The 72,089-nt window shown below is 39.5% G+C and overlaps 2 protein-coding genes and 2 long non-coding RNA genes across 5 annotated transcripts; 2 read left to right on the top strand and 2 right to left on the bottom strand.

Moving 5' to 3' along the window:
* Positions 1–10,271: 10,271 nt before the first annotated feature.
* LOC140121805 (uncharacterized) lies at positions 10,272–15,692 on the bottom strand. The gene is made up of 2 exons (XR_011854188.1): positions 15,523–15,692; positions 10,272–12,609 (listed from the first exon to the last, which is right to left on the bottom strand). It is a non-coding gene; the product is annotated as an uncharacterized lncRNA (long non-coding RNA).
* Positions 15,693–22,944: 7,252 nt separating this feature from the next.
* MTRES1 (mitochondrial transcription rescue factor 1) lies at positions 22,945–30,278 on the top strand. Of its 2 annotated transcripts, none has more exons than XM_072141858.1 (4): positions 22,945–23,097; positions 25,879–26,329; positions 28,537–28,609; positions 29,873–30,278. In XM_072141858.1, exons 2-4 carry the CDS (start codon positions 25,887–25,889, stop codon positions 30,086–30,088), a joined length of 732 nt encoding a protein of 243 aa, XP_071997959.1. In that variant the 5' UTR covers positions 22,945–23,097; positions 25,879–25,886; the 3' UTR covers positions 30,089–30,278. The 2 variants fall into 2 exon arrangements, with proteins under 2 accessions (XP_071997959.1, XP_071997957.1); XM_072141856.1 differs by lacking the exon at positions 22,945–23,097 and adding an exon at positions 25,639–25,794.
* An 8,423-nt stretch (positions 30,279–38,701) lies between these two features.
* BEND3 (BEN domain containing 3) lies at positions 38,702–61,406 on the bottom strand. The gene is made up of 4 exons (XM_072141855.1): positions 61,086–61,406; positions 56,267–56,328; positions 55,101–55,300; positions 38,702–45,421 (listed from the first exon to the last, which is right to left on the bottom strand). Exons 2-4 carry the CDS (start codon positions 56,310–56,312, stop codon positions 43,205–43,207), a joined length of 2,463 nt encoding a protein of 820 aa, XP_071997956.1. The 5' UTR covers positions 56,313–56,328; positions 61,086–61,406; the 3' UTR covers positions 38,702–43,204.
* LOC140121803 (uncharacterized) lies at positions 60,861–62,881 on the top strand. Its single transcript, XR_011854187.1, has 2 exons — positions 60,861–61,114; positions 62,298–62,881. It is a non-coding gene; the product is annotated as an uncharacterized lncRNA (long non-coding RNA).
* The last annotated feature ends 9,208 nt before the right edge of the window (positions 62,882–72,089 follow it).

The raw sequence follows: 72,089 nt of genomic DNA, 5'->3' as shown, positions 1-72,089 counted from the left end.
GTAATTAAAGGTGCCTGTAATTAAGCTTTATTGTGGTTCTTGTGACAATCCAACATTTTTAATATCCAATTGTCACAGAGACCAAAAAAAATTTGTCTGAAGTTACAATTATAAAATATACAGTTCCGACTTACATATATATTTAACTAAAGAACAAACCTACAGAACCAGCTTGTATGTAACCCGGGGACTGCCTGCACTCGAGTCAATAAGATTTCCTAGTTTTTTGTCTTACAGTTAAGTACCTCGGCTTATACTTGGGTCGGCTTATACTCAAATATATAAGGTACATTTTTAGGCCACACTGAAAAATTGTGTTTCCCCTTTCATTTTTTTATCCCCCTCTAATTATGTGCCCCCTTGTATATTTCCCTCTTTTATCCCTCAATTTTGAAGCCCATTAACCCCCCTTCATCTTATTGTGAGCTCCCTGGTAGCACCCCCTCTTTTTCTGACCAGCTCTCATTGTGGGCCCCCCTCATCTTCTTTGCTGCCTGTCATCTTCCTTACTGTTGCCCCTTGAACCTCCCCTCATTTTGTAGCCCTTCACCCCCTATTATTGTGGGTCCCCTGGTATCCCCCTCATCTCCCCCTTTTTTTCTAACCTACTCTCATCACTGCCTATCTTGTCGCCCCCGCCATCTTCTGGTACCCCTCTAATTTGTGGTTTTCTCATCTCCCTCCTCTTAATGTTGCCCCCTTGTATCTCCTACTACTATTATGGGACCCTTTCATCTCCCTCTCAATTTTTAGCCCCCTCATTTCCCCCCGTCTTATTGTGAGGCCCATAATATCGCCTCCTTTCATTGTGGGCCCCCAATCTTCTATACCTCCTTTCCCCCCTCTCATTTACAGCCCCTCTCCTCTTAATGCTATCCCCTTGTACCTCTCCCTCTTATTGTGAGGCCCTCTCATCTCTCTCATCTCCCCCTCTTTTTCTCTTTTTCAGATCCACTCTCAACTCCACCTCTCATTTCCCCCCCACCACCACCTTGTAGTAATCCAGTGCATCAGACGAAGTATACATCATTCACACACATAGATATACAAACACATGGACATACACAAACACACACACACATATATATATATATATATATATATATATATATATATATATATATTTATATATATATATATATATATATACACATGGGATGGGGGGCCCAGATGAAAGTTTGTTCATGGGACCCTCCACACAGCAGAACAGATCTTTTCTGTTCTGCTATGTCAGCCCCAGGCACCAGGCAGCTATAGGTTCGGCAGTCACAACCTGTATCTTTGGTGGACGCCCCTGAGTGAAGGGAAGTGCTGGAGGCTGGGGGTGTGCTCCCTATGTGCCTTTCCTATAATCCGGCCCTGTATAACAATATCATATCATAGCTTAGTTGAGTTGCCCCTTACAATCACATAGTAACATATCTAAAAGACAACACTGTATTCTGGCATAGAGACTTGTGGTGTTGTAAGGGTGTGTAATAAAAGTAGGGCTGGATACAGTTTCAGAGGTCTTTGGAAGAATAAAAGAGGGAGATTTACCATTGTTTTAGTTACAATAGAGTCACTGAAAGATTTAGTCAAAGAGGAAAATTATTGAGCAGAAAGGAATGAAAATTGAAGCTGTGCAGATTGATAGAATAAAGAGAATGTGAAAATATTTTCTAGATTTGAAAAAATGTTCAGCTATTAAATATTCCAGTTACAAAATGTGTGCACCTGAAATCTTGGAAACACATCAGTATGTGAGTTAACATGTGGGTGTAAAGTTGGTGGACGCGTTAATAAATAAGATGCTTCCACCTTTCCACAATTAACCACTTGGTCACTTTCACACTTGTATATTCTAATATTTTGCACCTGAAACTACTTAGAAAAATAACATAATGTACAATGTTGTACACTTGTCTATTCTGGACCCACTCATTCTTATGAATGCAAAATACTGACCAAGCATCAAAAGCAAAAATGTTTTGTAGAGCCAGATTCAAACACAATGGGGCACATTTACTTACTCTTCCCTGGCACGTTCTCCGATGTGCATTGTCCGACCAGAATGCACTGTACTGCGAATCACTCGTGCATGTGTCGCTTCCCTGATCAGGTCCGTCGGAGTTCACCATCTTCTTTCTGGTGTATGCATTGGATGGAAAACAATTTAAATGTTAAATCCCGTGCTTAGTCCGAATCAGTCGGATCGTCCGACGGCCCACACCCCCCTGATTTCTGTTGCATGAAATCCGGTGCCACTGTGCCAAATTTCAATCGCGCAGGACACAATCCCCTTCTAAATACATGTACAAGCGGCGCAAATCGCGAAAACGACGGGAAGTCAGACGGAATTGCGATCCCCGGACCCTTAGTAAATAAGACCCTTGGCCCCAATATTGTAATGTACTTCCACCAGAATTCTGTAAAAAAAAATTCACTTTCTTTTTGGAGAAAGTTTGTTTAGACAAAATGACATTTATTTGCCCCATAAACAACTCATCATTTTTTAATAGTATCTTGACACAAGAATGTGGTTTAAGCCAATCTATTACAGAATTACTCCAGCTTTCTTGTGCCATGTAGTACTCAAAGTTAGTCAACCAATGAATTGCCTTAAAAGGACTTGCACCAAGCTGTGGCCACAGAATGCAAAATGAAGCATTTTGTGGGAGATTTATAAAGCTGTCTGCACCAGAATATTAAACCAAAACGTTCAGGGTGGGTAGAGGACTTAAAATATGGTATCCCACCCAATAAAAAGCTATACAAAACAAAATGGGCATGTAGTTGTAACTGCCCAAAATACCCCATAAAGCAAAAACAATCTTTATTCAATGTAATAAAATACATACAAATTGCAGATAAGGAGACCTGAAAAACACCACACTCCCACCCCACATAGTAACACGTGAGTCATACACATAAAAGTATTGCACATAGCCAAATGCCTCCAATTTAACCCATAATATAACATATATACAGCTCAGAAGATAATATGGGCAACATAAGGAAATGTAAGGAAAATGCATCAAGCAGAAAACCATGCACACCATACAAATACGGATCAATGTAGGGTAGGGGATGTGCAAAACCCCAACACGTGTTTTGTCCTCCAGTGCAGTGGTATGACTTCCTTGTGCCCATTTTCATCTCCAACGTCGCACCATCTCCAAGGTTGTCCACTCTCTCCCTTACTATATATATTTAGCATTGAACTGTTAAGGGCCTACATTAGGCCTAATCCTGACATTACGGGTATTAGAGTTCGCGATACCCTATTTAATGTTACATTATTTGGAGATTACGTACTTCCATGCATATCTAATCCTGTGGTGACCTTATACACCCCAAGCACAAAAAGTGCCCCAAGATGGTGTTGACTGCAGGTGCTTTCTATGGAGAATCCTTTTTCAACTAGCTACCTTATGCTATCTTTTTATTCCGATTCTTTTACTTCCCAACTCCCTCATTGTGTTTCCGGATTAAGGCTTGGTTTAGATTAATGACCTTCCAATTTCGACATCTGTTAGACCCATGTACTTGGAAACTCCTCCCATGTCACTCCCTACTAAAAAGATATTGAACCCGTATCACTGGCCAATTCTGCTATCAGCAAATTAAATACTTTATTACATCTTTGCTAAGTCACTGCGCTCTGTGGCGGATAAGGGGTTATAATTTTGGCACAATTCTTGGTAAAAAAAAAAAGTAGCAAATAAACTCCAGGCATAGGATAAACTTTAGAATGGGTTACAAAAAAGTTTGTAACTTTTATACAACTTTTTAATAAGCTTTTACTATGCTATGCTTTCTTGCCATTTTACAAAAAAAATAACTAATTTATTAATAAATTCAAAAAAATCCTGTTCTGTAACTTTTTATCATTCTGCATCTCCATTTTGTCTTTCGTTATGCCATCATTTCACTTTCTACTAAACAGTTAAGTTATGTTTTCCTGCCTTACACCTATTTAAGAACATATTGTTCCCTGTGCCACTTTCCTCCGCAAGTTGCATAATGAAATGGTTGGAGGCAAAGTAGAACATGCTTTGTTACTATTTTTTTTTTATTTATTTTCTATCTTGTTACGATTTTTCTCTGGTGGCTAGTATCTGAGGACGTCATTGAGCCACTATTAGACACAACTGCCTTCATAAAGTAATAGCAAAATCATATTGTCTTATAAATATCTCTCTGCTACCATTCTTTCTTGTAGATATCTATATGTCCGATACATTTAATCCCTTGAAACCAAATTCTACCTGGGCCTCACACTTGGCAGCTTCTCAATTGAGAAAGAAAATGCTACTCTGCCGGTTCTTTGGAAACAGACAATGGATCTTTTCAGGTTAAAAAGTGAGACATAAGCATATCAGTGTTTAAGGAAGAGCCTCCTGACCTGTGGCATGCCAGGGTGAACCAACACTGAGCTACTCAAGCAGGTTTTATTTTTCAGAAAATTTTAGGCAGGTTGCTCATTTACCAAATCTGGTGCTTTCATTTCATGGAGCAACTGTGAATCACACAAGGATCTCATGCACATGGCTGAGAAAAGTATAATTTTATTTATCTGTTGAATGGAGAGATGTGGAGGGGTGAATACACTTTTTGATTTGGGCAGCGGAAATACTACATATGGAAAGACACCTGTCGTACACATTCTCCTAATAGATTTGCAGTCTTAAACCATATGTGTAAGATTCATCACAGTGGCTGATGCTGAAAGATACATTTGGATTTACTTTGCACAAGAAATTTGCCACAATTTTGGGAATCATAGTCTCTTTGGGAACATTGCAGGCATGTATACATAGAATATGAAGTTGCAGAGCAATGACTTCAAAACAGTGCTGTCTATCATTAGGTGTTTATTCCTTTTGGAAAAACTTGCCGGTTACCCCACATCAGATCACTAGGCTTCCTGAAAGTTGGGCATTGATGTATAGGGAACTACCTAATGTAAAATAGTTTTTTGTTTCCCATTCTGGAACCAGTGGGGTAACTAGGAGAGGCTGGGCTCAATAGCAGAATTCTAAATGGGACCCCCTTCCCCTTAAAATAGAGTAAAATTTTTGAGCCACAAAATATGAACAGCCTTTCTATGGGATAGATTGTTTACATGAGATTGGTGGGGATGTGACCCTAAAACCACTGCTAAGAGAAGCAGCAGCAGAAGCTTTACTACACACAGGACAAAGGCAGAAGCAGACACCTCTGTCCATTGTGTAATGGTGGTTCGGGGTAATTTCAGGATTGTCTCTCATTGAAGTGAATAAGACCTGAGCTTGTAGTACCCCTCCACTATGCAGAGCTGTCTGCTTCTGTCTTCAGCCTGTGCAAAGAAAAGCTGCATGGAAGTGATGAGCAGAGGAGTTCAGCGGTGGTGCTAGGTATTACATCCTCCCTATCTCATAATGATTACCGATACTAGTAAATGGCTACTAGTATTGTATACGTGGAAAATTTCTATACACATGACTTCAATTGAATTTTAAGGTTTCACAGCAACATGTTTGATGTATATGTGTCAAGCCCCAGGCAGGCGATGACATAAGCCAACACCTGGGAGTGGAGTCCAAGTCAACACCGTCTTATAGACTTGCTATAAGTAGGGGGGCAGCACCCCCAAAGGTTCTAGCTTGATCCTCTTGTAGATAAATAAAGTAGAAAGTGGGCAGCACTCCATGGTTCCAATTTCAAAATAAAAGGTGAACTTTAATGAACAAGTGGCGATGTTTCATCAAGCAACTAACAAGTGACCCACATTGAATATATATAGCAAAACATAGTAGGTGATTTGCATAAATAGGCTTATCTTAAAGTACCTGTGCAATATTGTGTGATTAATCATTGTACAAACATATAGAAAAAATACATCCAAAGTTAAAGTGCATCGACTTCAAATACATGTATATAACAATATCATTATTTGCTGTACGAGTATACAGTACAAAGTGTAATCATAAAGTGTACAAGTGCAACAAGTGTGTAAAAAGGGGTTAAAATTGCCCAAAAGGCTCTGGAGAGATCTCTCATGGTGGAAGCCTCAGGTCCACAGCTGATGTAATCTCAGTGTCTGTGGATCCAACCTGCACGTGTGCAGTGGTGCCCAGAGGCTGCCGAGAAGCCATCTTGAAAAAGGGCAACGAACCTCTTTTACACACTCCACTCTGTCAAATACCTTGTTGAAATCAATCCTCTACTTAAGGACACCCGACTTACAGACAACCCATAGTTAAAGACAGACCTCTCTGCCCACTGTGACCTCTGGTGAAGCTCTCTGAATGCTTTACTTTAGTCCCAGGCTGCAATGATCAGCTGTAAGGTGTCTGTAATGAAGCTTTATTCATAATCGTGGTCAAACAAAAATTGCAAGAAAAGAAAACAGTCCTTTCTCAAATGCAGCTCACCCTTTAGTTGTTTCATTCCATAAATTCTTTGTTGTGGCAGTAATCCAATGAAGGTCGGAGTGCTGTGCGCGAAATCTGCTTGGTCTGCAGAGACTTGAGTAATCCGAAAATAAATAGGTAATCGCAACACATCCGTAAAATGTGAATTCTTCTTTATTTAAACTTCATTAAAACATGAGAAATGGTAGGGATATTACCTACACGTTTCAGGCACTTACGTGCCCTTAGTCATGGCACGTCATGACCTTTATTCATAATCCTTGGTCCCAATACAGCAAAAAAATTTAAACTCCAATTGTCACTGGGGCAAAAAAATTTTTGGTCTTGATCTACAATTATAAAATATACAGTTGTGACTTAAATACAAATTCAACTTATGAACAAACCTCCGGGACCTATCTTGTACGTAACCTGGGACTGATTGTATATAGAATATATGAATAACCCTGATGTATTAAATTGCAGTGTAAAATTTGCATCCAAGACAGTTCTTTGCCCTATTAGGTAATACAGTAACAGGAGCCTCCAATGTTTGTAATGGAAACTGGGCTGCACACTGTAGCACTTGGCAAAGTTCTTGGTAGTGTGTCATTTGAATGTTTTTTATCATTAGAAAAAAAGTTTAAGCCATCCTAGCCTGGACTTTACCCTATATAAGTATTAGTTAAAGCATCTAAGATTTAAGTTGACAAAAGGTCAACTTTGCTCCTTGACAAATTTGTGTCAAATTTGATGTGCTCTGGATTTCCCCCAAAAAAAATTTTCTATTCTGAGTCTCAATTATATATATTAATTAAGGAACCATAAAAACATTTGTGAATTAATTTAGGTCCTATCCCCATATGCTCATACATTTCTGCTTTGCTGGGTAAAGCCATTACAAAGGGTAATCTAAGTAACATGATCTGGAGGGAGTTATTCTGTTTCATAAGGTTCTAGCAGTATTTTATTTGGTTCTACTGACAGAGTCCCTTTAAATAAAGCTGACATAATTCTCCCTCATATACATTAATTCATTCTCTGAGTTGAACATCCTGGAACATCTATGAATCCCTTTCCAATTAGGCTGTTTTTCCCAAAAGTGAGTCCAGCAGAGATAATAGTTTTTTCATTTTCCAACCATTTTTTAACACTAGTGTCAATAGCTGACCCAATGATAGAAAGCACAAATGTCATAGATAATATTTATGTGTTCTTTCCATTTATCATACCACTAATTTAAAAATGTAAAAAAGCTAAAGCTAAAAGTGTCATCATCCCATTCAATTCAGAACAGAAGAGCTGATTTATTTATTTCCATTTGCTGTTGAGGCTGTGGGAAACTGAATTTGGGCACCTGAAAGAGGAAATGTTTTTCTCTTTTTCCTCCCTTGAGCATTTTAGTAGTTTTCTGTGCTTGAAGTAGGAACATGCTAAGTAGGTCCTTGCCTGTTCGCCTAACTCAGGCCCATTTTCCTCCTAATATGCTGAGAATCTTTTTGTGGAATTCAGGCTTTCACTAAAACAGACATATCAGGAAAGCAGAGAAGTCATGTACACATTTGGTGTTTCACAGTTGCCATCTCTTCTTATTGGTATTCAGTCAGTGTAATCCAGTCAAAATGTTTAGAAGAAGTGTTGCTTTTGCATAAATATAATATCACATTTTATGTTAAGGATTTATATCTATATCACATGATAATATGAATGTTGAAATACATTATGAATACCACACATTGTCACTAGGACTGTTAAAGTGGATTTTCATTTTCCCCACATCAAAACCATGTATAAAATTATACTTACAGTTTTGTGAAAATGTATTTGCACCCCTTCCTGATTCTTATCCTTTAGGATCTTTGTCACACCTAAATGTTTCAGATCACCAAACAAATTGAAATACATAGGACAACAGCCTGCGTTGTGGGTTTTGGGAGCATGAACTGCTTCATTAAGGTCACACCACAGCATTTCCATCGGATTAGGGTCAGGACTTTGACTAGGGTAGTCCAAAGTTTTAGTCTTGTTTTTCTTAAACACTTTAGAGGTGGATTTGTTAATGTGTTTTGTATCATTGTTCTGCTGTATAACCCAAGTGTAATCTGACAATATTCTTCAGGGTTTGTAAAATTCATAGTTCCAGTTATTACAGCATATCTTCTTTTTGTAAAAACGCCTTTGGTTTCCATAAATTTAATGTTAAAAAAACTGTGAATAAGTGAAAAGTTTGAATTAAGTATTTTTATGGTGTGGCTATTTTTTGTCATGTTTAAGCTACTGATAATTATCTACATGTGATCTTAGGTCTATATTACCAGACTACAAGGGTGGTTACAGGAAATAGTGTTCCACTGTTATAATACTTGCTCTTTCCATGGTGCTTGCAATAATGATAAGCAGATAGGAAAAATGTTTCAGGAGGTTGAGATAATGGCACTGATCCACAAATGATGTGCTTATATTTGCGCTATTATAACATTCTTGTTTGAGATTCAGAAACCCAGAAATTCAGAAACCCAGCCTTCCTGCTTTATGTATAATCTATACTGTCACTTGTTTGTCTAACTTTACATTAAACAGAATATTATAGTTTCCTTTTTCTACTACCTTATATACTCGAGTATAAGCCTAGTTTTTCAGCACAAAAAATGTGCTGAAAAACCCTAACTCGGCTTATACTCGGGTCAAAAAAATAAATAAAAACTCACCTTTCCGGCGGCCCCCTTAGATCTTCTGTGCGATCCATCCGCTACAATGGTATTGTTGTGCTGCACAACGGGAGGGGGGGTTATATACACTGGGGCAGGGCCTATCAGGCTATATACACTGGGGCAGGGGCTGGCAGGCTATATACACTGGGGCAGGGGCTGGCAGGCTATATACACTGGGGCAGGGGCTGGCAGGCTATATACTGGGGAGGCTGTCAATAGATTTTCCCATTTTTTTGTGGTAAAATTAGGGGCCTCGGCTTATACTCGGGTCGGCTTATACTCGAGTATATACGGTAATATCTTTCAGCCTGTCTCTCCAAGTGTGTCCTCCTGTCATCCCCACAACACAATTTTCCAACTATGACACAGTTCTACTTATGAATAAATCTTGTTTAATATATTTTCATATATTTATATTTCATCAAATACCTGCTGTTCCTACAGGTAAATCTGTCATTTTGCTTAAGAAAAGGAATATAGGTATACAAATATTGTTCCTGTTATTCCCTCATTTAAGTTAAATCTTGCCTTTTTCCTATTCAAAAAATCAATTACAAAGTCATATGGAAATAATGTGAAATGAGCTGAAGTAAACCTGAGATGAGTCAGTCTTACAGGAAGAATGGAAATGTCACTTCGGAGGACCCTATATTTGCATATAAGATCAATGCATTTGGTATCATATTATAGATAAGAATCTCAGCTTATCTCTTTATTAGTACCAGGTGTGTCTGTGAGTTACAGAACAGGAGATACAGACAGTTAAAGAAAAAGCAGAGATGTGAGCTGCAGATAAAAATCCTCCCTTTATTTCTTTTATTACATGTGGCTCCAGTTCTGTAGTTCAGAGAACCATAATATTTATTTGAAAGATGATATTCTCATAAAAGTATGGTTCTTGGTACTATATTGCTCAAGAAAGGGGCATCTGAATTGACACTGCTACTTTGGCCTCTAAAAGTGATATATCTCAGACAAAAAGTGACTCTTCTCTACTCATTTGCATATGACTTTGGAGGTTATTTTTTTTTATAGGTAAATGGGTGAGTTTTAGAAAAGATGGAAAGAACCTACTCTGCCTGAGGGGGGTGGTAGTCTAGTGCTGTAAAAGGCGCTGACATTTTCCCTTTAAATGAACAGATAAATACGTAGATATATCATAATAAAAAAATGTGTGTAGTCATTACATTTCAATATTTTATTTTATTTTACTTGATTAAAATAAATTTACAAAATGATTCCTAAAGTCACTATTGTAAAGTTCAATATGTATCCTGGCACATATACAGTAGTAACACAGTTGATTCAAAAGTACATAAAACCCAGAGATTTTCCAGTCAATAGATTTGTCATTAAAAAGAAATGACATTTAACCAGTGTATTTAATTGGTATTCCAGGTAGCACTGTACTGGTCATATTCAACTGTAAGTTGTATCACAGCACAGTCGGCTTCAGCTGAATGTCAGATGGAAATGCAATTTCCCCAATATGATACATACAAAACCAATGTTTTCATGATGTGCATATAAATATATACCTTTAATAGTAGACATTTTTATAAGCAATTTTGGTTACTTTCACATCTACAAAATTGTAAAACACTTGTGATAAAAAGCACTAAAGAAACACATGAAGCAAAACTTATTATCTGTGTTATACAAGTTTAAAACCCCAAGGGGCAGTACAGGACATAGGGATTCAAAGAATATCTAAGAGAAAGTTCCTGTGTCATGCACCTCCACAGGCCTTGCTCTGAGTACCAATTTCACTGGGAGTGTTGCTTGTATGTAAATTGTTTGCATTTATTTTTCAGAAACCTACTAAGTTCTAGTTTATTTAGGAAAGGTTATATGTTAGCTATTAATATTAACATTAAAAAATCCTTATGATATTTATTTTTCTTTGCAACATAAGAGTGACACAATTAATAAGCAAAGTTCTACATAGTACATAAAGCTTTACATAAAGAATGACAAATGGATTCCAAATGCGTGCAAACTACAACTTTATGGAGATCAAAATGCAGATATTGTTCAATCAGAATCTACACCTTTATGTAGATCAAAGAAGGGGCAGCAAGAGCTACAAGGAACCAATACGATGTCAATGTCATTTCAAGTGACCAGTGCTGTAAATGATACCTTGTACAGACTTTGTATAAGGGGCCAGCAGCTTTCATTATTCCTCTGAGCAAAAAGGATATCTCATTTGCAACTCATAACAACTAGTTGCATTGTTCACTTCATGTATGTATACTGCACTAAACAATTTAAGAAAAAATCTACATTAATTGATCCATTGTATCTATTTTAATGAGAACAATTAAATAAATACATTAAAAAACTGTGGGTAAATATATTGATAGATGGCTCAGCCAAGTAAATGCATCACAAAAAATGTAATTTCTTTCCTTACTGTGTTTCTGAGTGTATAAAGAGACTGCTCTCACTTTCAGTATTGCATTGCAAATTTTGCACCCTCATTATGGTAAATGATAAATACATAAGTAAAACCTCTCTTAAGAAGATTTATAATCAATGTAATGCAGAAAGATATCAACTGTGCTCTGATTTAGCAGTATTCTGATTTAAAAAAAATACTGCAAGCAGATTAGAGACAAGAAATTTTTTTGGGAAAAACTAGCTGGCAATGAAATGGTACAACTCCAGACTGATGGGATGATGAGTCCGAAGGACAATGCAGTTTTTGTCCATCATACTAGCACAATGAGTTCCTTTCATGTCAGGGAGCTTCCCCTTTCACAGGCTGCTTAATATAGGTAAATTGTACGCAGCGGTCATTGATATGCTTGCAGGTGGAATATTCCACTGTATAAAACAGCTAAAGAAGCATTTGCTACATTCATTTATTTGATGACTAGCAATGATCTACACTAGAACAGAATATATAGGCTACATTTCAGACAACAAATGTTCATGGCAACCTGCCATTCCTTCCAGTTTTTGAGATGATCTTTTTTTATTCCAGTGACAGAACTATTTCACACAGCTTCCAGACTTAAGTGTATTTTTTCGTTGAGGTTCTTTGCAAAATATTAGGTTATTAATTGTATTTGGTACATTTTGGAGACTCTTTGTTTACTATTCGCTCAATGTTTTCATTTCCATGTGTCAGCCAAATGTTCATTTCAAAAAAGCCTGAGTAAGTGAAGATGAGACTCTTAGTCAGATGGCTAGACATTGATCATAGTTAGGACTACATATATGATTCCACGATGTGCTTGATGATAATGAGAATACATGAGAGCAGAAGTGAGAGAGTGATGTAAATGTATTTATGCCAAAGTCTATTAACAACAAACATTTAGAACCCAGATGGAGGCTACGCTGAGGAATAGGGCTGAAGATGAGGACAAGGAATCTGCATGTCCGCGTGTTGCGTTAACTTTCGTGGAGGTTGTCACAGGAAATGCTCCGCTTGTATTTAAAGGAACTGACAGATTTTGCCCTGCCAGTGTTATACCGGTAGTATTGTATTTTTGAGTAGTCTGGCTGTGTACCTAAAAACATAGATACAAATCAGAGAAAGTTATTAAGTCATGTAAGAATGGTAGAACTAATACCAACTATCTCTGTACTTTATTACCAATGCATACAAGAAAAATGCTGTTAAAGTCAGGAGAGAGGTAAAATTTTTATGGTATGCCCATTAGTTGAAAGAATAACTGTCTTTACAATTGTTCTGGTAAATATATAAAAACCTGTATCTTATCAGAAGAAATGCCTCTATCTCAACTTTTCTGTTCTTTCATTCTTGCTGAACTGCTCAGTTCACTGCTCAGATCTGTCTTCAATGAATACAGATTTTACTTCAAATTTGTTATATATATGTCTATGTCTACTTCATGTATCTATTTAAGGAGGTGGGGAAAGAAAAACTGGATATGAGTAGAGGGGGCACACAGACACAGCCATGTTGAAGCAGAGAAAAGCAAGTGTTTAACAGATAAAACTGATGAAACTGGTTTCTTACTGTTATCTGATTTAAAAGAGGGAAGTGTAGCAGGCCAGAGGCATTTTCTTATGATAAAACAAAGTTTCCTTTATTAACCTGAACTAAAAAACATGTGGAATAATAGTGACTCTAGGAACAATATTGGTTACAGGTTGCATATCATAGTTGCAAGTTGTTAATAAGAAGCCAATTTTAGACACACTTTAAACAATCTTTTTTGCTTAATTTGATGTGGTTTTGGAGCCAAACACAGCATCAGACATGTTAAAATTACATTGGATTATGAGCATAATTAGTTCTGGCAACATGCTTGTAATCCAAATCACTCATATATCAAAGTAAGTTTTCCCAAATCATTGAAATGTTGATGATTCATTCCACACCCCAAAAATATTGAATCATGTGTACTACATCTAGTCCCTTTATTTCTTCTACTTGCTAGATTATTTGACATACAATTTTGTGAGAGAGTGAGGTACGGTACAGAAGAGGGTGGAGAGGGCTCACATAATCACATTATTGAATATATTTGAACATAACTGAATTATGAAATTTTGTTTGTAAACCATGTTGAAATTTTTGTAAAATGCAAGCTTGTCTTGCAAAGTTACTTGGAATCAAGGTTCAACTGTATATCTCTATAAATTCTTTCTTTGATTTTGCCCATCATTTTTATTTTTAATCTAGTTTATTGATTTTCAAGTTAATGAAACATGTACAAAAATGAAATAGTTACAAAGAACAATGAAACCAATCTAGCTACAAAATCTGTCATATACAAACAAATAGGGTGACAATTCTAAAGAATGGCAATTCTAGAGTCTTGGGCCAAAAATATTGAAACTCAGGGTTGAAGAAGAAGCCAAACTTGCATAATTAGATAAATCTTCAGGGTCTGAAATCATTATTGATCCACTCTTAAAAGTGAATGTGTGATTCCACCCGTTTAGTCATTTAATAAGGTCACTACTGCTATCTAAATTTCAACAGTCACAATCCAATTCTTATATGACTATATATATATATATAATGAGTACTTAGTTATACACATTAAAAATATCAATTGGATTTAGGAAGATAAATGAGAAAGGGAATCAGAATGGAGGCTTAATTTAGCAGGCTTTTTAACTGTTCACATAAACTTAGAGTGACACTGTATATAACATGAAACAATTGGAAAAAAAATACAAACTCAATGGGGCACAGTAAAAAACAGAGCACACTAAAAACAGTGCAGGCTGCAATATGTGCAGTTTGACAGTGTAGTGTGCAGAGGGAGCCAGATTCATAAACTGTGGCGCACGTACAACAGAGTGCACCAACTTTTTTGGGCGCACCTTTAACATGGGACGTCCGACACACTTCTGTTGGACTTTGCATGATAAATGTGGCACATGGTCCGACTGATAATTGGAACGAACACCCATTTCAGTGATGATTTTGTGTTAAATGAAGAATAGTGCAGCTGCGACATATGTGTTGCGAACACATACAGATGCAAGCAGTTTGCACATATGAGAATATGCAAAGTCCAACAGGAAACTGGTGCAAGTTCCATAGTAAATGTGTCCCAAAGTGTTTTGTTATTTGAACAAATGCAGAACTAGTAATGTAACATTATTTATATTCACTAAGCTGGTACCATGAGTAATGTCTGCAAATGATTTTGGTGAGAAAATCAAAACATGACGTATTTCTATTGAGAAGAAAGATACAAGATCCAAGTATTAACTCTATAAACTTTACAGTGTAAAAAAAATCCAACAAATTAGCTTCATAAGGCAAACAAGGAAGTTTTAAAAACATTTTGTAATATAAGAATAATAGAATTTGAAAACATTTACAGACAAAATTCTAAATTAAAGGTTCAGGGGAAGGGTTTCCAATACAAGACTCAACCTGGTGAGGCCAATGAAACATGTGCTTGAAGTAGTTCTTAAAGAAATTCCATCTGTTACTTTTACTACTATGTGCAATTACTAGCTCTCTATAATAAACTATTAGTCATTATAAATATCATCCTTCCCATGTTAAGTGGGGAAAGGATACTGCAGACTTGACCATATGGTACGTTAGTCTAGATTAAATTGCAACAGAGGTAGCTCATACAGTTTGTACTGATGTTTCTGTAGGGTCTGGAGACATACAATATATAGGAACATGGCTTCAAATCCATTTATTTTATTGTTAACTTTTAAGTTACACAGGTCAAGATCAGGTAGCTATTACTGCACAACAATACTGTAACTGGTTGTAAAATCTGGTCTTTTGTCATTTTTGTGACACTTTATGTTTATGACGTTCATCTATAAATAATAATAATACATTTGAAAAATATTGCAGTAGACTGATAATCAGGACATAGTACAGTAATCTATTTATATTTGAATTTCTGGCCTTTTTTCAGTAGAATACATCAACATAGTGAATGGCAATATAAAGCATGTATAAGTCTCACCTGGCAGGGTATGAAGAAAGCCAATAGGACCATTCCTAGACAGAGAACAATGATCTGATTCATCTTGCTCACAGTTCATGCAGTGCTCCCTGACTTCTTACAGTACTACTCTCACTCTCTCTTGTAGGTGGCAGCTTTGTGCTCCTTTAAATGAGAGGGATGACTGACTGTGGAAGGGGTTTTTATGCTTTATGCAGGTCAAATCAGTAGCCATGACGTACAGGTTTACTCCCTCCCACCTTCTCTACCCTCCTTCTTTCCTCTCTTCATCCAGCCCCCTTTGTATTTACTAATCTTACTGTGCATACTGCTTTTGTTTCCTAACTTTTCTATTACAATATTGGTTTATTCAATATTAAGATTTTGAAAAGCTGTTTGTAACAATATATAAATGCATTTTATGCAATAACAAGTGAGTTTTATTTGTGGCCCTCTTATGTGTAGAAATATTATATATCTTGGCGCAATAGACAATAAGCATTTTTATTTTACTTTAAATCTCTTTTTATCTAGATTTTTGGATAAACCTTTCTTTGTAAAACTCTTATTTGTTGTAAGTATAGATTTTATTATATTTGTTTTATTGTAGTTACTAATACTGAATCATAATTGTTTATACATAATAAAATCATAGCATTGAAATATTGAACACAGAATTGAATGTTAGAATTCTCCATCAGCTAACCCTAGCTGTCAGTGAGGACAAGAGTGACACCTATTGTTGCAGCACTGTTATTGTCTATCCAAGCTTTACTTTAATGGCAATATCACATGACCAACGTAGAGCTGTATGTTTTGTGGTAATAACACTTCTCTGTTCATTTCTACAATTGTCCAGCAAATCCATAGAAATGAATAGAGTGACGGTGCATGTGAACATCTGCCCAGGATTTCCAGAGGCACTTGAAGACTACTGTAGGTCTGACAGTATGGGAGTCAAACTTATTCCATCAGCACTGGGTTTGTATTCTACAACCTCAATGGTAAGAAAATGGCAGTATACAGGGCACAAATTGTAGGGAGTATTTCATTTTTTGTCAGTGTTGGTAATGAGTCATGTATCCAAATGCCGGTAATGATTCCTTTTCACACTTTGACAAAGGCTTCATGTGAGTCATTTACTAAGTATTAAAATTCCAGTAAGGGAGACATTTACCACAAACCCACCTACACTGTATTAGATCAGGAGTGGTACGAACAGCAAGAGACTTCATTTATAGAGATGGCGGACTCAACGGTCGGCTTTGGCCGCCTTTCCCAGAGATATTGCCGGATTGGCGACCAGAGATCCGGCAAATTGATACCATGGCGAGCCATGGCTATGATTGGTCAGGGGAACGCAATAAGGCCTCTTCCACACTTGCGTTACAGATCACGTCAGAGTCTGAGTTCAATCAGTTTTCAGTCAGAGTTTGTTCAGTGTCTCAGTTTTTCACGCGCGTTTTCAATACATTTTCAACGCAATTTCAATGCGTTTTTCAAGCGCAGATAACGCACGTTAAAAGTACTCAGGACTAAGGTCTATCTTTTCTGTGGCAATTGATGCATTGCACTTGCGTGTGTGTCTCAGAGTACAATGCGTTTTTGATGCGTCTCCATAGACTTTCATGGTGCGTTTTTCACGCGCATCACTTGCAAAAGTAGAGCATGCTGAGATTTAAATGTGCGTTAGAAAAAACATGCGTGTGTGCATGAAAAAAAAAGTCTGAAAAAGCCCATTGATTACAATGAGTCAGAGTGCAATGCAAGTTCTGCAGGTCAAAAGCATGTGTAGAACACGCGCATGAAAAACTCAAGTGTAGAAGGGGCCTAAAGCATTGTTGTTCCTTTGAAGGAGACAGACCATGGATCTGTTTCTTTGCTTTCCACTACAACCATATGGTTTTTCTGCAGCTCCCACTGAATGAAGTTAGGAAGAGCTATCCTTAAAGAGACATTGCCAATTAAGGCAATTAAGGCCACCATGCAGTTATGTGGAGGCTTACAGCAATTGATGCTCCACTACATGATTCTTGGAAGTATGCAAATACAATTTTAAGGAATCCCCTAGTGGAACATCACTAGCTTTAAGCAGCCTTAAAGGGAACCTGCCACCAGGGACCTCATTTTCACTAAAGACAGGTTGTAAAAGCCCATGACACCTGCAGTGCAAAAATGCCTCTCTGCTTTTCTAAGCATTTTTATTACAATATAATTGTGTGTTATAACTTACTCTAGCATCCAGACAAAATCCTGGGGTAGTCACATAGGCTGGATGCATTTCAAAAACAACATATGACTTGTCTGAGCTGCAGGATGCCTCCATCTTTGTGCTCCTGTACAGCTCTGTCCCTCCCCCACTGATGTCAGGCTGACCAGGCTGTGACCTCTGAGAAGGAGCAGGAGGGAGGAGCTGTACAGGAGCACAAAGGTGGGGGGAGGAAGTAACACAGACAAGGCACATGTTTTTTGAAATGCATCCAAACCAAAGTCCAGCCCCTGGGACTACCCCAGGATTTTGTCAGGGTGCAAGGAAAGTTATAACACACAATTAAATTGTGATGCAAATGCTTAGAAAAGGCAGAAAGACATATTTGCGCTGCAGGTGTAATAAGCTTCTGTAACCTGTCTTTAGTGAAAATGAGGTCCCTGATGACAGGTTCCCTTTAAAGTAGTGGTCCACTTTCAGCAAATAATTGATATGGTTTGTGTAGTAAGGAATAGTTATACAATTCTCCAATATACTGCCTATATTATTTCCTCTGGTTTCAAGATCTCTTCTTGTTGTCCTGATATAGAAAGTTTCTATGTTTACTTCCATTGGATAGAAACCAGTCCATGGTCATGTGATGTCACAGAATTGCATGGCTTGTTATACCACACAGCTCTGTGATACTAATGAGCCGTGCACTCCTCAGATACGGCCACCTCTGCTGGAGGGATTGCACAAAAGAAACAAAAAGTTTATGTACATGAAATGTGTGGGAGTAACGCCATGTCATACAGCCGTCCGTTGTTAATGATCGCCGAATCCAGGTGGTCAGACAGGACTCAATAGCGCATGTCTGGCCACCGCTGCCAAAATGCTTAGAAATCTCATTTTTAAGGGACAACAAGGCTACATTTATGAGAAATTATCTTCACACAGGAACATTTTTTAATAACATCCAATTGAAGAAATGTTTACAAATGGCCAATGGATTTAATTAAATGTAAATACCCAGATGGGAATACCCCTTTAACCCCTTCGCGCTCCGCGGCGGATATATCCGCCACGGAGCGCAGTGACTTAGCGCTCAGTGGCGGATATATCCGCCACGGCTCCTATGCCGGCTCGGCTCTGGATCAGAGCCGAACCGGCATCGGGAAACACGGGGTGCCGGCTGTAACTAATAGCCGGCACCCCAGTGTAACACCCGCGATCGGAGTTGTCTCCGATCGCGGGTGCTTAACCCGTTAGATGCCGCGGTCAGCGCGACCGCGGCATCTAACAAGTATCTGGGGGGTCTTTCCCCCACGATCGGCCCCCCCGAACCGTTTTCGGGGGGCGCCGATCGTTGCTATAGTAACTCTGGGGTCCGATCTGGACCCCAGAGTTACTAGCAAGAATTGCCAGTAAGATGGCGTCTGTGACGTCATCTTACTGGCAAAGTGCCAGCCTATGCAAGTGCATAGGCTGACACTGATAATACTCTGCAATACATGAGTATTGCAGAATATTATCATGAAGAAGCAATCAGAAGATTGCTTCTTCATGTCCCATGGTATAAAAGTGAAAAAGTAAAAAAAAAAGTTATTCAATAAAAAAATAAAGTCATAAATCACTAAAAATGCCCCAAACCCCCAAAACATATAAAGAGACATATAACTCAAAAAAAAAGTCTAAATCATAACACAAACCCCACATATATAGTATCACCGCGTCCGTAACAACCCGTAGAATAAAAGTAAATCATTATTGAACCCCCACGATAAACGCCGTAAAAAAAAACTGTTATAAACCCTCCAAAAATTATGATTTTTACCTTTTCAATCCCACAAAAAATGATATAAAATGCGACCAAAAAACCATATGTACTCAGACATGATACTGGTGCAAAGTACAACATGTCCCGCAAAAAACAAGCCATCAACCAGCTCCGTAGCCAAAAACGTAACAAAGTTATGCCACTTGGAAGATGGCAATACAAAAATTATAGATTTTTCCCCACATTAGGGTTTTGTTTGACAAATTTAGTAAAACGTAAGAAAATATATTCATGTCTGGTATCCCCGTAATCGTATCAACCCATAGAATAAAGATAACATGACTATTAGTCTATACGGTGAACACCAAAAAAAAAAAAAGTAAAAAATCCAGTACAGAATTGATGCTTTTCTACTCCTGCCCTCAAAAAAAGTTCCTAAATTTTCAACAATAGGTGATACCAACCCCAAAATGGTAACAATGGAAAAAGCATCTCATCCCGCAAAAAAAATGCCGTCACATGGCCCCAATAACGAAAAAGCGAAAATTTTATAGCCTTCAAAAGGGGCCAATGAGGAAACTAAATTCCTGGCAGCTGCAGCGCCCTCCTTCCCTTCTGCGCCTCGCTGTGCCCCCATAAAACAAGTCACAGCCACATGTGGGGGGTCGCTGCACTCAGGAGAAATTGTAGAACAAATTGTATGGTGGGTTTTCTCTTTTTATATTTTGGAAATGTGTAAATTTTGGTGCTAAATGAACGTATAAGGGAACAATATGACCATTCTAAATTTCACCTCCATTTTGATTCAATTACTATGAAGATCTCAAGGGGTTAACAATCTTCGTAAAAGCTGTTTCTGATAGCTTGAGGGGTGCAGATTTGAAAATGGGTTGGTTATATAGGGGGTTTTGATGCTAAATATGTAAAATTTCATTCAAAACTGTATTTATCCCCAAAATAGTCAATTCTGAAAATCCGGAAAAGCGATATTCTATTTGCAAGCCGCGTGACGTCAAAATAAATTATCCAGATATTTCAGAAATTATGAAAATGTAAAGTAGACAAATGGGAAATGTTATTCAGCAACTTATTTAGCTGCTAAATCTATCTGCCTGAAAACGTGATGATTTAGAATTTCGAAAATGGCAAATTTTTCAAAAAATTCATCACATTTTCTTTTTTTTGTAAATAAACGCAAAACTTATCTGCCAAAATTTACCACTAAAATGAAGTACAACATGTGGGGAAAAAACAATCTCAGAATCGTTTTGATAAGTAACAGTGTTCAAAAGTTATAACCATATAAAGCGAAGCAAGTCAGAATCCAAAAAATCGGGCTGAGCCTTAAGCTGTAAAATGGCTGCGTCCTTAAGGGGTTAATAAAAATGCCCATAAGCCCCATAAACATATGAGAGACATATAACGCAAAAAAAAAAAGTCTAAATCCCGACATATGTAGCATTACCGCCTCCATAACGATCCGTAGAATTATAAAAGATCATTATTGAACCCGCTTGATGAATTATGATTTTTACCTATTTTATCCCACAAAAAAAGCAATAAAAACTGATCAAAACTGATGAAAAAATATATGTACTCTAAAATGTTATATGAGTTGGAAGATGGGGAAATTTAGTAAAACGTAAGAAAAAATATCTAGTATCCACGTAATCCTATTGACCCATAGAATAAAGATAACATGATTATTAGGCTATACCGAGAACACCGGAAAAAAAAAAGAGTAAAAAATCCAGTACAAAAAAACAATATATCGCCCAACACATGCTCTTTGGTCTGCCACTGATCTTAGATTATTCTCTACCTCAATTTGAACTTCTCATGCATGTCTACAGGACTTCTCCCAGACTGCTCCAGTTCTCTGAATAATACCCTACCTCCAAAGTTTAAAACCTGCTCTTAAAACTCATATCTGTAGGCAGGCCTATCACTTTCCACTACATGAAACTTCAACTCACTCTTCACTAGCCCATCCGGTGTACTCCTCTGTCTGTGGCTGATGGCTGGTTTAAGCGGAAGCATTTTTATTTATTAAATTATTTTATTCTGTTCCCTTATAAAGAATGGCTGGACCATTATATAAGCCCCTGAACCACTTGTGTCACCCCCTCATCCTAATAGAATGTAAGCTCTTGCACGCAAATCCTGTTGTTCCATATAACTGTGTGTACTCTGTAATTTCTTATTTTATTTGTATATGTCCCCTATCATTTGTAAAGCTATCTTTGGGGGTACTGTCAGTTTATACTATCTATGGGGGTGTCTGGGAGTATATAGGGTGAGCAGTATATATTATATACTGGAGGGTTTCTAGCAGTACTTACTATCTACAAGGGGGGATCTGGCTGTATATAGCATCTACTAAGGGGGTCTGGCTGCATTTACTATCTACCGGTGGGATCTGGTTGTTTATACTATCTACTGGGGGTGTGGCTGTATATACTATCTACTGGGGTGTTTGGTTGTATATACTATCTACTAGGGGGTGTGGCTGTATATACTATCTACTGGGGGGTGTGGCTGTATATACTATCTACTGGGGCAGGGTTGGGATGAGGCATTTTGGTACCCTAAGCAGACAAGAAATCTTGTGTGTGTGTCCCCCACACACATACACTTCATATCTGTAAAATTGTAGCAAAAATATGGTAAATTTAAGGCAGCATGCAAAAAAAAAAAAGAAGTTACGGCCCATAAACTGCCACGTACGAAAATTAACTAAAAATGCCCCAGTGGTTAATCTGGGTTAATCTGGCCCTGGTTGTTTGGTCATATAAATCAGACATGGACCTCAGGTGTCCTACACAATAACATAATTACATTATAATAACATAGGGTGAAATTACACGAATGTAACCAGTCTGGCAGACGTCCAGCTCCATGGATAGGATGAGAGGTGACCCCTCTCTTCTCCATAGAAATGCACGGCGTACATATAGGGAATGTCCTATCTTTTTCCCGTATACGGAGCGGTATTGTACTGTATCTCTCCGTGCGCCCACTGCCGTCTATGGCAAATGTATGTACAACCGCAAGCTTGCATTCGTAATAAGTCCCTCTAACAGTCGTGTGAATGCAGCCTTAAAGTGGTACAAGTGACTTGATACATGTAAAGTGAACCTGCATTAGATTGGAACGTTTATCAAGTCACAATGGACTATTAGATCCTACTTACCGACCTCAATGGATTAATTATTCAAAAATACGGTAATGTTGCCATCTAATGGCTATTGTATGAAGTACAGCTTATATATTTTGAGCTTGTATCACATTTCCAGTATTTACTCTAAACCCGGTTATTCCCTCTAAATCCTGAAACGGAAGCATGTGAAGGTGAACTGAATGCGGGCAGGTGAGAGCTTCCGTGTAGCATCAGTTTCCACAGAGAGGATTTGATAATGAAGTAAACTTGACCCTGAAGGGAGAGCCAGGCTGTAGTAATACGTGACTGCAGCAGGTGGCGCACTCGAGCATGCCCGTGCAGTGAAGGGTAGAGGCTTGAGAGCGGAACAGGAAGGGGCTCCAGAAAGAGGCTTGGGATGCAGAGCTGCAGAGAGGTCAACACTTAGGAAAGTGTGCGCTCTGCTTGGGGTTGTACCCGAGCGCTCAGGTGAGTGCTGGCCTGTCAGCTGCCAGACATATCCCCGCATGGCCGCGGCTGCTGACACTTGTCCCTACTATGACAGCAGAGTGTGCATTACATAAGGCTATTTATTACTGCCTCACATTGAGAGCTGAGCGTTCCTTAGGTCTGCACTGTGCTTTATCACCACTTTATCATCACCACTTTACCATGTGCTCCTGATAAGTCGGTCCCTCACTGAATACTAGAATGGACCCTTGTCAACTGAATGGAGTGAGACCTTGTGCACCGCCTATAATTCTGTATGAGACCCCTGAACATAGCAGAGCCATGTCATTTCTAGAAATGGGAGTGAATGGTGCGACTGTACATTCTCAACCAGCTTTTTGATACAAGCCAAAACTGCAAAGATTGTGATTGCTACTGCTTCCTACAGTCACTCAATGCCTCAATACTTACTTCAACAACTGCTTATCAACTGGAGTGGTGCTCAATTTCCCAAGTCTAGTCCTTCAAATGTGCAATGTCAAAGACTAGAAAGGCCCCCTCGTTGTTCTTTGTATAACGGTCTCTATTGGTACATCAGAAAGCAGGTACAGGGGAAGGGAAAAGGTGAAGTCCTGCAACAAAATCAAGAGGCATCCGTTTTGCACTTGCAGCACTTCTAAAGCCAGAAGAAGTGCTGCGAGCACGAAACAGCCTTCATTTTGTGGCATGATTTCACCTTTGCCCTCTCCCTTGTAACTGCTTTCTGGTGTACCAATGTGGGATGTGATAGGAAGAACAACAAGGGGGGGGGGGGGAGTGACTCTCTAGTCTTCTACAATGTAGCTTTTTTAAATATTTGGTGGAGGGGAACACAATTTTCTGTTATGGGAGTTTGTATTTTATGGCTTTCACTCTGCACCCCAAATGACATGTCTACTTTTTTTCTGTTGGTCGGTGCGATGAATACCAAATTTATATAGGTTTTGTTAAAAAAAAAAAAAAAATCTTCGTTTTGCCATCTTCTGGCACTAATAACTTTTTCGGACGTCAATGTATGCAGCTTTGTGTAGTGTCATTTTTTTTCCGACTGTACAACCTTTTTATCGATATTTTTTATATTTTTCAAAATGGTAAAAAAGTAGCATTTTTGGCTTTGGGCTCTAGTTTACGGGTGAAACTCAAGGAATTATATTTTTGGATGCGTCCTTACTAGAGATGAGCGAGCACTAAAATGCTTGGGTGCTCGTTATTTGATATGAACTTTTCCCGATGCTCGAGTGCTCGTCTCGAATAACGAACCCCATTAAAGTCAATGGGAGACCCGAGCATTTTTTCACTGAAAGAACACATTAAAAGAACAGTGCAGAATAACACATTACAGATGTTTTCCTTGTAAGAACACATTGAAATAACACTATTCTTCACTTTGCCGGTGTTCGCGCGTGTCTTCAGATAAGTTAGGCGATGTGCGCACACATCTGCAAAGTGAAGAATAGAATAAAAACATTGAACACAGGACCATTTAAGTGCAGAACACTATTCTTCACATTCCAGATGTTTTTAGGTTTTACATTTTTTTAAAAATTTTTTTAATATAAATATTTTTCAGACTACCGGATTGATCCTACCATATATTGCCATACTACAGTATGGCAGTATATGGGATAAAAGGAGACTCTGGTCTTTGTATGACCCAAGGTTGTCATAGTAACAAACCCCCCCCCCCCCCGCCCCCCCTTGATTACCTCACAGGGGGAGGTGATTGAATACCATATGACGATCCCCACATGCCCAGCTTTGCCGGCATTTACATGGCTAATATCCGCAATCGGTTCTTGCACCGACTGTTGGTGTTACCGGTGGATGTTTCCTGCAATATGCCAGTTAGCCCTCTCCATACAGTGGCAGCCATTATGTGAGGCACTATTATGTCACACGTCGGTAAGGGAGCTAATGTTTTTTTTTTTTTTTGTTTTTTTTTTTATGTTTCATTTTATGTTACAAATCTTAGAGAAAAAGTTTTTTTTTTTTTTTGTAATGCGTAGTATATATTTTTTTCAGTTTTCAAATTAAAGCACAATTACTATAATAAATGAATTCCCAAGTGTGCATTTTGATATATAATATGTATAGTCTGGCAAACGGGCAACTGTGGCAATGTTTTTTATAGTGTAGTGGGGGATATGTTATTGGGAAATATTAATGATCATTTCTAATTATTTATATTTTGTGTGTGTTTTTGTACACAATGTGAAAATGGGGACATGAATTGCACACATCATATGCAGGTAGCCTAGAACAATAATCGATGAGCCTTTCTGCAAAACATCATTGTGTTCATGTTGCTTTGGGTAGTTTGAAACCTGGGAGTGTTTCAGCTGTTGGTTAACCTGTTCTTTCATCTACTATGATGACCTATTTTATCGTGGTGTACTGTGCTTGTAGATCAGTGCATCTAGTGCAGCATAAAAGTCTTATGACTTCTTGGAAAGTTGACCTCATGAGCTTGCATGCTGTTTGTCAGTACTTATATTTAGAAGGCATATCTGTTTACTAAAATACCTGTGTGTATTAGGGGCTATGCAGCTTAAAGTGGTTGTCAGAGATCAAGCAAAATAGCAAGGGGCAGCACAAAAAATGAACATGTACGTACCTCCTCTGGCGCTCCGGTTGCTTGTGCCGCGCCTGTATCAAGCATGGCACCAAAGGACCACGGTGCAGGAGCGCCGGAGGAGGGTAGGTACATGTTTGTTTTTTTGTGATTGGAAAACTCCTTTAACATTTTATGCAATTATTGATTTATTGTATTCTTCCTGACAGGTTATGTAATGACTGGAATCAGACTGTCCATCAGAGCCCTCCGAAACCTTTACTTTTATTCAAGAATTTGTCAGAGACCAGGTACATACAGCTTTGCTCAGGGTTTTCCTTATTGGACACATTGCAGACATCTATCAAACTGTATAGACTCCAGAAAGCCGATCACTGGTTTACTTCACTCCAACTCCAATGGATTTTTGACCACTTCTCCTGTGAAACTGTTTCTGTATTCTGTGAGACATAAAGGTAAAAAGAATCAAAAACATAACAAGACAAATGCATCTCAAAAAGATGAGGAGGATGAAGAAGGAACTGAGCTAGAAGTTAGTGATTATGAAGATGAGCCAGTGGAAGACCCCACCACACCAAAGGACTATAAAGATATAGAAAAATCTGTGCAGTCATTTCGCTTTGATGTTGTGCTCACTGCTGGCTTAGACATGTCACGAAAGTAAGTGCTACGGTGTGGTCTTTCATATTATTTATCACCAAAGTCGTACTTTATTTGCTAGCCTTCATTATAAGAGGACAGACATCAAATCTTACCTTGGTCTCAAATCCATTAGTTCTATAGCAGCCACTTATTACTGACTATGAACCCCTCCTTAACCATGAAGTAGAACAGGGTGGAGGTTATCATTTGTCTGTGATTGATAGAATGCTTATATTTTCACACAAAGCTTAAAGGGGTGTTCTCATTTCAGCAAATATATATTTTTGTTTGAATAATGAAATTTTATCAAATTTTCCGATATACTTTCTGTATCAATTCATTGCAGTTTTCTAGATCTCTGCTTGCTGTCTTTCTATACAAAGCTTCCATGTTTACTTCCGGTGGATAGAAATCTGTCTATGGTCACACAGGTGCTTGGCTTGTTATATCACACATCTCTGATTACTCTCTGTGATATAATGAGCTGTGAAGATTTCTGTTCTCTGGAAGTAAATATAGAAGCTTCCTTTAGTATGACAGCAAGCAGAAATCTAGAAATGAATTAATAATAATAATTCTTTATTTATATAGCGCACACAGATTACGGAGCGCTGCAGAGAGCTTGCCAAATCGGTCCCTGTCCCCAATGGAGCTCACAATCAAACTACCAGTATGTTTTGGAGAGTGGGAGGAAAGTGGAGGACCCGGAGGAAACCCACCCAAACACGGAGAGAACATACAAACTCTTTGCAGTTCTTGACCCTGGGACTAGAACCCAGGTACCCTGCAAGGCTGTAATGTTAACCACTAAGCTAATACAGAAAGTATATTGAAAAATTGGATACATTTTCATTATACAAACAATAAAATGAAGTTGCTGAAATGGGAATGCCCCTTTCCCCATGCTGGTTCCCCAGTAAATGTTTCAGCACTAGCGATTCTGTTGTTCCATTAGGCTCCATTTAAGGGAAGGACAGCTTTAATCACCATGTAGAGGCCAAACAGCCCTTCACTGCCTCATGCCATTTGTCAATATTGTCAATATTGAGGCCTGTGAATAATGCAAATGGGTTTAGCGCTTGGCTCCACGCTGTCTCCTGTGGCTGGAAGCAGTGTGACTCCTATAGAATGTAAAACAATTTGTAGCTATCGGCCACTGCAGAGCCAACTTCTTTCTGCTTTGTGTTATGGGTTTATAAAGGGCTGAACACTGCTTATTGTTGGGGCCAGGTGGCATCCTCCTGTGATCAGATATTACATACTGATACATCCTATGGAAAATCCATCATGGTTATTCCTGGACATCCATATGAAATATTATTAGGATGATGTGTCTGCCACTGACCCAAAGGCTACATTCACACTACTGTATGGAGGGCGTATATACGGCCGACGTATATACGGCCGATATACGTCCTCCATAGACAGCAATGGGCACACGGCGCCCTACAGGAGCGGTACGGTGCAGCAAACGTGCGGCTCCGTACCCGGGAAAAAGATATTATCTGTCCTATCTTTTCCCGTAATACGGCGCCGTGCGCCACGTATCTCTATGGAGAGGGGCGGGGGTGAGCTGCGCTCACCTCCTCCTCCTCTCCCCGTGCACTGCCGTTGCCCGCTACGGTACGGTACGGGTGGGCAACGGCAGTGTGAATATAGCCAAACACAGATTATTTCACCTGAACTCGGCATATAAAAAATAATCTTTATTTATACACCACCATCAAATTCTGTGGCACTTTACAGATTGTGGGGGAACATATACAAATAAAATAAGACCTAAAAGAGTAATAACATAGTCTTATGAAACTATAGGAATGAGGGCCCGCGAAAGCTTACAGTCTATGAGAATAATTTCTGTTCATTTCAGTTGTAATACATTTAGGCTGGTAAATACCCCAGACCCCATGCATGGAGTTGGACAAACTTTCTCGTTCGTCTTAGGCTACCTGCACACGACATATGCGGGATACAAACAGGGGTCCGCCGGTAACCTTGACCTTAAAGCCCTGTTAAAATCCAATCTATGCCTCTTTTTATACGAGGATAGCCTGTGGACAGATTTTGTTGATTGTTTTTGTCTGAGCTCTAGTACATGGGCTCTATCGTCCCTTTTGAGGAATCAACAATAAATTCTAATCGTGGGATAGTGTGTAGAGTGCAGCTAAATCTAAAGTAGGATATGACAGCTGTAAAATTAAATAACTTTTTTTTTTTTTTTAAAGCAAAATTGAGGAAGCCTTCTATGATGGTAAGCTACGGCTTAATGGAGAGAAACTTTGGAAGAAAAGCAGAGCGGTAGGTACTGGTTTTATACTCTAAAGCCTGTTGTGAATCCTGTATTTAGTTTAATTTTAGTTTGAACAATACACCAGTCCCAACAGGGACCCCACAAAGCAATGGGGACCTTGAAGAACCTTTAATGCTCCTTAGGAGTGCACAGCTCCATTTTATGTACATGGGACGCTTGAAGACCTCTGTTTTTGTAATGATTGGGGGCTCTCAGAAGTCTGGTGGATCATATAATTATCCTCTGTGTCCCTGCAAAGTTGGTAATGTCACTATATTTGTGTCCAGGAATCCATATGGATGAAGGGACATGAACAAGACCAAGCTGATGCAAGTATAATGCCAAGTGTCTACTGGTCATTCACATGACAGAGTTTGATCAATCAAACTTGCTGCCTGTACTAAGCAATGAACTGAACTGACATGCTGTGATCATTACTGCTTGTCTGAAGCCGGCCTAAAACTACCTGCAAATAAATGTGCTGCAACTTTGCAACAGGAAAAAAAAGCATTTTTCTTCAGTCTGGCTTCCATTTTTTACAGATCAACTTAAAGGGGTATTCTCATCTGGGCATTCACATTCAGTTTCATTAATCTGCCATGTATATACATTTCTTCAATTAGATGTTATTAAAAAATGTTCCTGTGTGAAGATAATTTCTCATTAATGTAGTCATATGGTCCCTTAGAAACAAGACTGTGTCCCTGGATATGGCCACCTCTGCTGGAGTGATTGCATAAAGACACAAAAGGTTTTTGTATATAAAATGTCCGGGGAGTTGCTGCAGGTCCTACAGCCGTCCTGTGGTATTGAACGCTGAATCCAGTAAGTCGGGCAGGGCTCAATAGCTCATATCTGGCCACGGCTGCCAGAGTTTGTGGTGGTCGTATCCGAGGAAGCCATCTCGTTTCTAAGGGACAACATGGCTACATTTATGAGAAATTATCTTCACACAGGAACATTTTTTTAACAACATCCAATTGAAGAAATTTTTATATATGGCAGATTAATGAAACTGAATGTAAATGCCCAGATGAGAATACCCCTGTAAGTCTGAGTGATCCATGAAAAAAAGTTCAGACTAGGTCATACTCTGCTTTTTTTAATGGATCTAAGGCATAGGACATTGAAATAATGGTACTGATTCATTAAAAAGTAGTGCAGTCATGTGCTGTCCATTCAAAAAATATACAACCACATCTTATTAAAATATGGAATTATATATAATATATATATATATATATTATATTATTTTTTTTTATTATTTTCAGGTAAAAGTTGGAGACATTTTGGACTTAATTGTTGAAGAAAACCGGGATGCAGGATCTGTAACTGTGATGAGAACTATATTGAAAGATGTGCTTAAAGATAAAACTTCAACAGATAAATTCAAAGTTCTTCTTAGACGATGGAAAAAGCTGACTGTTTCAAAGGTTGTCGAGGCTCCAAAAACAACTAGCACGCACACAACTGACTCGGAGAAATGATCAACACATCATGGAAAAGAATAGACTTGACTAAAAGACCATCAAATATATAGCCATGCATGGTGTTTGGGAGGCAGGATTCAAAGGTTTCTGCAAGAGTTTGTTTCTTGGTTTTGAATGGTCTTTCTAGATTTCCGATACTGTTCAGATCATGTCTTTGTTTTCATAAATATATTATAACAACAAAATATTTTGTTTGTATGTTAATGTGAATGCATCTTGCTCCTTGGGTCTCCATTTTTTTTGTTGTTGTAGGTTTGTATGCTGAATATCAAATACTGTCTATCCCTAAAAACAATGAGGCATTTCTGATGCAGATTTTGAAATTAAAAGCAATGTTAGCTTGTTTTATTTCCCTCCTCCACTAAAGTTTGATGCACCCAAATTCCTGGAATTCAACATGGTTTAAAAAAAAAGACAAGAGAAATTGCATGTGTTATACTATTTAATCTTGTATGGCAGTGTTTTCTAAGCAGGTCTAACGCTTGTTGCTACACAAAAGTGAGTTTGGGATTAGAAACTCACTATGTGCTCTTGCAGGATTTCCCTGGCAATCCTCAAATCTCTGAACTGAGTGGACATGCTGAGTTCAGTTCTGTGATTCTACATTTGATCTGTAAAAGTCCACCAGGGCACAGAGTTTCACACTGAACTTGCTGGTGGTCAACAGGCTTGACTATCTGTGGTCACTAAGGCATTCCTTCACCGGTGTGTTTATGTTCTTCTACTCAGCAATCTAATCATAGATATAATTCATCTGACATGCTCACTTAAAGGACAACTACCATCAGTTTAGTGATGGTAGATGTGTCCTAGTAAGAAGTTCAGAAGTAACATCAGGAGGTATTTTATTATAACTCTATATGCCGCGGAAATATAGAGTTCTAAGAGTTATGCAAATTAGCCTGGGCAGCTCAGGCTATGTCACCCTAGTGCCTCAGGGAGCCTGGTATTTTAATGTATGAACCCCCTCTGTAGCACTAGGGGCTGCTATCGTTATGGGGGTGTGCATACATTAAATTACTAGGCTCCCTGAGGCACTAGGGTGGCATAGCTGCAGGGTAATTTGCATAACTTTTTTATAACTATATTTCCGCATTTGCAGCAAATAGTTAAAATAAAAGAAGTCCCGGGGAACGATGTTCCTCACAAACTCCTTACTAGGACACATCTACCATCACTAAACTGATGTCCTTTCAGCTCCTTCTGGCTCACATTAAAATAATCAGTCCCCTGCCAGTTTTTCCAAAAATGTTTTGAACACTGTCAATCACAAAGCTCATTTTCTGAACATATCCAGGGTTGAACCTAAACTCTCTGCTGCCTGAGACGAGCTGTGGAACGGTGTCATCCACTAGTAACATATCGGGTAAAGTGGGTTCTCCATGGCATTTCTCACACCCATGCTGATATTGGGTGTTAAGAGACACAGTTAAGTGCCAGGTTCTGTTTTGTCGAAAGTGACAGCACCCCTAATTCTGCCCCCATATTGCTGCAGGTTGTGCTACCTGAGGCAAGAGGCTGAACAACCGGGCACTGCCGCCTCGGGGTCCAACTCCCATTATAATGTACAATGAAGATGGCAGAGACTATAATAAAGATACTACTGGTGGGTGGGCCGGCATCCAGATTCTGGACACCATTTTCCTGGCACAGTACAGGTCTTTGGTAAGAAAAACACGGTCTGTGGTATAATAAAACAATTCCGGGTCCACTTGGAGTAGGCATATCTTAGGGTTCTCAGGGGCCGCTACTCCCATCCTGTAGAACAGACTTGCTCCCAGTACCCCTTGACCACAGGACAGGACCAAAGAAGGTGTAGAAAAGTACCAGAGCACTTAGTGCATAGAAAACCAAGATATCCAGCACTCAGCACACATGTAGGCTTCTTCTTTATTGCAAATAAAATTCATGTAACATCAACATACCTTAGTTTTCTCTATACTTTTGGTCCACAGACTCTGGGCGGAAACAGGTGCACCACCCACAGTGTGATCTCGTGGCATATATCAAACCTAAATCACAGTGAGCTGGACTTTGTTCTGTCTGGGAACCTTACTGTGGTGGTTGTCAGATGGTGGAGAATGTAGATCTGTGACATTCTATCCCGCAGAATAGGAGAGACCAGTTGAGGAGTGGGACATTGCTCTCTCTACATCTAATCGGTCAGTGGGCCAATTTCGCTCTCCCAGCATTCACAAAACAGGAGTTCACAATACATGCAAGAACTAAGGGCTTTACCCAGAGCCTGTAATAAAAGGAGAGGGATGGGGAAAGAATTATCCACCAAGTGAACCCTTGGGAAATGGGCATTTATGCCGTGCCATAGTTGGAGGTACAATAGATGAAAGGAGTTTGGTAGGGCATATAATTCTTTCAATTGATGGAACAAGTGAAGGACGCTATCCTCACAGATATTTCCCATATAATGCACCCCTCTGACCCTCCAGTTGGGCATTGAAGCAAGTTCAGGAAGGGCCAGATTGTTCCATTGTGGGGTGTGTATCTATCGAACCCAGTTTAAAGAACCAATTTTAATTATTTTTAATCATCAGCTTTCAAAAGCTATCCTATTTAGTGAACCACCAATTGTGCAAGTTCTCCCACTTAAAAAGAGAGGTCTGTAATTGAAATCATAGGTAGATTTTTTTTAAAGAATTTATTTACAAATGATGGTAGAAAAGAAGTTTTGGTCAATAACAAAAGTTCTTCTCATGGGTTATGTAAGAGGTCAGATGTTTTCTGTAAGTCTCTTCACAAACAGAGGTTTAATAGCCAGAGATCCTGGAAGCTAACACCCATAAAGCACTTAATTTGCATAAATATAAAAGTTGATTTTATGATTAAAGCAACTCTACTAATAAACATATGGCTTCAATTACACTGCTGGGGGCTACCCAGCAGCATTAAGGGTTAATTAAACAGTAATTTATTTATTTTTAGATATATACAACATAATATTGGACGGGAGGATAACTAACGCGTATCGTTCTTTATTTTTATTTTCTTTCTATAGAAATTAATTCAACTTTTTAACATGATAGCTTGCAGGTCTTTCTTAAACATGTACGTGGAGTCTGCCATAACAACCTCCAGCGGCAGAGAGTTCCATAGTCTCACTGCTCTTACAGTAAAGAACCTTTGTCTATGGTGATGGTAGAACCGCCTCTCCTCTAGGCGTAGAGGATGCCCCCTTGTCCTGGTCACAGGCCTGGGTATAAAAAGATCTTTGCAGAGATCCTTGTAATGCCCAGTCAGGTATTTGTACATTGTAATGAGGTCTCCCCTCAGCCGTCTCTTTTCTAAACTGAATAATCCCAAATTTTGTCATGTGTCATTGTAATCTAGCCAGCCCATTCACCTAATAATTCTGGTTGTTCTGCTCTGCATGTGTTCTAGTTCTACTTTTTACTTATACACTGGTGCCCAAAACTGTACCCAATATTCCATGTGGGGTCTGACCAGTGATTTGTATAAGGGCAAAACTATGTCCTTATCATGAGAATCTCTTGATACCTCTCTAATAATAATAATTCCGTTATATAGTCATCAGCAGCATCTGCCATGAGGCGAGATGAGTATCTTGCCTCAGACGACAGATGCTAGGACCCTGAGTGGGGGTGGTGTGTTGCTATGTTAAATGTGGGTTATTTGGGAGCCCATCAAAAATTGGTTCAATAAAAATACAATTAAAAAAAAATTGTTATTGCGTTATGTGCCTTTAAGACACAGATGCAATTAGGGGACAGAGCGTCGCATCACAGTTGCGCCGTATCTAGTGCAGGACACAGGTGCTGCAGGAGGACGCGCCTGCGTCCCTGCAAAGAAGACGCTGCCGGAGGAAGACCCGCTAGAAGCAGCAATCAACTTCACTGACGAGTGGCCGGCACAGCATCCCTGGAGGTAAGTATTAGTTTTATAACTTTAAAATTGGCCACGTTTTATGGGAGGAAAGGGGCACTCACTGAAGGGGGCTTTATCATTTTTGCTGTATTGCATGTGTTTATGGGGGTGTTCATTATTTTAGAATGGTTGGCAGTATATGATACATCTGGGGACTGTGTATGATGTTCCTGTATGTAGAGGGCTGGTTTCTAAACACAAGTGGAGAGAAATGAAACAACTTCATGTCACATACCACACACTGCAGCGTGTGGATATTGCTGTACTGACAATGTTTGGCTCTACTTATGCATGTGAGCAGTCTTTCTCACATCTAAAGCACATTATGACTAACATAAGGTCACGTTTAACGGATGGAAGTCTCAATGCCTGCATGAAGCTTAACCTCACCATGTATGAACCAGACTACAAAGCCATCAGCAAATCCATGCACCAACAGAAGTCACATCAATGGTACTTTATTGTTGGTTAACAACAGCATTAAAAAGTTATTATATTATAAAAAAGAATTCAGAGACCTGTACTTTAAAATGTAAAACTATTTAATAAAGTTCAATTGTTTATTACCCTGTGGGTGCCGGCTTGTTTGTACCACCTTAAGTGGGTGTGCTTTAGTTCCCTATGGAAATGAGTAGCCTCTTTTTTTTGTTCAGTTTATTTAAGACCAACACGATTAAAGGGCCACTGACAAAAAAATAGCTCCAGCAGTCATTTAGTACAGCAAGGAGTGTTCCTCCCTGCTGTAATAAGCATCCACTGGGCCGAAACAATGGTAATTCCCTGTAAAATAAAAAGAGATAAATTACATTAGAGCTTGCAATGCATGACATCTCGTCCAGCACTGGCTTCTTTTTTATTCTGCGCATGCCTGAAAGCTGGCACTCTCTCATCATCAGGTGGGAAGAATGCCAGCTTCCAGTTATGCACAATGCAGTTGTGGCTTAGTACAGCAGGCAGGAACACTGCTGGAATGATTGTTCTGTCAGTGTCCCTTTAAACATATTGTACGCTCTTGCAGAATTATATTATATTAGTGGGAATAGTTTAGTGATTCACCAGAGCTTCTATAGCGGGAAAAACAAGGAAAAGTAATAGTCAGCTCACCTGGATTCCCACGCGTTTCGGAAAATGCTTTCCTTATTCATGGCCATGAATTAAAATGTATAAGACAAGGTTTGGACCTGGATGAGATCATGTCCGAATCTATGAAAACGCTGGAGCTCCGTCAGGGGGAATTTTAAGGCAGATGTTTAAACCGCCAGTAATAATAATAATAATAATAATTGCTTTATTTATATAGCGCACACAGATTACGCAGCACTGCACAGAGCTTGCAAAATTGGTCCCTGTCCCCAATGGAGCTCACAATCTAATCAACCTACCAGTATGTTTTTTTGGAATGTGGGAGGAAACCAGAGGACCCAGAGAAAACCCACGCAAACATGTGTAATCCTTACCTAGAATCTTCATGACCTTTAAGACTCCATATGCCAGCAGAGTTCATCTGCAAATGCAATCTCCTCACCCATGTCTATGGTCGCTCTACTGGCCAAATCCTACATTGCACCAATGAGATGAAATAGCTTTAAAACAGCGCTGTCTAAAATGGGGAATGATAAGGAGGCTTGCAACAGAGTCGTGCATAAATTAAAAGCTGGGGAAGCCGAGAGTCGCTTGGGCTCTGTCTGCCTCAACAGTCTTAATAAATTCCCCCCACTGTGTCTTTCTATAAACATGTATGTAGATATACTATGTAGATATACTGGTTCAAATCCTAGGACTTGAATAAAATCAAAAAATTTTTATGAAAAAGGAGCCTATTTAATTTATTCAAGTTCATGTGATGTTCCAGCGTTCTCCCTAAGGTGGCAGCTAGTTGACACCTGGGAGTCTGTGCTGCCTCCACACCCAGGTTCGAGACAAGTGTGGCCCATGTGGCAGTCCTAGTACCCACAAGGTAAGAGTCGACTGCCCATCAGCTCAGTCGGGCGGTGGCTGAGTGCCCCGAAGTGACGGGGAACAGCAGACACACGGGAGCCTCAGGTACATAGCATCACATAACGGAAGTTCCTGCCCCAGACCCGCGGGAATAAAGTTTCATTGTATTGTAGCATACACATGAACATATAGAGCAGGGGTAGGGAACCTATGGCTCGGGAGCCAGATATGGCTCTTTTGTTGGCTGCATTTGGCTCTCAGACCGATCTTTAATAAATAGTGATGGCTGATGTGTGTCTCTTAGACTGATCATTGGACACAGGCAGGGATGTTACTGCTCCTATGTCCTTTGTACGACCCAGGTGCCACTGCTGCCATCGTCTAAGCCTGGGTCTGGGCCTGGGTAAGTGAATATTCTTTTTGTTTTTTTTTGCTGTGACTACTTATCTACTGGGGGGGGCATGTGCTGTGGCTACCTATCTACTTGGGGGCATGTGCTGTGGCTAACTATCTACTGGGAATATGTGCTGCGGCTACCTATCTACTGGGATTATGTGCTGGGGCTACATATCTAATGGGAGTATGTGCTGTGGCTATCTATATACTGGGGGCGTGTGCTGTGGCTACCTATCTACTTTGGGGCATTTGCTGTCGCTGCCTATATACTGCCAAATATGCTATATCTATATATCTGGTAGCCGCCGGTCTTTATAGGAACTCGGGAAGACCTAGATCGCAGGGGCACCCGTGAAAATGGGACTACCTATCTACTTGGGGCATGTGCATATGGTACGGCTCTTAAGGAATAACATTTTAAAATATGTGGCGTTCACGGCTCTCTCAGCCAAAAAGGTTCCTGACCCCTGATATAGAGCATATGCAATATACACATGAGCACATACAGTACACACAATTTAGGTATAAACATATGCAGCATATACAATAAAATACCACATACTTACATTTCCCATAGGACTTCAGTAGAAGGGACAGAGCACATAGAAGTATAGTATCCCTACACACCTCTCCTCCCTTTTCCTTCCCGTATATATGCCATTTCGTGTACAAGAAGAGTCTGAGCAGGAAAGGGTCAGGAGCCTTGGAGGACTGCAAGCTCTAGTTCACACCAGGTGCAGGTTAATGTGAGTTTGCATTCCCCAAACATCGACCTAAAACTGGAGGTATTGTGGCCCATGAGCAAGGAGTACACTACTCCTGTCCTACAGCTGGCCTGTGCACTGCATCAGGGGGCCCGCTGCTGTCTACAGGAAGCGTGGGGCAAATATTAAATGATGACAGCCGTGGGCCCTGAGGGTCCAGACGTGGCCGCACTCCCTGCCACTGTGAATGCTACACCAGATTATAGTTTCTGTGTAACAGGTCTTGTTATTTTACTATGCACTAAAGATCATATCATTTTAAAAGAGAAGACCACAATCTTTTTAACTCCTCCCGGGTTGCCCACTGACAAAAGACGTTAGTGGGCGTGGGTGCGAAGTCTTCAGCGACGTCTTTAGATGTTGCTGTAGTTTTCTTCCGCTCCAACGCTAACCAGGATACAGTCTCAAAGACAGCCAGAAACCCTAGAGAGATGAGGTTCTCCAACCCTCGCATAAGGCAGCAGAATGCAGAGAGGAAGGTAGCTAGGTCTGTAGGGGTTAATCATACCTGCTGGGTCTTATCAGATCCAGTCCAGCTCTGATTAAACATCGGCCCCCATAGGGGGTCGTTTCCCCTTGTAACTGGGGCTCTTACAGATGCCCCAGTTATATGTCAAAACTAGAAGTAAAAAAATTTTAAAAAAAAGGTCTAAAATAAAGAAACAAAATCTGGAAATGTCCACCAGGGGTATTTTATGACCTCAACTCACTCACACAAACACATTACATATAAATAAATATTTAAAAATACACACTAAAGATTCCCCATTAAAATAAAATAAAAAAATCCTGCACTACACTATAAAAGACATTGCCATAGTCGCCTTGCTTGCCCCAGACTATACATATTATATATTAAAATTAGCACGACACACTAGGGAATTAATTTATAATGGTCATTTTTGGTTACTTTGAAAACTGACAAAATATATTTTTTTCTCCATTTTATTTAACTTTTAACCCCCCAAAAACTAAAAAAAAAAGTTCCTTAACTTTTTAATTTTATTTTTAACTATCCCTATGTGTCACAAAAGAAATGCAGCATAAAATTGCACAAAAAAAAAGAAGTTACAAATGTTAAACCAATAAGTATGAAAATTTGTTAAAATGCTCTGATAAGTAAAGCCTTTTAGGACCTGGTCAGAAAAGAAATAGCCCAAATGCAGTGTAGTAGTGTAAAATGGGAAACTATGTGGCCCATAAAATTTGTCAGGGGTTCCGGAATTCCTAGTAGTGTTCCTGAGTTTACCACACTGGGCCATAGACTTATTTTTGTGAATTTAAGATTTGATTTATAATTTTATTTATTGAGCGGGGAATCCAAAAGTTTACTTTGGATTCCTTTGGATGGTGAAAGGGACATTACAGTGTTCCTACATAAATAGGATTTGTGATGACCTTACTGTGCCTAAATACCCATGGTGCCGCACTCATATTTACACAATTTCTGTGGTTTGTTTCCCTTCTGTAGTCTCTTCTATGGAGCTGCAGGATGTCCAAAGATTTCCAATACTGTATACAGGTCAAACATGTAAACAAAAATAAGGCACCAACTAGAATGAAATAAACACACCAAGTCGTCTTCCTTTGGCAAAATTTTACTTTACCCAAGAATATGCTAACATTGGTGCATTACATTTTACCACAAATAGAAAACAAAACATTATATGAATATGTTAGATAAGAAATTACATGTACCAGTGAAATAAAAAAACACAAAATGTGCATATTGAATATCTAACCTGAGATGTAGCACAGCATTCTGTGCAGATATCACAACTGCTACCATATTTGCCTTACGGCACATATCATGTCCTTACCGAGATGTAAATATAACATCTCACAACTTTTTATATAATATTAATTCAGTAGAAATCACAAACAAACAGGAATGTCAGTCCACAGCCAAAATGAACTCTGCTAGAAGTGATTCTGAAATCTAATACACAGCAAATAAAACTGTTCCAGAATTATTATTTTGCATGTCTTTATAAGACATTGTATTGCTTCCCTCGTATAAAAAAAAAGTTGTGGGAGAGAGTATTTGAATACTGTGGGAATTGTGTTCATGAATACTAATATAAGCAATCCCAGAAAATGTATGCACCCCAACTACAGTATTTGGATGTTTAACACCCTTACGACATGTGACATATCTGTACATCACTTGTATAAGGGTGTATGGCGTAGTCTCACAGGCTGGCATTTGATGGCAGCACTTGAGTAAAGGCACCACATAGGTCCCGCCATCTTGGATCTGGCTGGCGCCCCACTGACTTCATTGTTGCCAGGGTTCCATAGCTGTCATAGCAGGATCTGTAAAGGAGCCCCTCGGGTTCAAAATAAAAATATAAAAGTTCAGATCACCTCCCTTCCCCTAGAATACAAATAATCAAACATAAACTTGTTCATTATCACAGTGTCCCAAAATGCCCACTCTATAATAATATAAAAATGTTTATTACCGGGGTGATCCCGTAATGGAAATAGCGCCTAAATGCAGTCATAATGTGAGTCATTACCACTGGATATAACCAGCAATTGGAGGGGTATGTGAATGTCCTTGCCACTGATCTGGGAGCGGTTATCACTGAGGGGGCATGGATACAGGAATTAGAACATGGAAAGGCAGCAAGACATGTAACGTCACAGAAAGTCCCCAGTACTGTTGCCAATGGGCCATGTGACCCAAGGACAACAGAGAAACTTTAAACTTTGCACTTGGTACCCTGGTAAACGTTATCATTATATCTCAGCAGTCAGTGGATTACAGGACAGAAAACTAACTAGCAAAAACTGCTTAGGCAATGAAGAAAAGCAGGAGAAAAAGGGACACAGGAAATCGTTATTTAAAGGACATCTTCCTCCAGGATGAAGGATTGTAAACCAAACAAACTCACATACTGCTATGTGCCCTCTCTCTTCTTTTAGCTTATTATGCCCTTGTTTTCACTAAAAATGCTTAAAATTATGCAAATGAACCTAAGGGGCTCCGGGCTCCATAGCTTATTGGAGAGCCCCTCCAGCTAATTTGCAGAGCTATAAGACGAGTGGATCCTGCCAGAGGAGGCATATACAAGTATGTCAGTGTACTTGCTTTCCAATCTTTTATCCTGGTGGTAGATGTCTTATTATAAAGTATATTGCAAAGTTTATCATCTGCTCTATTGACTTATACTATATTGTTTAGTTATGCTTTATAGGCACTATATAACATGTATTTAGATGTGGCCTGTTTGGAGTCCAGGGCACAAGGAATAAACATTTTTACATCAGATTTAGATTTTGAATAATATATTCAAGCAAACTTGAGAAAGGCCCTCAATAGCCATAATGATCACTTACATGGATTATCCTTTTCAATCTGATGTGCTAATAAAAGTGAAGTTTAATTCATATACCTTGGCCTTATACATCATTAGTAAGTAGCCACTCCAAATAATGTGGTGGCACAAGAACAGTGCTGGAGAGTACACCAAAAACTATTTGGAAATGTAGACAACATAGAGCAGTGATGGCAAACCTTTCAGTTATACCTTCACCACAGACTTCTCCGAGAGCATGACCTTGGCTGCCCAGGACTACAGGAGAAGACCTGGAGTCACACAGTACCAGTCTGCTGAACTCCACTAGAGAGGTTTCCATGCCAGGATTTGCAATTTTACCTAAATAAAAGGGAGACACTGCCAGGTGGTACAAATTTAGAAACAATTAAATAGTAAACCTTATTTATAGGCAAAGTATCTTTATTACAAGATGGGAACGAAAATATAACTTTTATTCCAATAAAATATTCTCAGTAAAACAAGAAATTTAGTCTGTAGTTTCACTGAGAATATTTTATTGTAATGTTTAATTCAAGTTATAATTTAGTTCCTGTCTTGTAATAGAGGTATTTTACCTGTAAATCTATTACTATTTAAGGATTTGGAATACAATATTGATAATTAGTGTATTATAAGATTCTTCTAATCAAAATTATACTTTTAAGGGGCTGTGCAAATTGTGTAATGAAACCTGCTTTATTGTTTAGAAGATACAAATGTAATGTATATTACCGTTTATTGGTCAAATTTAAAAAAAAAAAACATTTTCTGCTAAGGATTCTCTAAATCAGTGCAAGAACCCAAGCAACCCTACATCAACTCCTGACACAGTTTCCTAGGTCCTCTTTGGCATGTATTCCACAGGGTGCCACCAAACCTCTAGAAGGATTATCCATTTCATAAGATCCTCCCTATTTTTTAAGCAGAACAAATCCTGACTCAAATAGTGTTTCTCGCTCTGGTAATGTTCACCCATCCATATATTGCATCGTTGGACATCCATTTGAATGCCATCATTTAAGACAGATTAAAATTTATTTTCTTATGTTTATGGTCTACAATTTGCTACCTTGTTCGGTGTAAATTATTAAAGGATTATAATTTATTAGAATTATCTAAAGTGTATAGAAGTATAAGTACAATATAAAATGAAACAACATTGCAAATGGTCATCTTGTGTACAGACTTGCATGACATAATCCTATGTAACCATCAATGTCAAAAGAGTCCTCCAGGGTACTACAGGCAGTCCCCTTCTTAAACACCCGACTTACAGACAACCCATAGTTACAGACAGACCCCTCTGACCTCTGGTGAAGCTCTCTGAATGCTTCACTATAGTCCCAGACTGCAATGATCATCTGTAAGGTGTCTGTAATGAAGACATCCAAGGTATCCTTGGTCCCATTACAGCAAAAAATGTTTAAAATCCAATTGTCACTGGGGCCAAATTTTGTTTTTTGTCTGGATCTACAATTATAAAATATACAGTTTCGACTTACATACAAATTCAACTTAAGAACAAACCTCCGGACCCTAACTTGTACGTAACCCGGGGACTGCCTGTAGGTTGTAGCATCATTAAAATCCTGCAAAACCCTGTAAATGGTCACTTATTTGTAATACATAGTTTGTCGTTGTGCAAGTTGCACCAACATTATGTAGCTGTAAGAGCATGTCATAAGCCAATTTGGACTGGGAAATGCAGCGAGCACAAAGACTAGGTGTGCTAAATCTCTTAAAGGGAGTCTACCAGATTACCTTACAAGTAAAGCAAGCATTGTATAGGACACTTTATAAGCTATTCAGACATACCAAGTATACCAAGTATTTATTTAAACTCTATTCCTATTTTTGACAAAAACATCATACAAATGAGAATAAAAGTAGTAAACTGGACCTACAGGATTTCCTTCTTAGGTCAGCAGCACACAATCATGCTTGGTCTGTGAAAACCTCATGCATTATAGCGAAAAAATGATGCTTCGGAATGCATTATATTTCACTGCTTCTCAATGCATTATATTTCACTGTGCTTGGTCTGTGAAATCCGATCACTGAACGGTCTTGTGTCGCCTGCCTTTGGCTACATTCACACGACCATGAGGGGGTCGTATGTATGACCACAAGTGTAAACACCTATCCTACTGCTAGGCAGCCAATTAATTTCAGGGAAAGCATGACATTTTTTGTCAAATATAGGCATAAAAAAAATGTAGGGCTCCGAGAAAAAAAAACTTTTGACACATATTAAAAATATATATTACCTTCTGAGGGCAACTACACTTTTAAGATAACAAAGTTTATTTTTAATAAAATATAGTATTTATAGCACAAATAATCAGAAAAATAGCGAACTATGACTGTGATCGAACACTTCTCAATGGAACAAAGATGGCTGGAAAACCAAATCTCAAACGGAACAAAGATGTTTTCGTATGTGTAAAAAAATGTAACTCAAAAAAAATCCTAGTCAAATCAATACCATCAATACCCTAGAAGCCTATAAAATGTGTGCTGCAGAAATAAAACATTAGAAAAACAAACATAACAAATATGTCAAAACTCAGGACCTTAGCAGGGTATAAAATACGAAGACACAAGTAAAAATAAACAAACAAAAGATTGATACTAAATGGAGTGCAAATATGCAGTCAATCTCACATTCTGGAACTAAGTACTAAAACATTCTCCTACAAGGGTTATATTCAGAAGAATCCAAGCACTTTAAAGCAGCACTATAAAAATTCTACAAAGATAATTAGATTATTTTACTAATTCTATGTTTTTTAGCAGTTGTTAATTAGATTTTTTGAAGCTTTTTTAAGGATATCACATTTTTTTCTGTTTGGGCGTCTGCACCTTTCATCAATACTAGGAATACATTCGTAATGCCATACTTCCTCCATCTTATCCACAGGGTATACTGCTTCCACATAATGTCGAATTAGCCTTAGCCTTACAGGATCAAGCTGCTTCTTATTGCATGCACCTGAGTGGTTGTATTGAAGTCTTAAATTTTCTGGAGTAAATAACTCTGGAAAAAGTCTTACCAACAGTCTGGCAGCAAAATTACCAACAGAAAGACTCTGTTGAACAATGTCCCTAATTTCTTTGTCACTTAAAAGATACAGTGAAGGCACAGGAAAATCTGGAGGTGGAACTACAATTTTATCTAGTGGTATTTTGCAGAAGTCCTTTGTGCTACGTTCAGGGGGGAGAGGTGGTCCCTCAATCAAATCTCTATATCTTTCAGTGTTGAAGTCAAAAGACACAAAGTCTTGTCGCTCAGGCATTGGAACATAGACCTTCCTGTGTTGCTGGTAAGATCTCCTTTGTTCAGTATCCCTTCGACGACAGCGCTCATCCAGCTTTCCTACAAATTCTAGAGTCCAAACTCTATCATTCTTTGCTCTGGGATAAAGTATTTGCACATAATGTCGGATAAGTTTTATACGAATGGGATCAAGCTGTTTTTTTCCTAGTGATCCACTGCAGTTATACTGCTTTCTTAAGTTGTCATGAGTAAAAAGCTCAGGAAACAAATGAACCAGAAGCCGTGAAGCAAAATTACCAATTGACAAACTAGTCTCGTATATATTTTTTATTTGTTCTTTGCTAAGCAGGAATTGTGGAAAGGGAACCTCAAAGTCTGGTGGGGGAATGTCAGATTTATCAAAGTCAAAAGGAACAAGCCATATTTTTTTAGATCTCCTTCCTGGCTTTTCAGTATCTGTACCATCTTCTACCTTTACAACCGATAAGTCATCAGGCAAGTTTGACTCAAAACAATCATCCCTAGCATCATCACATTCACTTCCATCCATGAACATGCTTTCCAACTCATCATTTATTCTATGTATACACTGCTGGAGCCAAACCTCCTCTTCTTGTACTTCTGGAAAATATATCTCAGCATATTGGCGAATCAGTAGCAAACGTTGTGGATCTAGAGTAAAACTTTCAGGGTCTCCAAAATACCTTTCTCCAAATTTTCTTTGGTTGAATATTTCAGGAAATAGTCGATGAAACAAAAACACAACAAATTCTCCTGGAGATGAAGCCTCTTCTAAATATTCATTTAGCTCTTGTGAATTGAGAGCATATTCAGAGACCAGGGGATCAACCCTCTCCATACTGGCATTTTCCTCCTGATCCTTTCTTTCAACAAGGTTAGCATTTTGACATTGCAAACTTTCAAAAAAACTTGTGGTCTGCATTCCATGGCGGGTGCTATCCATTTCTCTTTCAGCCCAGAAACGATTAAAAAAATCATTTATCTGAGGCAAGACATCAACTTGCCAAACTGTGTTGTTCTTGACAGAGGGATAGCATGCTTCAACGTAGTTTCTTATGAGCTGGAGATGAAGTGATTCAAGTTTATGTTTACTTAAGAATCCACAAGTGCTACAATTTCTAGGCAACATATTACTTGCAAAAAGCTCTGGAAACAACTGCACCAATAGCCGACATGCAAGATCACCTGCTGAGGAACTTTGGTCCATCACCTGTTTTAGCTCAGTACTAGTCAACTGATACTCAGGTGGTGGATGAAATTCTGCCACCATTTCATGTGGGCTGACCTTTTTCTTTATTCTATTTACCTCAAGAGACAGAAGGTCAACTTTACTATGGAGCTGTGTCATATTGGAATTAAGGGTGTTGATAGTAAAAAACATTTTTTGGATTAATGAATATATATTTGAGTCATCACTCATTTGAGAGCTCATACCATTGTTGACAGAATCTCGTTTACGCATCTCAGTAAATATGCGAACATTTGAAGTGTTAACATGATTTCCTCTTTCATAAAGTTCATTAGATGACATGAGTTCTGATGTAATTGGATTTCTTTTCTCTATGATTTTATGTGAAATCCCATATAAAGGCTTTTTATGAGATGAAGCAAATTCACTGAACATTTCATCTTCTTCATCTGGTGCAGAATTATTCCGTTCCAGATTTGAAGGTTGCGATTCTTCATCTCGCATGCAAGAGAGCAGATTCTAAAAAGATAGTAATGATTGCACTGAAGTTTAATAGAATAAATGAGAAATCAAATCTACGGTTAAGAAAACAATTAGGCAATTGTAACATATAAAGGAACTTTGATCGTTTTTAAATTTTAACATGTATAAATATGTATTACACACAAGTGAAATAACCTAGAACAATTTGGGTCAATTATTCTTTGGTATTCAATATGAAACAAAAATGAATTTAAATGTGGCAATTTAATATATCGTATGTACTTGAGTATAAGCCGACCCAAGTGTAAGCAGAGGCAGGGCCCGCGCCAGCTCTGGGCAAGTGCACTGGGCCCAGAGCTGCTTGGGGGGGGGGGGGACACACACATAAGGCTGTATGTAAGGAATCCATTGGGGTGAGGGGGACTGCATGTAATGAATCCACATGGTGTGATGGGGATTTTATATAAAATAACCATGAAGGGGCTGTGTATAAAATAACCATGAGGGGGCCGTTTGGTATGATAACCTAGGGAATATTTTGATATGATAAACTAGGGAACTGTTTCAGTTTCTGAATTTTTATGCCGCCACATGAGTTTACTGCAAAAGGGCCCGCTGAGGCTCTACAGAAACCTGTCGCCGACCCTGAGCCGGGTGGGAAATGCAGCCGCTATTTTTGAATAAAACTTCCAGCAGCGGCCTCCCTTCACTAATAACATGTCCATCAGTGGCCTCCTTTCACTAACTAATAACATGTCCAGCAGCGGCCTCCCTACACTAATAACATGTCCAGCAGCGGCCTCCCTACACTAATAACATGTCCAGCAGCGGCCTCCCTAAACTAATAACATGTCCAGCAGCGGCCTCCCTACACTAATAACATGTCCAGCAGCGTCCTCCCTTCACTAATAACCCTCACTCATTAATAAAATCTCCACAGCAGCCTCACCTTATGATAATGTCCCCAACAGAGCCCCCCCAATTAATAAAGTGTCCACAGCTGAGCCCCCAATTAATAAAATGTCCACAACAGAGCCCCCTATTGAACAAAATGTCCCCAGCAGAGCCAACTCAATGATTTAACGGCTTCAAGCAGAGCCCCCAATAATTAAACTGTCCTCATCAGAGTCCCCCATTAATAAAATGTCCCCAGATGAGCCCAATGTTTAAAATATCCCTAGTAGAGCCCCCCACAATTAATAAAATGTCCCCAACAAAGTCCTCTTAAAAAAATAAACGTAGTACTTACCCTCCAGAGCTTCTTTCCCCCCGCACCTCCTATTTAGGGTCCTGGCAGTGCGTGTCTATGCGCCCTGCCTCCACACATACTATGACATCACCAGGCGGCGACTCCGCTGCATCAAAGTGTGTGCGTGGGCAGGGTGCATAACAGTGCCTCTGTCCGCACTGCCGAAGAGATGATGCACAGAGAAGAAGATGCTGGGGCTGAGGGGGTTGAGTGCTGGAGGGTAAGTACTAAGTTTATTTTTTTATATATACTCATGAAAGTCTTAAAATAGAAAATCCATTATTACTTTTAGCTTAAAAACAGCATAATCAGAAATATAGCAGTGCATAAATGAGACAATGCAGATTCATAAATAATAGATTTAAATAATGTCCTCTGTCTGAGTGATGTTACCCCTTGACCAAGGCAGCGCGCCGAAACGCGCGTCGGGGTGTCAGTCACTGGGAGGACATGAGAAATCTTGTGCCAGGTAACCAACACACCGGATCTTACAATTTCTATTGCTGTTTCTAATTGAGTGTTAGCATTTTTTGTGAAACTTTACCGGTTTAACTGTGGTTTCTGACACTTAAACCAATTGTATTAATTTCAACTATTCACCAAGTACTATTTTGACTAATATCACGCTCCCCAGATGTATATGTGATCTTTCTAGCATCAGCTGACATTTCTGTAAAAACGTCTGTCCCTTTCCTAATCTTTGTTTTTTAATCAATAAACTTTTTGATATACTTTGTATAAAAAGATATATATGTGCAAGTCTGGCTTTTTTGATAGGTTAGATTAGAATTTTCTTGCCAGTAGCGGATTAAGCAGTCCCTACATAGAGGACCATTGAGTCATGATGTGTATTCCTCATAAAAAAAGTGTTCAATTACTGATAGTAATGCAGATTCATTGCAGATTCACTACAGAATAACAAATTTGGCTTTATATGTACATGTATATGTACACTGCTGAGCCCGTCGTATTTAGGGCCAGCAGTGACGTTAATACACAGACGGCCGTGAGGATTTGTGAATGGAGATAAAAGAACAATTCAGGTTAAATTTAATATTTAATTGCCTTAAGGGCACACTACACAAAAAAGCATACTATAATATACATTCACCGGCCACTTTATTAGGTACACCTGTCCAACTGCTCGTTAACACCTAATTTCTAATCAGCCAATCACATGGCGGCAACTCAGTGCATTTAGGCATGTAGACATGGTCAAGACAATCTCCTGCAGTTCAAACCGCGCATCAGTATGGGGAAGAAAGGTGATTTGAGTGCCTTTGAACGTGGCATGGTTGTTGGTGCCAGAAGGGCTGGTCTGAGTATTTCAGAAACTGCTGATCTACTGGGATTTTCACGCACAACCATCTCTAGGGTTTACAGAGAATGGTCCGAAAAAGAAAAAACATCCAGTGAGCGGCAGTTCTGTGGGCGGAAATGCCTTGTTGATGCCAGAGGTCAGAGGAGAATGGGCAGACTGGTTCGAGCTGATATAAAGGCAACAGTGACTCAAATCGCCACCCGTTACAACCAAGGTAGGCAGAAGAGCATCTCTGAATGCACAGTACATCGAACTTTGAGGCAGATGGACTACAGCAGCAGAAGACCACACCGGGTGCCTCTCCTTTCAGCTAAGAACAGGAAACTGAGGCTACAATTTGCACAAGCTCATCGAAATTGGACAGTAGAAGATTGGAAAAACGTTGCCTTTTCTGATGAGTCTCGATTTCTGCTGCGACATTCGGATGGTAGGGTCAGAATTTGGCGTCAACAACATGAAAGCATGGATCCATCCTGCCTTGTATCAACGGTTCAGGCTGGTGGTGGTGGTGTCATGGTGTGGGGAATATTTTCTTGGCACCCTTTGGGACCCTTGGGTACCAATTGAGCATCGTTGCAACGCCACAGCCTACCTGAGTATTGTTGCTGACCATGCCCATCCCTTTATGACCACAATGTACCCAACATATGATGGCTACTTTCAGCAGGATAATGTGCCATTTCATAAAGCTGGAATCATCTCAGACTGGTTTCTTGAACATGACAATGAGTTCACTGTACTCAAATGGCCTCCACAATCACCAGATCTCAATCCAATAGAGCATCTTTGGGATGTGGTGGAACGGGAGATTCGCATCATGGATGTGCAGCCGACAAATCTGCGGCAACTGTGTGATGCCATCATGTCAATATGGACCAAAATCTCTGAGGAATGCTTCCAGCACCTTGTTGAATTTATGCCACGAAGAATTAAGGCAGTTCTGAAGGCAAAAGCGGGTCCAACCCGTTACTAGCATAGTGTACCTAATAAAGTGGCCGGTGAGTGTATATATGAGATAGATAGATAGAGAGAGATGTGCAGGTTACAAGTTACAAGTGTAGGACTACAAATACAAGCAAATCCGTTACATTGTGCAGAACTAATGGGGAAAAGAGAGTTCACACGAGCTCACAATTTTTCCTTCCTGATCTTGTGATGGTAGTATCCTCCAAGAAAAGAACAATGGGCACAAGGGGTTCCCTGAACATATTAGGGCTGTCACACCCCTTCAAACCCATCTGGTGCTCTAGGAATCCTCCTACCTGGGATCAGAGCCAGGATCTTGGAGGAATAATTATGTTCCCATTGAGTTATTTATATCTTTGTGTTCAAGGATGCTAGAACAAATTGAGACACAGGTATGCTCTATATACTTCTCAAGATTCCAAATATGCATTGGGCCTTGGGCTGGGGTGGATCATAACTCAATAACTGACATATTGGTCAAACAAGAACATGGGTTTTTATTATCCTTTGTCTAAAAGTGGAGGGAACTCTTAGAAAAGCCTTAAGTCACGAAGACTACAGAGTTGTTAGCTACCCCTTATAGAGCCAGAGACCCCTTTCAGTCTTTGAAGTAACCTCGCCTTGTGCATGTATATCACACCACCATCCTAGTATCTCAGAATATGTGACATAGCACCTGAAAACTATTGTGGCTTAATCTGCAGTCCATTAGCTCAGTGGCCCTCCTTCACCTTCTGTGCCATGTAGTGTTGTCATACAATAGTCAACATCCACATTGTGGAAGAAACCAAACAAATTCTAAGAGGTGTATAAATCTTAAGGCTAAATTTCACCTTTTTGTTTGAATTACTGTGAAGCTTTTAAAATGTTTAAAATAACTATATATTTGAAACCCATATATACTTTTTAAGTGTATTCCAAAATAAATGCTCCCTATAGAAATTGATTATGAAATATTGTTGAAAGTTTGGGGGGAAAAAATTTATAAAATGAATGCAAATAAGCAAAATAGATTAAGTTAATTTTCTACTGATAAAGTACAATGTGTAATTAATTAAATTTAAAAAAAAATCTAAAAATCCCTAGGGTAAGTTATAGTCTTCAAATGTAACTACCATAGTGACACTAGCCTGGTGTGAAAAAAAAGGGGACTGAGAATTTCCTGCCTTCAATATTTAAGCCGAAAACTAGCCAGGACAGTGATTCGGTTAAGAAACAATGGGGCACATTTACTAAGGGTCCGCACACCGCATTTTCGTTGGGTTTCCCGTCTATTTCCGATTTGCGCCTTTGACAGGGATTTTTGGTGCACGCAATCAGATTTTCATGTGACACAAATCGGGGGGCGTAGCCGTAGGACAACCTGACTGATTCGAACTAAGCGCAGGATTTAAAATTCAAATTGTGTCGCAAGACATGCACTCACATACCCTGGGAACAAGAAGGTGAACTCCGGCGCACCTGAGAGGGGAAGCGACACATGCAGGATATCGGGCGCACGATCTTAGTGAATTGCTCCGAACATCATCGTCGGACAACGCACCTCGGGGATCGCGACAGGACCGGGTAAGTAAATGTGCCCCAATGCCTTTCTATTTTCTGGAGATTCATTATCATGCATAAAGAGACACTTGCATGCTCTATACAAATGCTCTTAAGTGACACGTTGGGAGAGAAGAGTTTTGCTGGAATATCTGCCCTTGGCTTAATTCATGTCCAGGAGTCTAGATAACAGTCTGATAAGGTACTTCTAGGCAAGTTGGAGTGGCATCTGGGGACGTAGTATATTGCATCAGTGAACAGTCCCCCTAGGTCAGTGATGGTGAACCTTTTATAGGCTGAGTGCCCAAACTATAACAAAAAAAACCACTTATTTATCGTAATCTGCCAACATGGGAAATTAACCCAATTCAATTTTTTTTTAACATTTCTATTTTTCACTCCCCACAATCAAAAATCTACTATTTTAATTTTTTTTTTGCACGTAAAGAGCTCTGTGACGGCTTGTTTTCTGCGTAACAAACAGCACTTCATAGTGATGATATTTATTCTTCCATGCCATGTACTGGGATGCAGGAAAAAAATTCTACATGCAGTGAAATTGGTGAAAAATGCATTTGTGCCGTTTCTTGTGGGCTTGGATTTACGGCTTGCACTGTGCACCACACATGACATGTCTACTTTATTCTTTGGGTCGTTGCGATTACGGGGGTACCAAATTTGCACAGGTTTTATAATGTTTTCCTACAAAAAATTTTTTTTTAGATTTTGCCATTTCTTGCGCTGATAACTTTTTTATATTTTGGTGTAGGAGCTGTGGGTGGTGTCATTTTTTCAATGCTAGCATCTTTAGGGCTGTACAACCTTCTTTGTATTTAATTTTTTATATTTTTCAAAATGGCAAAAAAGTGCCATTTTCAAATTCGGGCGCTATTTTCCATTACAGGGTTAAACAAAGTGAAAAACCGTTATTATATTTTGATAGATTGGGCATTTTTGAATACGGCCATATACAATTTTGTACTGATTATTTATATTTATATCAGTTCTAGGGAAAGGGAAAAAATCTCGCTAAAAAGTCCCTGCGTCTTGTAGACCGGAGTTCAAGAGGTTCCAGCACTGCCAGACCCTCCTGACCGCTGTAATGGAGATAGGGTGATGCCCTGACACAGAGCTGCACCTGATCTCCCAGAGAGGAGAGGCTCCGTACTGCTCTCTTCCTACAAGTACAGGACATGTGGTGATGTCAGAATCATGTGACTGATCACATGCTTCTTACATCACCACAGGTTTCATACTGCCATGCTTTGCTGGGACAGGGTATGAAGAAGGGGAATGGGGGAAGTGTGTGTGTAGTTGAGCTGAGTGTGTGGTTCTGTGTGTGTAGCTGAGCTGAGTGTGTGGTTCTGTGTGTGTAGCTGAGCTGTGTGTGTGGTTCTGTGTGTGCAAATGTATGTCTGTGTGTGCTGTGCTTTAGTGCGACCAACAGGGATATTTTAATTGGTGTAAAATAAATTTTTCCTTTTTTTGGAAGGATGCGCCTGGGGTGCGTCCTATAGTAACAAGCGTCTTATAGTCCGAAAAATTCGGCATATTTTGCAATGAAATTTTGGGTATGTGTGTTCAGGATCATATAAAAATAACAAAAATGTAAAAATAATAATAAAGTTAATATTCTAGGGAAGTATGGTAAGCGCGGACACAGTCCTTGATGCACAAACCTGGCTTATCTGGGCAAGTTGATAACCCATATCCCTTTTTGTAGCACACACAGCAATTTTTGTTTGTCCATCTTTTCTTTGCTGTGGGGGATGATCTCGAATGGGAAATGTTGTCCCGGCACAATTCTGCTGGTGTGACTAGCATGGGATGTGCTTGCACCCTCTTGGAACAGTAATTGCTTAATGAGGTTACTTGTTGCCGGTCTTGTGGTAAACGATAAAGGAATTATACAATGCATTTTGCACTAAATGCACTGCAACCTTTTTATACCATGTGCGGGACTTGTGCGGGGCTGTAGCATTTGATCGGCTAGATCAACCCCTCCCATATGTTGGCTGTACTCCTGTATGCAGACTGGCTTGAGGACGGTGGCACTGGTTCCTCTAACAGAGACAGGGGTGCTGTAATCTGCATTAATAGATGTGAGAACCAAACATATCTCTTGTCCTTTTGTCAGCATGATGTTAATCTGACACAGCCCTCAATTTAACCCCTTCCCGCCGCAGCCCTTTTTCGTTTTTGTGTTTTCATTTTTCACTCCCCACTATAACTTTTTCCATGTACAGAGCTGTGTTATGACTTATTTTCTGCATAACAAATTACACTTTAAAATGGTGGTATTTAATATTCCATGCCGTGTACTGGGAAAAAAATTCCGAATGCAGTGAAATTGGGACTGTACGACCTTTGGGATTAAATGCAGTGAAAAACAGTTATTAAATTTTGATAGACCGGGCATTTTCAGATGCTTCGATACCTAACGTGTCTATGATTTTTACTGTTTATTTATATCAGTTCTATCAGTTGTTTTTTTTTTAATTTCTACTATTTTTGAGACTCCCTAGGGTACTTTAACCCTAAGTTGTCTGTACGATCCTATCATATACTGCCATATTACAGTATGGCAGTATATGGGGATTTTACTCCTCATTCATTACAATGTGCCGATAGCACATTGTAATGAATAGGTTAACCCGAAGCAAAGACCCAAGGCTGTCATGGCGACAGATCGCCACTCCCTGATGATGTCACGGGGAACGACGATCTTCAGGAAAGATTGCGAAGCCCATGTTTTTGAAGCCGCAATATGCAGCAAAGACTTACCGGCTATGGAGAGGGCTCAGCCCGTAAGCCTTCTCCATGCACTCGCACCCAGCATGTGACGTAGTATTATGTGACGTAGTATTATGTGACGTAGTATTATGTGACGTAGTATTAAGGGGTTAAGGTCCACCAGATTTTTGGGGAGGCCTCTTTGATTCCTCCTTATTGTTCCGCAAAACACTGCTCCTTTTTCAAGGAGGCACTGAAAGAGAGGGACGCTTGTATAGAAACTATATATGTAAAGATGATAGCCTTTACCTAACAGGGAAATAAAAGATCCCACACAATTTTACCAGTTGTGGTTAGGACAGGGGGGGGGGATTCAGGTACGCAGATCTGGTAGTCTTTTCCCTCATATATACAGAATTTGTAGGTTTATCCGCTTTCACTTTCACAGAGCGTGAAAACTTTGATTCCATATCTAGTTCTTTTGCTTGGGAAATATGGCTGGAATTTAAGCCTACCTCTAAAGAATATAAGTGACTCGTCAATGGCTATATTTATTTGTGGGGTGTAAGCCTCCATAAACTTCTCATTAAAATGAGTCACTACTTGCCCAATTTTGTATAATTGGTCTCGCGCATGGTCACCAGCGGCAGGACACTGACTATTATCGCTGTAATGCTGATATTTTAACAGCGCCTCAAAACTTATTACAGCCCTGTACATTGGCGTGTGGTAAAAAAAAATGTCACTGGACCAATATGACCGGATGGTAGGCTTTTTAACAAGCCCCATATTAAAAAGGAGCCCCCAGAATTTTTTCAATTCTGTGGCACTGCTGGGGTGCCAACTCTTTCTTCTAGCATAATATGATGTGGGGTGACTGGCCAGAAACTGTTGTGTATACAGATTTGTACATTTAACCATTAGGTCTACAAATTCCTCTGCAAAAATGTTTTTCAAAAAGTTCCTTGTACCCATCTGTATTAATATTCATGCTCTTCACTCTGCCTACTACGTCTTTCTGAAGCTTCATCACTGTCACTAGAGGAGGACATTACAAAGTGTTCTGCAATGCATGCAAATCTGGCATAAAAGCAACAAATGTATCATAGAAACATATAAATGGTATTTTGCATATGAATATGTGAGTGTGTGGAAATTATTGTGTGTAAAGTAGTGTGTGCTAGTGTGTGAGTAGGTGAATTTTGCATTGCATTAGTTTATTAGGCTGGCCCACATAAATGCTGAAAGCTGTCAGGGCTTTTTACCACCCCACTACCATTTTAGCAGTCAACTGGGCATCAAGAATCAGACAGAGTAAGGCCCCTTGCACACGATTGTGTGCTCATCCAGGGCGGTGCCTGGACATACCATTTTCAGAAACATATCATCCCATCCCGCAAACAATTACACCTTACACAGATCTGTTCACTGAAGTATCTAAAAGTTACAGGTGTCAGAATACGGCGATGTAAGGCGTTTTTTTTTGTAATGCAACTTTTTTAAAAAAAGGGATTAAAGTTTATTTTAGATGGATGGAAGGCCATAGATTATATAAGATTACCACAACCATGGTGGATCTATGAGTTAGTGCCCCTGGTTTATCATAGCTTGATTTTGATGGTAGATTTTGACCATTCCACCAGATTTTTATTTTTCTAGCTTCCGAGTACATGGCACAAAAAATACACTGATGCCGCAAGAAAATACAAATTTCTCTAACAGATAACAAACCATCATAAAGCTTTGTAAACAAAAAAAAAAAGATTTGGCTTGTGGAAGGAGCAGAGTGAAAAACAAAAAAGCAAAAAAACAATCTTGATCTTAAAGGGGTTAAACTGAGCAGCTGCAGAGAAAGCACAAGTTTATACATTGTTTCCCTGAAACTAAAAGTGTGCAGTAATTACCTCTGGGACGAATCGCCTTTTCTTCAAAACAGTAAGAATTTCAGCATCATTGCTTGGCGTTTCAGATGTGCTATGAACATGTTTCCGTTTACCAGACTGACAGTTGAGGGAGGATTCAGGTATTAGCTTTCGAACAGAAATGGAATGGGAATAAACCAACCGATCATCTTCATCTGATGATTCCACTTTTACAGGTTTGACTGTAAAATTCAGATAAGGTGACATCAAATTGTGAAGATTTACAATAGTATACAATACAGGAAAGGCTGTGTTTACACCTCTGCCTTCAGTTGTTAGTATAATTGCAGCTACTTTTGTAATAGGTAACTGATTACATTACTTAATCTGCACATTTATGATTTCCCCATCACGATATCAATTAAGGAATAGGGAAGATGCCAGTGTGCAGAAGATAAAGGCTATCTGTGACAGCATGGATAAGGAATATGCCCCAGCTCCCCAACTTTAACAGACCACTTGCTTTATCAGGTAATTAATTGTATTGTTCATGGCCTTCATGGTGAATGGTGGATTGAGTTTTAATGATATGTTATGCTTTTTTGAGCAACTGCACTACGTGAATGGTTAACTATCTTATGAATGCTGTGACAAAATATACACAATTGTTTATTTACCTTTTTCTATGGTCATTGTCCAGGTGGGGGAGCTGGACTGCAAGGTCTGCACATACTATCATAGGGTGTGTTTTCCATAGAGATGTCACTTTGGTGAGTCTTCACCATTTTAATTGATTTTATTCACATTTTGTATTATTAGTATTGAATAACATTGACATGTTTCTTTCTGTATTATTGCATGTGGCACGTCGTAGGATTTCTCATTTAATATAAGTAGCGCTGGTCCCAAATTTCTTTATTAGACAGCTTTTTAGTCTTGGCAATGGTAGAGTGTGTGATGTGATGTGAATTCTTTGGATTTTCTGTAGATTCTGTCTCTCCTAGCTGAAGTGTACCAACAATACATACTAGAGACCTGTCAATTCTTTGTAGGAGGATATAAAATTGGCAGTGAATTAAATACTTATTTTACCCACTGTATCTAATAAACACCGATGAAGATTGCCATATAACAGACAAACTCTCTATCAAGGAATAATAATTTCTTTTCATGTGATGATCTTTGAATATAGACTGTGAAGGACTTACCATCAGTTTCATCATCATCTTTATCTCGGAATTCAACCGAATTCATTTTCTTTTTACGTATCCTGTATAAGAAAAGAAAAAAACATTAACACTCGGGCAAGTCTAAATTGAATTTCTACTTAATTCGTAAACTGCTTGGGGATGGGTACACACTGGTTCTGTCAATGTAGTTCTGGCGATAATTAAAAATAATCATAAAAGATTGGTTTCTGCTATGGTTTTCAGCTAAGCATATACATTCAAATGGCTTAAATCCCATCCCCTAAATTCACATACTTAATCACCACAGCATAGCAGGCAGCATTTTTACCTTTGTGTCCTCAGCCTCATGAGAGTCCCTCCCAAAACAAAATGGACTTTTCTTATTGATCATACTCTGACGTGACAGCCCCACCGCAGCTTCGAGACAGCCGGATACATCAAGAGGCTCCAGCCAGCTGCAGCGAGGGCTGGCCAGCCACTCCCCCTTCCACTCTTCTCCACGCCCCCTGGCGTGAAGGTGGCAGATTGGAAAAAATAATCGCTACGGCTAGCTATAAACTAACATGGCACAGAAGCCCTGGTAAATATCCCCTTAAGGGTACAACTTCAAGGGTAGTAGGAAATAGCAGCTCTATACTCAACTTTCTCTTTCCCTGCAGTTCAGTGTGGTAAGTCTCCTCCCAGCCTGCCGTACACAGAGATTAAATCAGGTCACATTGATGGCCATGCACAGCAAGTTGCTGTGTTGGACCAAAGGGGAGAAGAGGCAAATGTAGTATCTTGTGCTGTTTTATGAGCCCTTCCTGCTAAAAAGGTATTTCTTATATTTACATAACTTCTTTATCTACGGTGTTGTACTAGATGGGTTATGCTAGAATGATGATAAATGTTATGTGGAGGTACAAATGCTTTATTGTTCTTATGCTGGATCTTTGAAGACACAAGCAATGCTCCTGCTTCAGGTCAACACTAGCAGACAAGCTACATTCAGCATCTTGGAAAGGTAACAGATACTTATGCAATTGTCAGAAAACGTAAAGGCTAAGTACATCCTTGCCAACTTTATTTTCTAGCTAATGTATTTAAAAAAAGAATCAAATCAATGTATCAATGGGGTTTATTCAAAATTTCCTATCCTTGTTGCCAGGTTGGAAGAATGGCTTTACAGAGCACAACATCCTCAGCATTATTTGGCTTTTTTCCCCAAATTTACCTTTTCTTTTATTAATGTTAAAATTAAAAAAAGGAAATAAAAAAAACGTACTAAAAAAATTACAATTGTGTATGCAAAGAAATTCCACAGGTACAATAAATGAAAAAGTACAGAGAAGAAAGAAAAAAAGAACAAGCTATACACGCCTGAGAAGTCTGCAAGAAGCAGACAATAAATCCCATAAGTTGAATACAGTTGTGCAAGAAATATCAAAGCACTTTCAAAAAAAAAAAAAAGAAAAATAGGTTGATCTGGACATTGAGCTGCAGATTTAAAAGTTGCAGGGAATTTTTTTACAGCTAACTCACAGCCAAATTAGTTTACATTGTGCTTGCTCACAACTTCCCACTCAGCAAAAGATAGATCAGGTCCTGTACCTGCCGTCTTTGTGATACAAAGTAAGTGCTCACTTACTGCTGACAGGTCACAAACAGTGGATCACATTTCCCTGCTTGCTGCCCACAAAGTGCACATGGTGCACTTGAATATATTATTGAATATATTATTAATTTACAGAGTATCATTAATTAGATTGTGATGTAGGGGTTCACATACATTACATTAAGACAAGAACAAATGCAAGTACCAAAGCTACAGAGATCTGAAACAAGTGGAAGAGGACACTGCCAGTGCCACAATCTATATGGACGGGTAGATGGAGACACAAGTTGAGGGAGGCAATCCTAAACATATGGGATTTCATATTACGTTTGGAAGGTGGGAGACAGTCTGTCATATTATGGTAGATATTTCCGGAGTATGGAAGATGTATGGGAGAAGTCCAGGAGAGGGTAGTGAGAAGAGCAGATGGTAATAAAAGTGAAGCAGAAGATACTGTGAGGAGCAGAGATTACGTGTGCGATGGTATTGATTGATGAGTTCAGAGGTAAACGGAGGGGCTAGATCTCCATCTATCATAGAGTGGAAGTACTCCAAGATTCAAAAGGCAAAAAAAATAAATAATTTATTCCCATATATGAGTAGCTATGTTTCGGCACTGTAGTGTTCCGGACTTGCCCCAGTCCCTGTTTGTGACTCCTCACTATAGTGTTCATCCCCCAGTAAGTGCAGGTGATTTTGTGACCACTCTTTCCTCAGACTCTAATAAATTATGGGTTATGATGCCCCTTCTTTTCCAGAGGAAGTTACCTTTGGACCTGGTGCTCCCACCCACCTCTTATTTTCCTGCCCCCATCAATAGAAATGTAAATTGCTTTGCTGTGTCCCTTGAATGGAATTTTTAATTGATACAGACTTGGTGGCTCCAAGTCCCTTATGCTCCAGGCATGTGTCTTAAAATGGCTACTTAATAACATTATAAAAAAAACCTGGTCATAAATCCAATATTTCAATTTATGGTCAACAAATCTGTGATCAGCATCATCTGCTCTGGATTTCGAGGTTTGGAAACCAAAAAAAAAATAGCTATTACACCATCGGGCCAATATTTCAAAATGTTTGATGTTGTAATATTTGTTAATTCATGCTAGGAAATATGCTGGGCATATCTTCTTCTCAGGAGACCCTAGTGAGATATGTCCCTAACTTTCCACCTTGATTCAGGTGTAGCCACGCCCCTCTCACATGACCAAGGGGCGGATTAAGTGGTTTCTTAAAAGTAACATGCCACTATTTAATTGGGATCAGTCCATGGAGATGCATTGAGTTTGGAGGGCGGTCCAAGATTTTTTCATCGGTTTCTCCTCCGAGGATCTCTATGCCAATCCAATTTGTAAGAGATCTGTTTTTCTTTATTTTATCCCCTTTTATTTTACTGTTTGCTGTTATGTATGTCTATTATTTCACCATTTGTGTAACTATTAAGCACTGTGCCTATTTTGCATATTAAATTATTGTTTAATAAGTTTTTCTTGTGCTCTATACGTTCCAATAACTCTGGACTGGTGAAGTACCGCTAAGCCATGTTACATTGTGTGTCTGTGTGCTAACAGTAGCTATAGAAAGTGTGGGTCTAGGTCATCTGTATGGCACCTAGAAAAGTGTGTGTCTGGGTGTATGTGTGTGGTCCTGGTGTGGGCATCTCCTAAGCCTTAACTGCAAATGGTGGCAGCTGTGAAAAGTGTGACTGTAACGGGAAGCAACGAGTGGCTCTGAGCAGTAGTGTACAAAGTGTGGTTGTGCGCCCCCTGGGCTGTGCGTTGCATGATGTGTAGTGTCGGGGATTGGTTTCCCTGTCAAAAGAAATTGCATATCTTTTAGCATCGCCATTTTTTCTGAGGTATAACTTCTGTATTTTTCTGTTGACCGCACTGGTTGAGGGCTTATTTTTTGTGAGAAGATTTGTTCTTTGCAGTTGTATCATTAGTTGTTACCTTTTTCTGTAAGCGTGGCGGCCCACACACTATGATATCTGCAAGCGGCTGACGTCATGGTGTGTGCAACGCAGCCACAGGGACCCCAAGACGGAGCTGAAGATAGAAGAGGACCTGTGGGGGGCGTCGGAAAGGTGAGTACAGACCATTATACAATCTGTTTAACCTATTCTGTCAACCTCCTCATCCTCATAGTCTGTAAGCTCTTGCAAGCAGGGCCCTCACTCCTATTGTTCCATATGACTGTTAGTACTCTGTAATGTAATATTATATTTGTATATGTCCCCTATGATTTGTAAAGCGCTATGTTATTTGATGGTGCTATATAAAGATTATTATTATTTTTTATAGACTCAAGCATAAGCACATTTTTGTGCTGAAAAACTCAGCTTATACTCAAGTATATACAGTAAGCATTTTTGACATGTGTATGTGAATGGATCATGACTAAGACGCTCAAACATTGAAACATGTTGATCTTTATAATGTTTTATTGACTTTATTGTGGATGCTCATGGATAATTTGAAGCGTCTGAAGCCTTTTGTTACTTTTTCGTCAATATTTAATGTTGCCATGTCTTTTAATGTAATTAATAAAATCTTTATAAATGTGCTATTTTCATGAGCATACCGATCCAAAAAATAAAGTGGAGGTGTCATGTGTGCAGTACAGTGAAAGCTGTAAAAAAAAAAAAAAAAAAAAAGTCATGAATATGGTGCAAATGCATTTCATTGCATTTCCAAATTGTTATGGATAAAACAAGTATGTAAATCTGGGAAAAAAGTTCTGGCTTCTGGGAGAAGAACATAAAAGTGAGTCCACAAAAGTCCACAGGCCACGGGAATAATGGGCTTTAAACGTGATCCCCCAGGCCTGCAATAAGTCTCATCTGCCATACAGCCTCATACTAAGTCTTCTACCTCAGAGACCAACATGCTGTTCAAGAAAACTAATGCACATCAATTGTTACTCCTCCCTCTTCCTTAGGACAGAACTAAAAGTTAGAGCTGCATGTAATATTACAGTGCGGAGAGGAGCAGTCACAGCCGGCCACTCCCCCTGTGCTGTGCAGCGGAGGCTCGGCGGGCTATGACGTCACAGCGTCACTGTATGACGTGGACGCGTCAGGCACTCAATAGGAATAGGCGGCTCCGAGCACTGTGCAGCTGGTCACCCCGGGGAGGGCTGGGCAGGGATTGCTTTGTTTTAGCGAACAGCAAATACACATCCAGGCGCCCGAAGAGCGCAGCCCCCCTTGTGTTCAGGGTGTGCCTGCCGGCGTCCACTTACCTCACATGAAGAGCACTTGGTCGTGCGTGGTGAGCACGGCTGTGCGGGCGCAGTGTGGCGGGGGAGGGGGTTGTCTCAGCTGCTGCTCCGGCTCTTTCCCCACTGCCTCCCCCGGCGTGTCTTTGTGTGCTGCGTGTCCGTGCGCTCTCGCGTGACGTGACGGGACTCCGTGTGTGTCATTTCCGCAGAAGGACACAGGGAGACCGAGGCTGCGGTGGGAACAGCCCCCTGCCCTCTCTCCACTCAGGATCAGCCGCTGCCAGGACACGGCGTGGGGGTGGGGGATCACTTGTCAAGGACACAGTCCCTCATGTGGGATCCCCTCAGGGTGGAGAGCGGCTGTATAGTAACTGCCTGCACTCACATGACTTTCCCCAAACTTTTCTCCTTTGTCACAGCAGCGCTACCCTGTGCACCTTCTTGCCACCTCCATGACGTTACAGAATAGGTGAAGCCAGATGCAGTTATTGTTGGGATCAGGCTGCAGTTTATTAACACTTTTAAACACAGAAAGGCGCATAGAAACATGGAGTCTATAGAGTTTTATGGAAACTCTGCCCATTTGTTAGGTCCTGACAGGAACCTAACATAACTGTAAACGTAACAAAAAAAAAAGTTCTGTTGCTTGCTGTTGGCTTTTTGGGCTCTTTGTTTGCCATAGGAAAACGTATGAGAGCTTTCCATCCACCAGCAAATACCGAGCAGGTGGCTTATCCTGTCCCTTAGAACAAATTTCATATATTTGCTTGACAGATTCCTGCAAAAGTGTCTGAGATTATTGTCATAAAGTTATCAGTGTGCAACAGAGAGACTGGAAGAGTCACAAAGTCATAGACTTCTTTATTATGAACAATGCCATGAAGACCAGGATGATTAATACCACACAATTCCAGATACATTTGGTGAGGGGCACCCAAGTGTCACTTCAGACCAGTTGAAACCATTTACATCACCTCAATCTGTGTGCTAGAAAACTAGCAAGAGCACCATACCATGTACCTTCATCGTTTGGCATAGGCCAGGGAGCATCCTACACTAGACAAGGAACCAGTGGGCCTTGGGCCCACTGATTAAGCCGCTGTTTTCCCAAGATGAGCCTTTTGTTGTGTTAATGTTGCAGTTGTGTCTATATTGTACTGAACTTTTCTGCGCTTTGTGAATGGTACAATAGGAAGCCCATGCTACTTATTTATTTTGTTTTTACATATTTAGAGGGAGATGGGATGTTGCATTGCTGTACTGTGTAGCTAGAAGAAAAGCCTTGTGTCTATGGAGACCTTTGCAGGAGACTTTTACATCACTGAGTGAGAAGGACTCCCTCAACAACAACCTGTGATTCTACAAAAATTTCTTTCTCTCACTGCATTTCATCCTGCAGCCCATGCTCTGACACTGTTAAACCTTAGTGTTGACACATCATGGACTACAGTCCTTGTAACTGTTTCACTGCTGATTTTTACTACTTATTACATTCTGCACTATGCAGTGTTACGTGGATTTACTTGTTGGAATCTCACTGGATTTGTTGCTAAACGAAAACAAAGCAGCATGAGAACTGTTGGAAGCTTATAATTGACTCTACTTTTTAGCAAAGACAGAAAGCAGTTAGTCTCCGCCCGCTTCACTGCTGCTGAGGAAGAATTTTGACAAGTAGATTCAGAACAGAAAATGTCATACGCCTGGAAAGAATAAGCTGAGCAGCACAATATGCACATTGTTCTGTTTGTTCTGAGGAATTGAAGTTGAATGTTGAAGAAATTGTCACAATATTACTACAATAAAGAGTGTAGAAAGTTTTGCCTGTATATGAACTTTATGATGGAACAAAATATCCTTTGATAGATGAATGAGCAACTTATCACTTTTTCAGTTTCTGCTAAATATTTATTTTGCCATGGTTTTTTAAGCATCCTCTCATTTTTGTAAATTGTAAGATTGCTTGTATGAAAACTTCAGACGCCTTTAAATCTTTCACTCTTCCATTGCAGCCAATTGGTAAGATCACAAAAGTTTTTTGCTTATTAATGTACATGTAATTAATGTAATGTAGATATTTTCACAAATTTATTAAACAAAAAAAACTGAAATATCAGTCAGAAGTTTTCAGACTCTTTGCTGTGACACTCCTATTTAACTCACATGCTGTTTATTTCCATCTGATCCTTGAGTTGATTCTGCTCCTTCATTGGAGTCCAGCCGATTTGTATTTTCAGATCCCTCTGCAGTGAGGTGCAGTGTTTTTTCAGAAGCAGAATTACCACAGTCATCTAGGGATTATTCCCTTTAAAGTTTTAAATGCAAACTTAAGTGTACAAAGACTACATAAGGAGTTGGTGGAAGGTTCAGGGCTTGGAAACCTACCTAAAACATAAGATCATACCAAGAGGGCTGAGGATACCCATCTTACTAGCCGCGAGACTTAAAATAAACTATTTGAAGCAGAGGTGGGAGGCTGAACCGACAGAAAGCTCACTCAGACGAGAAGAGAAGATCTTTTGTGCCAAATTAGAAAAGGATTCTGAAGGGAGAGATAGAAAGAGTCAGAACTCTAAAAGATAGTGTGGGCTTTGACAAAAAAGGACAAGGCCCTTCAGCAAACACTGGAACACGTCATCTTGCATCTAAAACAACAGAAGCATTTCCAGCTCATGAGAGACTCTAGAGACTTTAAGGAACATCGTGAATATGAATTCTTAGAACAACAGTCTCAACCTCCAATTGACAAAGAATCGGGGCTATCTACATCTGAGGGGGAGACCAAAGAGGAGCCAGGCGTAAACAACAGAGGGGGGCAGAGAGGGAGAAGAGGTAGGGTCATATAACAGTAGATGGAAACCCCCCCATTGCCAGATACTTCCTGAGAGAAAACAAAGACTAACACCCCATTCAGATGAATTTCCGATCATTTATTTATTTGACCACGAGCTTAGCTTAGCCGAAATGTGTCTGCTTAGTAAGGGACTCTCTTTTGTACCCACAGTTAAATTTGATCTCTTCTCTTGGGTGAAGGATATACACCTCTTTGCCTGAAAATTAAATTGGATAAAATTTTTCAAAAATAATGATAGGAAAATTTGTCAGGAATTGGGCCTGGATCTCAGGGATATTGAAAGTTTTGACACACTGAGTGAGCTCTTGGATGAGGCAAATAGGACAACTGGGGAAGGGTCATTTACAGATCTCAAGCTTAAGAGCACCCAAACTCCCCCCATAGCAGATACAATACAGATTAACCTCTTTCAGAATTTGTCACTGCCGAACTCAAGGGCTTGATGGCTCAGGTTATGGGAGGATACAGAATTTATCCTCGGCAGAACAACAATCATTAGTGTACTTGGAAAAAAAATAAAAATCCTGATTATTAAACCATCAGATAAGGGCGGTAACACTGTGATCTTAAATCGTAATGACTACGTTGAAATGTGTGAGCGCTTTTTGAAGGACCCCCAATGTTACCGCCCTCTACGCTATAATCCGACGACTGCTTTCAAGAAAGAACTGGAGGACTAATAGGCTTGATTGACAAGGAAGAGGAGAAATTTTTGGTACCCAAGCACCCTATTTTGGCAACCTTTTACGGTTTGCCAAAAATTAATTAGGGGTACCCTCTTAAAAGGAGACCGATTGTCTCTGGCATCAATAATCTAACCTAGAATACAAGCATATATTTGGATCAGATACTCAGACCTTTTGTGATGGGCCCCCCTCCTATACCCAGGATACCACTGATGTCTCTTTGGAACCAGGGACTCTGCTCGCAAGCCTAGATGTTGCGGCCCTGTATTCTTCCATCCCCCTTGGCTTAAGAGCGGTAAAGTTCTTTTTGGATATGAGGGGTATCCAGTATAGAAGCCATAATGACTTGGTCCTTATGACTTTTGTGCTCAAGAGGAACTACTTCTCCTTTGAGGGCCACATCAGCGAGGTACAGCAATGGGGAGTCCCGTAGCCCCAACCTACGTGAATCTGTACCTCGGCTGGTGGGAAAAAATCTTGGTCTAGGAGGAGATGTCTGAATGGTCATCCTCGGTGTCCCTTTGGCTAAGATACATCGACGATGTCTTAATACTTTGGACATCATCGGTGCAGCAGTTACATTATTTTGTGGGAGCCCTAAATGTAAATTATCTGGGACTCCACTTCACGAGTGAGATTAGCCAGGTATCGCTAACTTTTTTAGATATGGCAATCTCGCTCGTGGAGGATGGCTCTCTTTGAACGAAGGTTCATAGGAAGGCCACTGCCACCAATAGTTTGCTAAGATGGGAAAGTTGTCATCCCCTTCCCCTCAAACAGGACATACCGCGAGGCCAATCTCTACGCCTACATTGTAACTGTTCTAACTATTCTATCAAGGCACAAGAAATGAGGAAACGCTATACGAATAGAGGCTTCCCAAAACCTATTAGGAATTAGGAAGGCGGAGTCTCAAGCAAGAGAGTTGACTAGGGATGCTTTGCTAGTCCTAAAATCTAAATCCACTACATTGGGAATTAAGAGATTAGTGGGCACCTTTGATGCACAGAACATTACGGTCAAGCATATCTTGGAGAAATATTTGTGGATCCTTAAACCTGAGGAGGATATTAGGGACCACATCTCGGAAACTGCCACAGTAACATTTAGAAGGGGAAAGAACTTGAGGGACAGATTGGTCCACAGTTATTTGGAACCAATCCAACGTCCTCTGACCTGGCTAGGCAGACCGCAACTGGGTACCTTTGGCTGAGGCAGTTGCAAGGCATGCCCGTATATCACAAGGGGATCAACCTTCCAGAGTGTTCGCACAGGAAAGGAATATGATATAAGGTATCACGTTACGTGTGTAACGACGGGTGTGGTATATCTCTTGACTTGTGACTGTCCCATAAACTATGTCGGTAATACTTTTCGCCCATTCAAAAAACGCATTAGAGAGAACATTGGGGATATCAAGAACAACAAGGACACCCCTATCTCCAAACATTTGTGGGAGAAACATAATGGGAACTATAAAACAGTGCGGGTTGAGTCGATTGATTGGGTGAGACCCCCCAGAAGGGGAGGTGATTGGGACAACCTGATTTTACGAAAAGTGGCCCAATGGATCTTTAGGATGGACTGTGTGTCACCTAAAGGCCTTAATGATGTGCTGTCTTTTACTAACTTTATTGATAGATGACTTTGAACATATCTGTAGTATCCACCCTTCCCATAAAATATGATGATGGTTAATTTTTTTGACTGACCTTTCTGATGACCTATGGCGATACATTCTATACTGAAATGAATATAATCCCCTTTTCTGTTTACGGGATATGTATCAAAATGAATAACACTTTTTCCTTTCCCATGGGGATATGCACTCCCTTCCTTGTACTACTCTTCTATCAATCTGCCCAGGTTCTGACACCCTGCCCCTTATTTTTTGTCCATTCGAAACTTAGGGACTGGCTGCCTTTATCTTAGATGCATTGATACCTGCAGTGCACTATGGACAAGTGCCTTTTGTCCTGTGTTTAGCTAATATGACTCTCCATATACCTTTATACTATTTGCCAATCTTCATGCCCCTTTCCCAATCTCTGTCCCCTGTATGTCTGAGTCCTCCCTTCTTTGCTGGTTCCCACGGACACTTTTTTTGGACATTAATATATAATAAAAAATATATAAATGAGTTATCACCATAATCATAGTGATCTATAGAATAAAGATAATATAGTATTTTTATTGTACGGTGTACGACCCTCTAAAAAAAATACAATAAGAAGGGAAACCAAAATTGACAATTTTCTTTTCCTATATACATTCAAGAGTTAATAAAATCTCATCAATAAGGTAATGACCCACTAAAATGAAGTATTTGTAAAGTGCATCTTAGGTCGCAAAAAATAAGCCCTTATATGTCCAAATTGCCAAAAAAAACAAAGATTGTATAGCCAATAAAAAGGGACAATGTATAAGCTGCTGTGAATGGCGCAGCTTCCCTTCAATGCCCTGGCATCTGCCCATACAGCAGGTTACAACCACATATGGGGTATGGGGAGAAATTGGGTATCAAACTTTGAGAACCGTTTTGGTATTTTATCCACTGAGAATTTGTACATTTTATGAAAAACATTCATTTAGCCAAAAAAATTTAAAATTCAAAATTGAATCTGATTTTGTTTTAACCCCTGTAAAACAATTAAAGGGTTAACAAACTTCATAAAAGTTGTTTTATGTAAGTTGAGGGGTGTAGTTTCTATAATGGGTAATTTATGGGGTTTTATTTAGGCCTCTTAACCGGTTCACGACCGTATTCACGGCGGCGGTCGCGTCGCGCTGCATGGAGAGGGCTCACGGGCTGCACCGATCGCGGGTGTTTTCACAGGGTGGGCTGCCGGCAAAGCTGCCGGCAGCCTCAGACAGATAGCGGCCATCTTACCTGGGATCGCCGCTCCCCGTGACGTCATCGGGGGGCGGCGATCCGTCTCCATGGTAGCCTCGGGTCTTCCGAAGACCCGAGGCTATTTCGTTTTAACCCCTTCATTACAATGTGCTGATAGCACATTGTAATGAATGAGGAGGAAAATCCCCATATACTGCCATACTGTAGTATGGCAGTATATGATAGGATCGATCAGACAACCTAGGGTTAAAGTACCCTAGGGAGTCTGAAAACTAGTAAAAATAAAAATAAAAAAAAGTTAAAAAAAAAAATTATAATAAAAAAACCTAAAATTTCAAATCACCCCCCTTTCCCTAGAACTGACATAAATATAAATAAACAGTAAAAATCATAAACACACCAGGTATCGACGCATCCGAAAATGCCCGATCTATCAAAATATGATAACGGTTTTTTAATGCGTTTAACCCCGTAACGGAAAATAGCACCCAAAGTCGAAAATGGCACTTTTTTGCCATTTTGAAAAATCTAAAAAAATCTATAAAAAGTGATCAAAAGGTCGTACAGTCCTAAAAATGATATCATTGAACATATTATCAAATTTCGCAAAAAATGACACCACCCACAGCTCCGTACACCATAGTATAAAAAAGTTATTAGCGCCAGAAGTTGGCAAAATAAAAAAAAATATTTTTGTACAGGAGGTTTTAATTTTTGTAAATGTATGAAAACATTATAAAACCTATACAAATTTGATATCCCCTTAATTGTACCGACCCAAAGAATAAAGTAGACATGTCATTTGGGGCGCTCAGTGAAAGACGTAATATCCAAGCCCACAAGAAAATGGCGCAAATGCGTTTTTTCACCATTTTCATTGCATTTGGAATTTTTTTCCCGCTTCCGAGTACATGGCATGGAATATTTAATACCATCATTATGAAGTGCAATTTGTTACGCAGAAAACAAGCCATCACACAGCTCTTTACGTGTAAAAATAAAAAAGTTATAGATTTTTGAAGGAGGGGAGTGAAAAATGGACATGAAAAAACAGGAAAGGGCCCGGTCCTTAACCGGTTAAAGTAATTTGAAACCAGAGCAAGTCCCTCAATAGCAGGATTTAGCGTTTTTTTATGAAAACGTGAAAAATCATATATAATGTTCAAAGCCCTATAACATCTTACAAAAATGAGAGTATGCATAAAAAAACATGTCCACATAAAGTAGACATTCAGCAAATGTTAGTTTTTAACTAACATGAAGTACAAAGTGTCACGAGACAATTTCAAAATCACTTGGATATGTTAAAGCGTTCCATAGGTATAACCACTTATAGTGACACAGGGCAGATTTGAAAAAATGGGCCGTGTCAGGAAGGTGAAAAGTGGCTTCAGCGTTAAGGGGTTATTATTATTGCCACACTGAGCCCTAAGATAGGGCTAAGGAAGTAGAGCCCTAAGATAACTTTCTCCTATCACTGAAGCCCTCCACCACTCTGGGATTTATGATAGAGAGTGTTGACAGAAGCCTCTCCTTAGTGCAAGGCATATGAAAAAGATTCTCTGGTCTGATGAGGCAAAGATTGAAGATTTTTGGTGTGATTTCTAAACGGTATGTGCGGAGAAAACTAGGCACTGCTCATAACCTGCCAAATACAATCCAAACAGTGAAACATGGTGTTGACAGAATCATGCTATGAGGGTGTTTTTTAGCTGCAGGGACAGGAGAACTGATTGCAATTGTAGGAATGATGAATGCAGTAAAGTACAGAGATATCCCGGATGAAAACCTCTCCCAGGATGCTCTGGACCTCAGACTGGGCCTTCCTACAAAGCAATTACCCTAAGCACAGAGCTACGATAAAGCTGTGGCTTTAGAACAACTCTGTGACCGTTCTTGACTGGCCAAGCCAGAGCCCTGACCTAAACCCAATAGAGAATCTCTGGAGAGACTGGAAAATGGCTTGCTATCAACGTTCACCATCCAACCTGAAGGAACTGAAGAGAATGTGCAAGGCAAAATGGCATGGGATCCCCAAATCCAGGTGTGAAAAACTTGTTGCATCATTCTCAAGAAGACTCAAGGCCATTTTAGCTTAAAAGTTGTTTCTGCTGAATACTGAGTAAAAGGTCTGAATACTGAACAAAAAGCCAGAGCAGTTTTAGAAGTTGGCCTTCACAATGGATTAAATGAAATAACACATTTCAAACTTGAGTTTCTCCTAAGAATGCCATTAACCCGTATGTTGTGGTAAACTGCTGTATGGGAACACGGCAGGGCATTGAAGGCAAGGAGCACCACTGCAGAGCAGATTTGCATTGTCATATTGTACAGGCTACCATGAAAATGAGGAAGCAAAATAAACTCTTCCAAAGTTACTGTGAGGGTGGTTCAATAAGTACCTGTGTTGGAAATGAAGAAACCATTTTTATTTTTCAACATAGTCTCCTTTTAAAAAGATACAGTTCTCCCAACGTTCCTGCCATTTTTAACCCCTCCCAAAAATAGGATTTGTCGAACTCTCCAAAATACGCCTCTGTCTCGACGATGACTTCCTCGTTTGAGCAAAATTTTTTGCCTGAGAGCCATTTCTTCATGTTAGGGAGCAAGAAAAAGTCGCAGGGAGCCAAATCGGGTGAATACGGGGGGTGCGGCAGCAATTCATAACACAAATCATGCAGTTTGGCAACGACAACTCCGGATGAATGTGCTGGTGTATTATCTTGTTGAAACAGCACCTTCTTTTTCACCAAATGCGACGGTGTCTCATTCAACTTTTTGTTAAAGTGGTCCAATAACTCACTGTAGTATGGTCCAGTGATCATTCTTCCTTTTTCTGAAAAATCCATGAGGATGACGCCCTTCGCATCCCAAACAATCATTGCCATGACCTTTCCGGCCGATGCGACCGAATGGTCGCCCACGTTTAAATTCGTTGAACCAATATCGAACTGTGGTCATAGATGGCGAAGTGTCCCCATAAACAGCATCCAACTTTGCTTTTATCTCATCGCATTTTTTCCCATTCAAAAACAAAAAGCGAATTACCGAACAATACTGCTCTTTTTCCATTTTTGCCAAAATCATGAAACACGTCTGACTCAAATGGCTGCCAAATCCAAACTAACCTATCAGTCAGTCTGCAATTTGTTTTGCTTTTGTTACCTCAGGAACGCCCTCTGTCGTCAAACACGGGTGCTTATTTAACCGTCCTCCTAAAGTGTCGTAGACACCAAAATCAAATTTAGTATCAATAGTGTCCCCCACACAACTGTGGATGATGGGGCGTCAAAACAACAGAGAATTACTCCTTTTGTATTAAATATCAATCTTTATTCATGAAAAATTATAAAAATGGCATATTAATTACATATCAGGCCATAGATGGTGATACACAGAACAGGGGTTATCTCCATTGGTACATATGGCCATACATAATATACAGGTGTCTACATCCTATACAGGTTATGCAAAGTAAAAATATGTTACATTTGGATACAATTGGATGGTAAATGGTAAAATAGGGGAACACCTTATAAGCGTGTTGCTATCACATTTTAACATTACAAAGCTGAACTAAGCCTTAATATAGTTGTTATGAAAGGTGTCTTGCCCATGGGCCCAATCCACACTACTCCAGTACTGAGGATAACACCGCCCCCGATGTGCGTTTCAGCTGGAATCGCCCTCGTCTGTACAGGCTGTTTTTTGTAAATATAGATATATAAGTACTTTTTTTGCAGGATGAGATAAAACTTGGGGTGTCTAAAGCTTATAGATGAAATTTTATTAACTTTCTGTGTTCAGGAAAGTCATACATTTTTTTTCTGGATTTTTTGCCATTTACCGTACCATAAAAATATTGTTATTTGTATACGGTGATACCTCATTTATATATTTTTCTTCTATTTGCCCAATTTTACAGAATGAAAACACAATTGGATAAAATCTCATCACCATACTTTCAGAAGCATAACTTCTGTATTCTTCTCTTAACCAAGCTTGTTGAGGGCTTATTATTTACAAGAAGAGTTGTTCTTTTCAGTAGTATAATTTTGGAGCACTTACCTTATTTTGATCTCTTTTTTTTTTTTTTTTAACTTTTTTTTGTGAAAGAATCTGATGAAAAATCATGCAGGTCCAAAAATGCTTCACATTGTACAGATTATTAGGGATGTGGCAATACCAAATATGTATGACACATGGGTATACAGTTACAGAGGGAGCCTGGCAGAGGCAGGGTCTGACAGTGGCAGCGTTGGGTAGCACCTGGGAGCCATCATAGAAGCAAACCTCCAAATGGGGCGCAGAGGGGTATAATCAAGGACAGAATGCCGCAGAAGCCATACTTGTCTGCAGTGTGTAAGAGATTGACACCTGCTAGCTCCAGTTATGCATGTTAGAGGAGGGTGTCAGCTGTAATATATAGCTGACATCTGCATCTTGTGGCACCAGCTCTGCATGCTAGCCAGTGTAATAAGCTTGATTTACTAGTTCTGCATGTTGAGGATTATCATTTAAAAAATGTGGGGAAGGTGTTAAAATTGGTTATAAATAAGCATAAGAAGTTATTTAAATTAGCGTTTGGAGAATTTTTGTCTTGTGACACATCATACTTCATATTAGTTTACAAT

This window comes from Engystomops pustulosus, chromosome 3 (assembly GCF_040894005.1).
Source record: "Engystomops pustulosus chromosome 3, aEngPut4.maternal, whole genome shotgun sequence".
Lineage (NCBI taxonomy): Eukaryota > Metazoa > Chordata > Amphibia > Anura > Leptodactylidae > Engystomops > Engystomops pustulosus.
This window is presented reverse-complemented; position numbering and strand designations above follow the sequence as displayed.

Excerpts from the sequence above, each read along its gene's own strand:
- MTRES1 (XM_072141856.1), top strand. The coding sequence starts at position 25,755 with ATGGCACCAAAGGACCACGGTGCAGGAGCGCCGGAGGAGG. Across the intron at positions 25,795-25,878 it reads TGCAGGAGCGCCGGAGGAGG|GTTATGTAATGACTGGAATC; the intron begins GTAGGTACATGT and ends TCTTCCTGACAG. Across the intron at positions 26,330-28,536 it reads GGCTTAGACATGTCACGAAA|CAAAATTGAGGAAGCCTTCT; the intron begins GTAAGTGCTACG and ends TTTTTTTTAAAG.
- BEND3 (XM_072141855.1), bottom strand. The coding sequence starts at position 56,312 with ATGAATTCGGTTGAATTCCGAGATAAAGATGATGATGAAACTGATG. Across the intron at positions 55,301-56,266 it reads AGATGATGATGAAACTGATG|TCAAACCTGTAAAAGTGGAA; the intron begins GTAAGTCCTTCA and ends TGAATTTTACAG. Across the intron at positions 45,422-55,100 it reads AAAGGCGATTCGTCCCAGAG|AATCTGCTCTCTTGCATGCG; the intron begins GTAATTACTGCA and ends CTATCTTTTTAG.